The sequence below is a fragment of the Vitis vinifera genome, chromosome 18 (genome assembly GCF_030704535.1).
Source record: "Vitis vinifera cultivar Pinot Noir 40024 chromosome 18, ASM3070453v1".
Lineage (NCBI taxonomy): Eukaryota > Viridiplantae > Streptophyta > Magnoliopsida > Vitales > Vitaceae > Vitis > Vitis vinifera.
The window spans coordinates 6,701,864-6,772,831 of NC_081822.1; the positions used below are offsets into that span (position 1 = coordinate 6,701,864).

A 70,968-nucleotide genomic window follows, 5' to 3' on the forward strand; every position below is an offset into this window, starting at 1 on the left:
GAGTTTCTAAGCTCAAATATAAACCTAATGGTAGTATTAAAGATACAAAATTCATTTGGTAGCCAAGAGCTTTCATAAAACTCAATGAATGACTACTTTGGACCTTCAACACGTTTGTTAAACCTCCCAACATTCAATTTATTTTAACATTGGCATTATCTAAGGGTTGTTTAATTCTTTAATTGGATGTGCAAAATGCATAACTTAATGTGGATCTTGATGAAGTTGTTTTCATGTCACAATCATAGGGGTTTGAATGCTCCATCAAACCTCATTATATTTGTTGATTAGACAAATCTCTTCAGGGCCTCAAATAGCCCATGAGGGCATAGTTTACTAAGTTAAGCAGATCTTGATTGGAGCAGGGTTTTTAGACCTCTAAGTCAGATTCTTTTATGTTTTTTTTATAATAATAGTATGTTATGATTGTATTACTTATATATGTCAATGAAATTCTTAAAATTGGTACTGATTCATTCTTATGTAATAACTTATTACTAATCTAAATTCAATTTTTTTAAAAAAAAGATTTTGGTCTCCTCAATTATTTTTTGGGCATTGAGGTGAGTTTAAGTGGTTCCTCCTTACATTTGAATTAAGTTAAATACATTCATGATCTTTTGGACAAAAACACAAATGACCAATGCTAAGTCTTTGTCTACTCCTATGTCTTCTGATCATGTTCATCTCTTCATAACAGAGAATTGTTGATAATTATTTTAGGATGCTTCCATTTATGAAAGATTGTTAGTGCCTTGCAATACTGCACTATCAAATGTCTTAAATTGGTCTATGTTATCAACAAAATTTGTCAATTCATGCATGTTCCAACTATTGGTAAGTTGTAAAAGGGTTTTATAGCATCTTAGAGGAACTTCTCTACATGCTATATCCCTTACAACTTTTAACCTTTTCAATCTTGTGATATTCACAAATATTGCTCGGGGAAGTTACCTATGTGATCATCACAACACTAGTTGTTATTGAGTTCTCTTTGGTGGTAATCTTGTCTCTTATTCCTCAAGTAAAGAGAAAGTAGTTTCCAAATCAAGCATTGAAATTGAATATTGTGCATGAGCTAATGCTATTGTGGAGCTCTCATAGATCTGGTTAGTTCTCATTAAGCTCAAAGTTCCTTTGTGTACTATTTTTACATTATTTTGTTATGACCTTAACACCACCTATTTGACTACTAATTTTACGCTTCACTTTAAGGTGAAACATGTTGAAATTGATTATTACTTTGAACACCAAACGTATCCTCACCAAATCTTTAGAAAATCCTTTTGTTCTATCAAAAGATCAACTTAGTGACACCATGACTAAGTCTTTATCCATACAAAGGTTTCTCACTTTCTTCAAGCCAACCCTATGATACATCCTTGTCAACTAACTCAATGGTTAAATAGTTAAAATATGATTATGTAATTTATGACATGTAAATTTTTTAGGTTCAATTAAGCTATAAGAATCAGTTGCAACAATCTTTCAGAATTTTCTTATTTATTTTTTATCTAGTTAAATAAACCCCAATGGTAGCTCTGTTCATGCTGGAGAACAAAGTACCCATTTTTTTTCCCTTAAGTTTGTTGATGACCAACAACAGCTAAGCGATTTAGCCATTAGCTTTAAATTTGGCACCATTCCTACAATAGAAGCTGATCGGCCAACCGAAGTGGTTCAACACAGCCTTCAATAATAAATATAAGTTACTACTCTTGCTGGGCAGAAGCGTTTATGGTCCTGGAAAGACGGTGTACTATTTGAGTAGATTAGGAAAGCGCTTAGCTGGACGGGAGCTTCAAGGGTTGAGCTTCTTTCAATGTTACCGACCAGTGACGTTTAAGGCACAACACCAAGGCAGCTTTTACTTGTCTGTCACACTGGGCGGCTCTCTCATTACAACCATTTATTAATATTTTTAACACCTTAATTAATTACCCTTCATCTGCCCACCCCACCCCACCCCACCCATCTCCATTTTTTTTCCTTCATTATTAGTATTATTTTTATAAAAGAAAGAGGCAAAAAAAAAAAAAAAACTGACATTCAATCAATATCGTCAAATACAAATGAATGAATATGCACGTTTGGGACAACAATTCTGTGGGGCAGCTAGTCCGTCCTCTTGTTGGTCCCACACATTTACCCATCTCGGGCGATGATGGGGTTGGTTGGAGCCTTTAGGAATTGTCTGATTCCATTTGGGTGGTTGGATCCTTCATATTTCTTTTCCTTCACTAATTTCACTAGCGTTAATCTCAAATCTATATCATGTGTCAACTTAATTAATTAAAATTTAATAGAAATACGAAAGCAAAAGGTGAATGGAAAAGGGTGGAATAAATTGAGTGAAACAAGAAAAGGAAGACGCGGATGAGTAGCTTCCTTGTCAAAGAGGTTGGAGTTTGAATCAAATGTTGACATGAAAGTACACAACTAATCAATGTTGATTACCAAATAACAAATTAGGCTTGCCGACACAAGAAAGGATGAGTAATGGAAGGCACTTCGTACAATCCCCGTTTAACCCTTCTTGTTTTGGGTGAGGAGAGTGGTCTTTTTCTATTGGAAAGGTCGGGAGGTGTTGGAGGGGTAGAGGCTGGTTGGGGACTACGGCCCTAAGGGAATTTACTTTGGCCTTTAGGGTCCACATCCATCATTCCATCACGGAAAAGGTGAAATTGCCCAATTACTTTCAATGAAATAATGAATTGATGATTGAGGGCTTTACACATCCTCACGGACCTCACCAGTCACCACTACTATTTCCTAAACCCAAAAGGGCGTGAAAGCCACCAAACAAGGTTCTACACTCCTATTATAAGACCATCCTAATGCCTCCATTACTTAATTCACAATTTTACGTCTATATACATGAAATTATCATACTTGATTGATTTTTGGACATCAATTTTGCAAAGTGTTTTTTTCCCATGTAAAGTTGAACTGATATTATTGCTACCCAAATAACAACACTAATTATTACTAGAAATTTTGGATCAATTTAGATTAGTCAAGAAAAAAATTATAAAGTTTGTGCGTGTTAGGCACCACCTAAAATAATACGATACTTGGACCACCATGTGTTGTAAGATTACTTTTATACGCTTAACATCATAAAATTATTTATTTGTTTTTTTTATGATGCATTGATTTATGATAAGTAATAATTAAATATGAGTGGCTAAAACATTAGATTTAATTTGGTTTGCAAACATTTTTCTTATTTTTATTTTCTAAAAACGTTTTTATCTTGTATTTTATTTGGTTTCGGGTTTTCATTAACTTAAAAAGTTGTTATATTTTTTACAATGTTTTTTATTTAATTTTAAAACATTTAGAAATATATTCTAATATATTTATAATTAATCAAATAAAATATTATAATATAAAAAATAAATCTATTTATTAAGCTAATGCTGAGAATATTTTATATCAAGTAGGAAGCATCCTATCCTATCCTTATCGGGGCTTGACCAAATGAGAAGGGGGGTTAAGAAATTCCATTTCCTAATATGTACAGGGAGGCAAGTCTGCTACTCCCATCGTGCCTCCATTTGAAAATTGAAAATAGGAACAAAATAAAATATTTTTTCCAAGGGGGAAGTCCAACACAAAGATGAAAGATGTGTCCAAGATCTTTCTCTATTGCCATTCTTAATTACTGCTGTCTCAAAAGAATAATCTGTATGAATAATGTGAGTGATGATTATGATATTATTTGGGTAATGAGATCAATGGAACTTCCATGACTGAATGGAAAAATCACGAATTTTGTATATGATAAGGGTATGGGATGGGATTTGGGAGGCTTAGAACTTAATGAAAGAGTGGAGGTGCATGTGACATTGTGACACACCGAGAAGAGAGCGAGTCGGGCGGTGGGGGGTGGTTTCCACTTTCCACTTGATGATGATGACAATAAAATTTAAAAGAAAAAAGAAAAGAAAATAAGAAGAAGGGTCAAAAGGGTCAGATAGGAGGGGCAACACACAGGTGGGACAAATCGGCGAGTGCTACCAGAAAAAGCAAGCCAAGAGAAAGTTGAAAATGGCTTTTCACCGGCCTTCCCAAATCCAAAATCCCAATGCCTCTCAAAACGTTCTCTCTATACCAATCAAAAAGCCCTGAACTTTCCCAGACACACACACACTTTCTCTCTCTTTCTCTCTCTCTCTCTTTCTCCTTCATTTCTAAACGTAAAACCCCGCCCAACAAACCTCGCAACCAAAGGTTTCTCTCTACATTCTGCAATGGCTGTCAAGGGAATCTTCTTCTCTTCCATTTTCATTGCCTCCAGTGAACAAAATGCCCTTGGTCCGAATGAGGTACCATTTCGCCATACCTTTGTAAATCGAAGGTCGTTTTCGTGCATTTTCAGATGAGAGGCGTAAAATGTAGTCTCTCTCTGTAAATCCTCCCCCTCGTTGTGTGGTAAAAGGCAGACAGGATGGAGCCAGGCAATATATATATATTTATATATTTATATATAAAGTTTTTTCTTTTTCACTCACAAAACTCTCACACCCCTTTTGTTATTTCTGCTTCCTTTTTTTTTTTTTCCTTTCTATTTTTGGGTTTTGGTTTTTCGTGTTTTCGTTTTTTGCGAGACTGTAAAAGAGGTGGAGGAGGAGCACACCACTCGTCATCGATAATGGTTATCGATCGTCATCCATGGAAATGCAAGGAGGAACACAGTGTATGAATGAAGCATTTTGGTGGCTTCATATATGTATGTATTTAGGGATGTTGTGCCCTTATATAGTTAATGAGATGATGAGATGATGATGATGATGATGTATGCTTTTCTAAATTTTCCATTGATTCAAATGGGCATATGGATATATAAAAAATACATAGTTCTTCTATATGTGGTTTTGCCCTTTCTGTTGGATTTTGTTTTCTGTTTATTTTTGGTTCATGTGTTGCTGGTCAGGTGAGCATTGTTAAATCTGTGGGTTCTTTTTGCCATTTTATCTTACTCCTTTCCTTACTTGTTGAAGCAAATGAAAGGGGCTTTTTGGGGGGAAAAGAAGCCACCTCAAAGTAAAGACTATTCCATTTTTGCCTTTACAAGCATATGAAATTAGCGCATTTGGTTGCTTCCAGCATTTCAGATGATCCCTTCTTTTATTTCCTTTTTTCCCCTTTGCTGGTCTCTTGTGAAAAATGGGACAAAAATGGAAATGACAGAATCTTCACATTTTCCATGTGTTTCTCTGAGAAATGGGCTTCGATTGTTGGGAGAATGGTGCTTATTTTGATTTGTTATTTTATCTGCGTGTTTGTTGTTTGTTTCCATCTAAAATTTAATTTTAGATTAGATCTTCTGATTTGTAAATAAAAATTTTTGGAAGGCATAATTTTGTTGTTTTAGGCTTTTTTTTTTCCCTTACTCGTCTATTTTATTTTATGGCATTGTTTATCCAGGAAGATCTACTGTGACATCTCCAAATGATGCCAAAAGAAAAAGTGATATGCTTTGAATTTCCAACACAATGCATATCCTGGTTCTGGTGAATCAAGGCATATTCATTGAAGGGGCACAAGTGACCCTGACCAATATCCTTATTTCATCTTTGCATAGAAATCTCCTTTTTTATGGGTGTTCCATGGGATTGGGGGCAGGAGGAATGTCTCTAGCTGTACATGGTGAATTGGGGTGGAGGCACCCGTTGGGTCATCATGAAGCAGCTTAGTGATCCCTACAGGGGGTTGCCCTTAGACAAATTGCTTTAACTGATATGGTTGTATCTTTATGACTTCAAGCTTTGAATGGTGATGGTGGAAATGTTGTCTTTAACTTCAGCTACTGCAAATTAGATCTGTTCATGCTTATACCCATTTGTTTACAATTAGTACACTTCCCCAAATTTCCACAGATCAAATTCTGCTTGTGAAGTGATCAAAGTTCAATCCAAAGTGGTATTCTCAAGCCATATGAATCTAATTGGTTTTATGGTTTTACACTTCTGTTGGCTTTATTGAACTCCCCAGGATGAAGTTCACCTGATTGGTATCATGGTTTTATACTTCTGCAGGCTTCATTGAACTTCCATGAATGGAGTTCACTTTCAGCCTCACAGGATGTCACCTTGAAAACTGTAAAACCTTGAAATGTTGAGAGCTTTCAAGTTGATCCCTGTTATTACTATCAACATGAAAAGAGAAATGGTCATGCTCCAGTTCAAGGGATGACATCCTCTGAAAAGCAAAAAGCCACTTCTGGATTTTATTTTTGTCTTTTATCATCTATCCGGAGGTTTGACTAGATTTTCCCAAGCATAAAGCCTTCATGACTGGCAAACAACTATCAAATGAGGCTAATACCATTCAGGATTTCTTGAATGAATCATAGATGATCAAATTTTGTTTTTCATGATTCAATATATAGGAACCTTCATAGCCATGTGTTTTATTATGGCAAAGATCAAAATTAACTGACTCAACCGGAACCATTCCTGAATATATGCTTTTGCCAAAATGAATGTTCTAGAGAGGTGCCTACTGTGATGAATTAAATATTATGCTAGCATTTTCTGTATGCTTGTGATCTCATAGCAAGACCCATGTGATGGAGCTACATGTTAATTTTTCCAATTTTGATGTGCATTTACCTGGGTTGTGCACGTAGCTTCATTTCTACTTGATTATATAGTAGAGAAGTGTGTTGAGACAGGAAGGATAATGAAGTGCTTCAACCATGCTATATCCGCTTGTCCAGAACGAAAAAAAACATATAATTGCATCTGAAGACATCAAGTATACTGACCCCTTCTTGCTCCTTCGCCACTATCAAACGTTGTCATCACTGTGCTATGTCTCAACCACCTTTTGGCTGGTTTGTTTATATTGTTCAGACTTCCTTAGGGTTGGGAGTTTGTGATCTTGTTAGCACCATTCCTTTTTTCTTCTTGTTTGTGTGCAACTATATATATATACACACACACACACATACATGTGTGTATGTATAAGTTCTTAGCCATTTCCTTTTTATTCTTTCCTTACATCAATAATATTTTCTTTTATTGAATTCATTTTAGGGCTGCACAGGCTTTGTGTTAAGCAATCTTATGCATATTAGTGTCTGCTTCTTAAAAATATATATATATTTCATAAGTTTTGTTCTGTTATGTAACGAAAATTGGTTTTTTTGTTTTGTTTTGTTTTGTTTTGTTTTATTTGAGATGCAAGTGTTTCCATCATCTAAGGTGTACTTGTTAGACAAAAATGATGTACTTCAGAATCCTGTGCAGTGATTTCCCCCTGTTGCTATCTTTTACTACCCATTAACAATCCTAGTCTGCCAAGAAATGACACACATTATAACTATTGATACCTCTGGTTCCAACACGCTACTCTGAATGGTTTAAATGCATGTTTCATCTACACATGACTCTCTGAGTCTCTCTGTACTGGTGGCATCTTTAACTATTTTGTTTTGTTTTTTTTAGCGTATATTTATTTCTTTTCATATGTTTGGGATTTTGCAATTGCTTGAATGTGTGGACTAGAACTAGAACATCTCTGTGCTGTGTCATTGGGCTGAGCTCAATGTAATTCTTTAACATTTCCCCCAATTCACAGGACATGGTACCTGGTGTTGCCTTGGGTATGATTGCATAGATATTCTTATGAAGCCACAGTAATGTGATATCTCATGTATAGTTAGTTTGAGTGGTTGATGATATTTGTGCATGATGACAGAAGTTAACTCCATTTGATTTATTATGATCTTATGATGAGATTAACAAGTTCCACTTCACCAACCAACCCGTCATGAGATTTCATGTTTCAGCTCATCACCTCTACAAACAGGATGATCGAGAATCTTTCTGGCAAGGCAGTCTATGCTCAAGCTTGGTGATCAACAATTTTAACCCCTTGCATATATTATGGCCATTGACAAGGATTAAAGTTTCGCAAAATGTGGCCATTATCACCAAAAGTACGGTGTATTAGCCAAGCCCCATACGAAAAAGGGGTGAAGATCTCGGTTGATTGAAAATATTTTGCTTCCGCACGCCAAATCCTATTGAATGAATTAGTTTTAATTATCTTATTTTCAAATTTTTGGATATTTTCATAAAATACAATTACCAATATTTTTAAAATTTTAACCCTTGGAGGCCACACTGCTCCCTAATGCAGGCGATGGAACTCTAATTATTAGAACACTATTCTTTTGATATCATTTGGTCTGGGGTGAGTCGAAAGTTGGAATTCAGTTTGTGGGTTATAACTTATATGAAAGGATAAGAAGGCCCAATTCTAGGCTCTCTATTTTTATAAATTTCAAGATAATCCATCCTGGGCCGAGCCCGTACCCGCCTCTGCGTCCTACCTGAGGCTAGTGATACAAGCGTCGGACCTACTTGATTGACAGCCCACCTATCCAACAACAATGCATGTGCCCTGGTCATCCATCTACAATAATGCGCCCTCCTACCTCCTCGTTCTCGATCTTACCCTTCCACTTATAGCCAACGCTCAGTTGGAGGTTTAATGGCAATGATGCAATTTCGTAATAACTCCCGCCTGTTTTAATAACAAAATTAAAAGCAGGCGGGATAATTAGCCATTTAAAAAATTTGCGAGTGGTTGCGTTAGCCAGCTGGAAACCGCGGTCAACTTAACCGGGGTTAACGGCAGATCTTTTCCACATCTTTTCCATCTCTCTTTGCGCCGCTGCTCTATATAAAGCAAAGCATCACCAGATTCACCACAGATACGCAGCCAAGGGCGTCTTGATAAACGCCGATCATCCTTCGCATTTGCTTTGAATTTTCTCCCCTCCATCTGCAGCAAAAATGAGAGAGTGCATTTCCATTCACATTGGTCAGGCCGGTATTCAGGTTGGCAATGCGTGCTGGGAACTTTACTGCCTCGAGCATGGCATTCAGGTAATTAATTGAAAATTTTGTTTGTCGATTCTCTGGTTTCTGTTTTTAAATGCTCCTGCTTTTTTTGAATTTTTTCATTTCCATATTTCACCAGATCCAGATTTTGTGTATTGTGCGCATTTGTGAACAGATACTGCCATAATTTTTCTATGGACTAATGGATGACGTTTTGTTGTAATTAGATCTTTCTATATTCTTCCAAGTTTATGCTTCGATTATATGGTCTGACGCTTCCACCTGATTCGTTTTTGAATTTGTATCTTTATTATATCCAGATCTGCAAAGAAATCTTAATTTTTGTCTTATAGTTTCATATTTACCAGATCCAGGGTTTTCCGCTTTCTGTAATTTGCGTTAACAGGAAGTAAACACCATTGCTGAATAACGTTTACATGCTAGGGTCGAGCAGACTATGTCATTTTATCATTTTGATTTCAGAATTTGTTACATGTTCCACATGTGTTACTAGATCTAAATTTTATTTTATACTGGCACTGGTATAACTGATCTAATGACTAGGGTTTAATTGTGATTATCTCATATTTTTTAGGGCTCTTCCATGTTTAAGACAGAATCGTTGTTTTCTGACATGTTTCAGATATTTCCACTATATCTGGTGTTGAACATCGTGGATCTACAAAGAAATGTTAATTTGAGTCCTTGAATTCTTATTGCTGCATTGTGACCTAGTTTTACCAATCTAGAATAAAAGTGGGTGTTTCATGGTGTTAGGGTCACATCATTCAATCATTCAGATCTTAGAATTCCTCCTAGATAGAAAGTGGAATTGCTTTTATTTTTGTATAGTGATTGCAATAGTAGATTACTGATTTAAATTTTGTGTGCTGCTCTCTCCTCTGTATATGTTAGAAAATTGTATATAACATTTTCTGTAATTCACTTTTCTGAAAATCTTTTCCCTTTGCTCAGCCTGATGGCCAGATGCCAAGTGATAAGACTGTTGGCGGAGGAGATGACGCATTCAACACCTTTTTCAGTGAAACTGGTGCTGGGAAGCATGTCCCTCGTGCCGTTTTTGTAGATCTCGAGCCCACCGTGATTGATGAAGTGAGGACTGGAGCATACCGACAGCTCTTCCACCCAGAACAACTCATCAGTGGCAAGGAGGATGCAGCTAACAACTTTGCCCGTGGCCATTACACCAGTAATTAGCACATGTTCCTCCTCTTTTTATGCTTAAAGTTTCAGGTTTACCTTAATTTTAATGATTGTGTGTTGGGTTTGTACCAGTTGGGAAAGAGATTGTTGACCTCTGTTTGGACCGTATCAGAAAGCTTGCCGACAACTGCACTGGTCTTCAGGGTTTCCTGGTCTTCAATGCTGTTGGAGGTGGAACTGGTTCTGGCCTTGGGTCTCTTTTGTTGGAGCGACTATCTGTTGACTACGGCAAAAAGTCAAAGCTTGGATTCACTGTTTACCCCTCCCCTCAGGTTTCAACATCTGTTGTTGAGCCCTATAACAGTGTCCTTTCAACCCACTCCCTGCTTGAGCACACTGATGTAGCTGTGCTTCTGGACAATGAAGCAATCTATGACATTTGCAGGCGATCCCTTGACATTGAGCGCCCAACCTACACCAATCTCAATCGCCTGGTGTCTCAAGTAAGAAACCTTTCCTTTTAACTAATTGATATCTTATTGTGAATTACCTTGATTGATGTGTTTGCTAATCTCGGGCCTAATACAGGTGATTTCATCACTCACTGCCTCATTGAGATTTGATGGTGCCTTGAATGTGGATGTGACTGAATTCCAGACCAACCTGGTTCCTTACCCAAGGATTCACTTTATGCTTTCTTCATATGCCCCCGTCATTTCCGCTGAGAAGGCATATCATGAGCAGCTCTCTGTGGCGGAGATCACCAACAGTGCCTTTGAGCCCTCGTCTATGATGGCCAAATGTGACCCACGCCATGGCAAGTACATGGCATGCTGCCTGATGTACCGAGGTGATGTGGTGCCCAAGGACGTGAATGCAGCTGTAGCCACCATCAAGACCAAGCGCACTATCCAGTTTGTTGACTGGTGCCCTACTGGATTCAAGTGTGGTATCAACTACCAGCCACCAACTGTTGTTCCAGGAGGTGACCTTGCCAAGGTGCAGAGGGCTGTTTGCATGATCTCTAACTCAACCAGTGTTGCCGAAGTGTTCTCGCGCATTGACAACAAATTTGATCTTATGTATTCTAAGCGTGCTTTTGTCCACTGGTATGTTGGTGAGGGCATGGAGGAAGGAGAGTTCTCTGAAGCTCGTGAGGATCTTGCTGCCCTGGAGAAGGATTATGAGGAAGTTGGTGCAGAGTCTGCTGAGGGGGATGAAGGTGACGAAGGAGATGAATATTGATTGAGGGTTGTGTTGGCTTTCATTTGTGCATGCTGTTATGATGTTTCGTTTCTATGGTTGGTTTTTCTTAAAGTTGCTGCTATCATTGTATGTTCATTTCCTGTTTTCTTTGTTGAGACAACTTATTAGTGTTGGGCGCTCTGGTTGTTTCACGTAATTAATGCCTGAGCAGTGGGGTAATATTCTCCTACGTGTAAGCAACTTGCAAGGTGCCATTTTCGTTAAATATTAGGGATAACGTTGCAGATGAAACTTCCTCGAGAACGAACCAAAAACAGACCCGGTTTGAGATGTGAGAATTGACTGCACCGATGAGTCCGTCAATGCTTCATGGTCAAACCGGATCAGTCGCATTTTCGTTGTTAGGATTGAACCGCCTCGGACCGGGTGACCTGGCCAGGCTGGTTTTGCCTGGGTCCGCAAGGGGTATTTTTTTAATTCGCCCGATCAGTTTTTATACTTCATTTAATATTTTAATTATAGTGTGTATATATGTATATTATGCTATTTTAAAATTTGTAAAACAAATACAAATGTTTATTTGCATTCAAAATAGAACTTTAAATCATAATATTAAACTTACTCAAAATATACATACATATAAAAGTAAATGAACATGTATACAAATGAAAATACAAAATAAAAAGTTGACATCATCTTTGATCATGATTGAATCACTGATCCAACCAATAATAAACCCTGATCCAAATTCAATCTGGTTTTTAAAAACAGTAGTTGTGATTTTTGTATGAGAACTTTTTATTCATTCTATAAACTCTCCTTTTTATCCCCCAAGAATGGAGTGTAGGCGTTAGGTTTACTCCAAGGTCAATACGTAGATTTTGTGTGCACTACCCTTATTTCGGTCTTGGCTTGTGTGAGAACCGGTGTGTATTTTGCTTTCCCTTCAACAAATCGACAACGGTTCGAGAGACGTAGCCAGCAGAGGCACCCATGATGCTGGTTCCAGAGCTCAAGTTTACCGGCTGAAGCCCTTAATTCCCATTTTTTGATGTGATTTACAATCAACCATCTGCGCGTGAATCAGCAAAGAAAGGCAAAGGGTGGTTGAAGACAACCGATTGGAATTTGAAACCTCGTTTAAACATACCCACTGATCCAAACACGTTATACCTAAAATACACCTTTACTCTTCTATCTCTTCTCCACCCTTCTTTTTCCCATAAAAAACTCTAACCTTGTAGATGAAATAGGAATAGACAAAGTTTTGAATGCAAATAGTGAAAAAGAGAGGTTTGAATATAAAAAACTTAACAAATAAAAACAATTATACATGTTCAAGGTTCAATGCAATCCCAAATTATAATGTTAAATGTTTGAAAGTATAGTTTCGAATATTATGCCATGAATAGTGTTTGGATCAGTCCTCCTTCAATATAAATTTCGAAAATTTAAAGATAAAATACAAAAAAAAAAAAGTTTCAAAAACTACATTTATGATACTAATATCCTTTATCAAATAGGAGAAAAAAAATTTTGACACTCTATGCATGTATGGGGTTTATTTGGCTTTGTAGAAGTTACTTGTTTGAGACACAACAAAATCGTTATGCCTTATAATATCCCACATTGAATACACAAAAAAAAAAATTCTAATTTTATACATATAGACTTCTCATCTTATGATAGCCCACATTGAACATAGAAAAAGAATTTCTAACATTATATATGTGCCGTAATTTAAAATCATGAAGGTAACTTTGATTCAAAAGAAACAATATTTATATGGTCCTTACAATACTTCTTTCCTTTCAAAATGAAGAGAATGATTTGCTTATTCATTTTTTCATTAACACAGTTTTTCACCAAGTTTGTCGTAGAATTGGGTTGTACCAAAGAGGAAAAAGGGAATGGGGTGTATATAAATGTGTAAAACAATCTTTTCAGTATAAGGTAATTGTGTCACAAAAGTTTATAACTTAGACCGACAGATTTAAATCTTTCCTTCAAATTTTTCCCCTTCCCCTTCAAACTTTCATAAAGAATCAATGTAGCCATAGTAGCACCCAAATAATTAAGTCGAATCCCCAGTTTGGAAAGATAATGATTGATTCACAATCTAGTGCTTCGTCCAACAATTTATCTTGTTTGCACCTGGTAGCAACCTTCATGGAAAACAACAAACAAAAAGCAATATGAACAAGCAAATGATTCCCATCTCTCCCAATTATTGTATGCAAATATAGCTTCATTGTCGTTCTATAAGCAATAGCAGAATCAACACCAAAATGGATGGTATATTTAAATTTATTGGCTAACTAATAAAGGGGTCCATGGACATGGACTACAGCTACCATCTCCTTTCCTAAGTCTTGAACCTTTAGACACGGCACTTGCTATGATGTTTAGGCCCGACCCAACTTTTGGACAAGGTGCTTCTCAATTTCCATTCTCTTCTTCATCAACAAGCCATACTTGGAGACCAGTGGTTTGTCTCCAGCAGTGACCGCAAGCTTGCAGCTGAGAGATGTCTTTTCCAACTTGTCCTTGTACAAGCACGAGGTAGGCACGAACTTGCCCCTTGTGTTGCACAGCCAACCATGAGCAGCCCGCAAAGCAGCACCAAGGGAAGCGGAATCTATCAAGAAAAACATATATTATTTGTGTAATATTATAAACAAGGGATAACACATAAGGAAATGGGAAAGGAAACGCCATTATGTAATCCTTTACTCACCGGGTCTTTGGACTGTATACACATCGCAGCCAAAAATGGAAGCTATTGACTTGAGAATGCTATGATTTGCTGATGCTCCACCAGTTGCTATTATCCGTTTTGGAGGAGAAGGCATTCCAAATCTTTCTGCATGACCTCGCATGGAGAGAAATTGGCCCTCAATCACTGCCCGGACCTGCACTTGATTAGAAATGAGTACTCGTCCGGTGTCATATCAGCCTCAGGGAAATGGATTACAGACACAAGAGAACTAACCTCAGAAGATGGATCAAATTCCTCCACTTCACATTCATTTATCCCATCCAAATTCTCACCTGTGAAGCCTTGAAGAACATAACGATGGAAACCAACTGCAATGCACAAACAACTTTCAAGTTCAATCATTCAATTGTTCTTCTGATGATAAATGAAAAGTGATATGCAGTCATTGATATCTGCATAATTAAGCCTCATCTCAACCATGTTAGTATACAAGATAAGAAAATGGATGGCCCTGACATCCATGGCTGCCACCACTTGGACACATCAAGTATTTGGAACCTAAGCATTTGAATTCTCCATTGGTCCATTTGGCAATTTCTGGGGATTGAATGGACCTTCAAACCTTAGACATGTTGCATACCTTGGTATGGGTAGTTTACAGGAAAATCTTGAATGTAGATGCCTAATCCAAGAACTACTCACAAGAGATGACAGCGCACACAATTTGTTCTTAAATGATCCATGAGAAGTTTTTGACAGACCAAAAGAATGGTGATTTTAGGAATTATAGTGGTGAGTTCATTTGAGGACACCAAAGGGGGGCCTGATTTATGTAATAGTATAGATATAGGCAAGAAAAATTTGGCAAATATGTTGCCAGACCACCATTTCAAAATAATTTAAAACAAAACCAAAAAACCAACCTGGGAGAGGAGGAAGGATTTCATGATCCTTGTAGTAGAAACCGATCTTTCCACCTGTCACATAACTGAATAAGAAACTAGAAAACAGCTATAGCTATGTATCTAAGTTTGTTTTTTCTTTCCATAAAGGAACATCACAAACCATTTAGGGGTGGTGTTTTCTCCAGAAATTCATTAAAAACTTCCCAAGATTCCTTTGCACACCGGTTACGCACATCTGATATAAAGGTTGAAATTATACTGTCAAAATAGGAATTACTAAATATTTACTTTATCAAAGTACACAGAATCATTTATCAGACATGAGCAGTACCTTCACGAGTCAGAGACCCATTCTTATAGCACAACATTACCATATAGCCTTCTGTATCAACAGGGTTAGGAAAAACATGTCCTTCTAAGCTAGGCTGAGGGTTGCTAGTTATCCCAAATACCTAAGCAATCAGCAAAAGAATGATACAAGTAAAATAATCTGTAAACATCTGGATAGAGATATAAATCACTTCTTTAAGAGGGAACAATGATTGAATTTCTGATTATGGTGCTTGTAAGATGCAATATCAAATTTAAAAAATAGCAAATAAGAGATACTTTAGTTGGATGCCCCAAATAGGTCTATTCAACGAACACTAATGACTGCTCAAGCTCCATTTGTTAGGTAGCGCATTTGACCTTGTTCACCAGCTTCAACAAGCCAAAATCATGTTCAGGCTGCTTAACAAATCAAGCTTGAGCTACAGTATTCGAAAATGCATTACAATAAAGTGATGCTTACAAGACTTTCAAATGCCTAGGCAACTGTACACACAATATAATCCTCCTCTATGTCTATAAGTGGTCTTGAGATTCACTCCAAGAGCACTAAACACTTAGGCAGGCATTCCATTAACCAGTGGGCCTAGAACATACAGAGATATTGGACTTGAACCCAATGTCCCAAAATGGACTAATTGGTTAGCAAACTCTAGAGCCAAACTGAAGATGCTCGACTTATCTTTCACCCTCTCAGATTAAAACCTGTCCTAATCTCATTTAGCATCATGAATGACTTGAGGTAGGCATCTTGAAGCTTTAGTAACATAGTTCATTTGAGAAATTTTCCCAAGAAAACACAAGAAGCAACTTATGTACTATAAAGCCGGCAATGCACGGGGAAGAATTAAGTGAGTTTTAGGACTATTTGCCCTTGCTAATACAGGATCATGTGTAGGATTTGAAAATGATGATGCGCGCTTTGTGGTGTAATCAAAAAGCCATTATAATTGGAACCCATATACTTGACAGATAACAGGATGTCAAACTAATAATCTTGGACCATCCATAACCTAAGCTACAGCTTTCTACAATGGGCTGTATATGCTAAACATTTCCAGACATGTCAATTAAGAGGGAACTCATCTTTTTAAATGATAATGACTAACAATCTCCAAAATCTCAGATGACCCTGTGGTACCATACATGATATTGAACAACAAAACAACATAAAATAGACTGGCATCAGGAACTATAAATCTTGAACTTAAAAAAGTAACTTAGCTGTTTGCATCCCTGATTTGGTTGATGAGAAATGGCTGAGCCTATTTTTAAAATGTGCAGAAGATGGGTTGTGGATATTTGGTGTTCCTTACTTTATTTTGTCCACTGTCAGAAAGGAAAGAAATAAGGAGTTGAACCACTGAACCTGGCTGACTCAGTCCTAAATTGGACTCTTAAATGCCAATCTTGACCCAAGCAAGTTGTAGGCCACTGAATTGATCATTTCATGTTAAAAGGATGATAGTTTTAGTGGATTTAAAAAGCATATAGAAGATAATTTTATAATCAGATCTCCCAGAAGGTCCATATATAGACACAGAGATCAACCAATGCTAAGGAAAAGTCACCAAGGCTGGTCAATAAACATGTACAACTAGTACATTCCAAAAGAACTGTTGACATATTTATTGTTGGCCATAAACCTCCTTTGTATTTTTATTTTTTTTTTATAATTCATTCGAGTCTGCTATTTTTGATCTGAAGAAAGTAACCAAAAAGAAAAAAAAAATAGAAGTTGCTAACTTGATATCGAATTATGATAAGAAAGAATTCATTGCAATCGATAGACTAATAGTAAATAATAAATAATAGAACGATTCTAACTATAACCATATTTCTAATCCCAGTACACTATTTAATTTAAATGTCTTGTATGATACTGTTGCACTAAACTAACATTTACATTTAGGTTTTCCCTCAATTATTAGTTTAATTTGAGTATGAAATTGGAGTTTCATTGAGGTGAAATCCACTTCTATTCTTTCTCTTACTCATCCATTACAAAATTCTAAAAAAGAGAGAAGAAAAGGAGGGGCCAAGGAATTAGTCACAAATATTTGATTGTATCTCCCAAACTCTCCATCCCTTCTCATGTCAATCAAAAAAGGGAATGTCAACACATCCGGGTATATATGATTAATCTTTATCAATAGACTTGCTAAGACCAAAATCATATGGTACTAAAACCAATGCTGAGGAAGATTTACAAAGGCTGAACAATAAAAAAAATTTACTTTAACTTACAGTGTCACTGGTGCCAAGACTAATTGCCAGATCCCCTGGAGTATTGAGGGTCAAACCTGAGAATTCAAAAGTCAAAACGAATTAATTATCTGAGATAATACAAGGCTAGAAATATGATTATTATGGTGGTTCGTTCTTCATGCTGAGAGTAAAACTTCAAGAGGGAAAAAAAAGAAATAAATTAGAGGCTCCATCATATTTACAAAGGATTAAATGGACTGTTGGGCTGAAACTGGAGAGAAAATCCAGTAACATGAGAAAATACTTTATTACTAAGCTATGAAATGAAGGTGATTTATGAATGATATAAGATAGAGGACTGATATACATTATAATGTGAGAACACGACAAGCTGGAACTATGGAAAACTACATAAATTGCATTGAACAATCATAAAAACACAGGCAAAGAAGTGAAACACAGATACTAATGAATTTGCTAAGGAGAGAATATATTTTGGTTAGAGATGAAGACAATCATGCACCTGCTAGGCTATTAGGGTTGTCTCCAGACCACTGAACAATCAAACAATTCTTGTTAAAGTGGAACCTGAAAGAAGTTTAATGCAGTCTTTACCTGTCAGTCTCAGTATACCAGGATAGCAAGACATACGATGTGTACATGCAGATAATAATTGATTGTTAGAAAAACATCATTATCAACACTCATTTCAAAATAAAAGTAGTGTATATATAACAAAGTTCTGAATAATAGCTGTTGCCTTTGAATTTCATATGATATCATTAACTTTTCTTCGTATCGACTTTCAATATCATCGACCGTATTCTTTATCAAGGGCTGCATGTTTACACTTTACACACACTACCATCTTCCAATACCATAAGTGGTGGTGTAATGGTTTCCAATGTTCAGTAAGTGACTGAAATTGCCTTTGTTTTTTTTTTTGATAGATAAACAACAAAATATATTAAAAAATGCTAAAAAGTTGCACGTATACAGGGGGTATACACATAAGCCCAAAACAAGGAATTGAAAGAAGAGAGGGGAGAAACCTCGCCCACCCTCAAGTGGCCGCAAGCCACTCCAAAAAGCCTAAGAGAGAATAGGTTTCCTCTCCAATGTACACCCTAGCCCAACTCCACAAGTTACATACAAAATTTTTTTTGAATCTCTGAATATCTAACGACCCCCCCTGAAAGCTAACCTATTCCTTTCCTTCCAAACCGTCCAAAATATGCACAACGAGATGGAATTCCATATCTTTTTTTTTTCCCCACAAAAGAACCCCTCCAACTAAGTAACACCTCTTTAACTGACTCTGGGAACACCAACTGAACTCCAAAAATGGCGAGGGCAAACTCCCAAAGAGTCTTAACCACTGTACAATGTAAAAGAATGTGATTCGCATTTTCCTCTTCACAGCCACACAAAAAACACCGGTTAGGAAGCTGCCACCCCCTTCTTTGAAGCTTATCTAAGGTGAGGATCTTCCCCCACGAAGCTTCCCAAGCAAAAAAAGACACTTTTGTTGGGACCTTATCCATCCAAATGCGTCTATTAGGGAAGGCACAGGCTGAGGAGCCAATCAGCATTTTGTAAGCACCCTTAACCCCAAAAACATCATTGCCTTCCCCTTTCCATCTCACTGAATCCTCATCAGGAGAAGTCCTGAAGTCCCTCAGCAGATTCAGCATATCTCCTATCTGATCCAACTCCCAATCATTGAAATCTCTAGCCAAACTGAGATTCCAACCTCCTTGACCCATGCTAGAGTCCCACACTTCACTTACTTTGGCATTCCTATGACCCGCCAAGGTAAACAGCTGTGGAAAAGTTTGTGATAACGCCTCATTACCACACCACTTATCCGTCCAGAACAAAACTCTAGTCCCCTTCCCTACCTTAAATTCAATGCTCTCCCAGCACCAATTAGCCTCCTTCATGATCTCCTTCCACAATCCCACTCCAAAAGACCCACAAACTTCCTTAGTCCTCCACCCACACCCCTCTTGACCATATTTCACCCCTATCACCGTTTTCCAAAGGTTATCCTTCTCATAGGCATATCTCCATACCCATTTGCCCAGCAAGGCTTTGTTCAACAAGTCTCTCTTTCGGATGCCTAATCCACCCTCCTCCTTTGGGCTGCAGACCACCTTCCAATTAATTAAGTGAGCTTTCCCCTCCAAGCTTCCCCCCCCTAAAGGAAGTCTCTTTGGGATCTTTGTTAAGATCTTACTTCATTTCTTATTAAGAAAAACAATCATTTTTCTAGTTGAAAGGATTGGGCACTAGTTCTTTTCCCTCCGTTCACTGGCTTGCATATACTTTAAAGTACATGAAAGAATTAACATATGATGTTGGATCTAAGAATAAATTCACAGGATAATAAAATTCCTAACCCATATTTCAATCATGGAAGCTCAAATATATATATATATAGGTTGATTAAGACAAACATAACTCACTTTAAAAATTGATAAGAAAGCTTATCCAATTGAATGAGATATAGTTGCAAACTTTTACTTAGTAGGAGTAATAATGATAATAATTAATAATCAAAGGAATTGTTGTTTTACAATCAGTATGCTACTCACCTCTCCACAAAATAGGGGGCAATAAAACCTGCAACAGCATGGGCAGGAGCTAACTTTCCAAGTTTTTCCTCCAGACTTGGTGCAGTGGCCTATAATAAACATAAAAGCTCTCAATTAAAAAAAAAAACTATAAAGCAATTGAACAAAAAACTATAAAGCAATTGAACAAAAAACTGTAAAGCACTTTAACAAAAAACTGTAAAGCAAAGTTTCAGATAAGTCTACCGGTGCTTTTGGAAGCCACTGTCACAGATGATAAAATTCAAAACAGTCACATTTAGTTGATTTGGATCAATCTCATGGACCCACAGATCAAGCCTATGTACTTTGGAAGGTATGTTAAACAGAACAATAATTCACTTTGATGAGATTGATCATAAAAAAATAAACCATTATGCACATAAGACTTCGGAATGTATGTAAGACACTCTAATTGAACATGGATAACGACTATATGTAAAACAATCTAACTGGACATGAATAATGAGCATGGTCCATAAATAATACACCATGATATTTCAAAGTATGAGAAACAGACCTCTAAAGCTATTTTAGACCAGGCCCTTTGCTTGATATCCATCAAGTTCATCCCCGCGCCATCTGTCTCATCAATACAAGCGTAAGACCCAATTAGAAGGGATGCCATGAAGGAGCTAACGAGAGAGATCCTCTCTGTTTGATTATAAATTTCCGGCAGTTTCAAGAATATCTTCCGAATTTGCGGTCCTGTGTATCTTTCATGGGCACGTGAACCAGTGAGTCGAGACAATTCCAACGCTCCTCCAACAGCTTCCTCTATCTCTCTGCATTGTTCTGTGGTGCTGCTGTCCATCCATATTGGTGACTCCTTCGTTGAAAAGGCATCACCAAGCTGACCCACAAGTGGTTTACTGGGATCCAGTGATGAAAGTATTGCAGAACTTCCACTCTTCCAGTAAACACTGCCATGCTGCTGTCCACTACCAGAAATCGCAGCAATTTTTCCAAAATCCAGTTTTGATTTTGAGAGTTTCTGAAGTACAAGCTCAAGAGCTTCCACCCACATCAAAGTGGGTGAAACAATTCTACCATTCTCAGAAGCGTCTCTATAGACCCCATCTCTGGTTCTGTAATGGGGCAATTGGGAATCAAAATGAACTATTTCTGAAGTAACAAGGTTGAGATTGGAATCTAACACCGTAGCCTTCAGGGACCTAAACAATCAAAATCTTACAAAATTCAGTTTCCCTTTCTAATTTAGGTGATTGATTATCAACGAAAAAAAAAACAGAAAAAATTAACAAATAGATTTGAAAAAACGAAAACCAATTCATGGAAATTATTGAATCCGAGCAATGAAAAATCTAATAATCAGAACGTGAATTTTCTTTATTTTCTTTTCTCAGCAACCAAACAGAGCACGATGAAATTTCACAAAATGACTAGATCCCAGAATAAAAAATCAAACCAAACCCTGAAAATAATGATGTGGGTACTCCGATTGAGACACTTACTGAGTAGAACTATCGAATCCAAGGAAAAGGGAGTCATGGGGTAGGGAGCAATCCTCCATCGAAGCTGAATTGGAGCACAGTAGAGACAATCCAAGAACTCTGGAACTAATCACTCTGTGATGCTCTGTTTATCAGATTATTCGAAATTGACTTGTGAAAAAGGAAAAATCTAAAGAATGCAGATGGCCCGCTACGGATAAGGAGAAAGATTAGGATCATCGTAAACATTTTGAACGTCTTATCCAAATAACAAAAATGGATTATTTTTTCTTTCCACGTCGAAATCCAAAAGATTATAAAGGAAATAAAATAAACTTCCTTTCAAATTTCATAACAATTCCCAGCCCTTTCTAAATTTTATTTTTTATATTCCATTACATTTTCATTTTTAAAATTTTTTACCATATTTTCATTTAAAAATAATATAATCAAATATCATACCATACTCATGACTAATCCAAAATATTGATAGTATAATTATGTAAATTATATTTGATTTTCCTTTTATATTTATGATGGTGATATTGATATGGCCATGGTCCCATAATTGCAACATCTTCCATCACTCTCTCGGGTTTGAATTTTTGTAGAAAACATTTTTGACCCATTTTGTGGGAGGGGTGGATTTCTTGATGCCACAGAAGAGAAAATCCCTGTACTTGGTCGTTGATCGCAATTTGCCTTTGCCTTTAATACTTTAACAGAAGTGATAGTAAGCAAATTTGTCAGCATATGATGGTCTTATTTTGTTTTGGCAACATGTCCAAGGTTAAGATTGAGGGGCCGCTCACTTCAAAAATGGGTGATATTATTATTTTACGTGGGAACTTCAAATTAGGTGTCAGCCTTCCGCACAATACTATTAAGGACTTGAGGGGTGCTGGATGAAGGTGCGGTTAATTTATGAATCCTATGACCACGGTTTGACTGTCTTAGAAATAAATAAAAGATGCAGCTAAACAACAAGCGCCCGTGGCCTAATGGACAAGGCGTCTGACTTCTAATCAGGCGATTGTGGGTTCGAGTCCCACCGGGCGTGTGTGCTTGATTGATGCCAGGCTGTCCTGGCAAGCTAAAAATTGTGAACCCCTTTTTCATTTCAAAACACAAAGCAACAGATAAATACATGATCAAGGTATCTGTTTGGTACCTGGCCGAAACCTATCTAAGAGGGCTAAAAGATATTTCGGTTAAACTACTCGTGCCACTCTAATATAAATTTAATTGTTAAAAATTGATTTTGATTGATTCAAATCCAATATGGGGAGCCCAATAAAAAACAAGGATTTAAAATTGACCGATTCAGATACAAGGGGGCCGTGGGCCCAACTTTCTCATGGGGTGACATTAGGTGGTTGGACTTGGACCGGGCCTCCTCTGCCCAATTGTTTGGGCTATATTTTGGAAGGGTTCTATTCCGGCAAACGATTAGAATAACGGACGGGGGTTTGATTCTGTCTTCTGGGCCAATGCACGCTTAATTTTTTTCTTTTTCCCTTTCTTTTTTGTAATTATCGTTTCAAAATCTTGGAAAGAAATAGACGTCTTGTCTTTTTTTTTTTTCTCTCTCTTTAATTATTCTTTCAAAATCTTGAAAAGCAACATATATCTTGGTATAGTGTAGCTTTCTATGTAAACTAGATTATATGGTGTTTTCTCGTCCTTGTTTTTTTCAATTCTTTTTTTTCTTAAAAAAAAATTTATTATTATTATTATTATGAAGAATAAGAAAAAGAAAGTAAACATGGGAAAAACATAAAAATGAAATTATTATTTTTTAATTTTTATTAAATTTTTCTAATTTCTTTCCCTTGTACTTATCCATCAAAAAATTTCCGAAAAGATTGAATCTTGCCTTTATTTATTTTTCTTTTACTCCTTTTGAGTGTATGAGAAGTGCGACCCCTTTATGTGGTCCGTGATTGATCAAAACGTAAATGCTTTTCCTTTTTCTTTATCATGATTTATTATATGTCTCTTTTTGTTAAGCTTTTCCAAAAAAAATTTGGCTCTCTCTACTTTTCTAAAACTTTGGCCACTTGACAAATCGATTGTTCCTGAAAACTTTATACCCAAGTTTCCTAATGATATCTAAGAGAAGGTCCAGGACTCAAAAACCATGGTGACAAAATTGTCCGAACTTCTATGGTGACAAAAAGTTAGGAATCATAACAACTTTTGTCTAGATCGTTATGGAGCACTAAAAAATTGAGACGCAGAATCTAGTTCTAAACATTTTTAAAATATTTCCACCATGATAAATTAATGCATAGAACTTTTTGTTTTAAACTTCATGTACTAAATTTAATCCCCAGTTTGGAATGTTTTTCCCCCATGTGGATGTGACATGATGATTTTATAAGATTGTATGTGATGTGCTTTTTATAAAGTGGATGTGGCTACACGAATTAAATTCAAACAACAAGCGAACGCACGTCAACACCACATAAAATGGATCCGGAATGATAGTTTTAGATTAATTAACGGTGACCTTTGAATTATTAGGGCTGGTGGAAAAGTTGTAAACGGATCGGATCTTCTCCCAAAAAGAGTAAATGAACCCAGATGCGGAATTGCACCATTCATTTCTCTTGTACTTGGAAGGAGGAGCCAATTTGGCTGAATGGCTTGAATGAGAGACTCCCATGTCACCAGAGATTAGGTAGGAATATTTGTGCTTCTGCCATGTCCACCACACACTGGAAGGACATGGTATATATTATATTGTTGGATCTACCATTCCATGAACAAAATACATGTGACTATAAGGTACGTATATGATATTATATGTTATAAGAAGAATGAAGTTAAAAACAAGATTTTCAAATGTCATGCATGATGTTGATAGTACTGTTTCAGAAAAGAAAAGAAAGAAAAGAAAAGAAAAAAAGAAAGATGAATTCTACTTTTTCCTCCATAGGTTGACATTGATTGATAGCTTCTCATACATGAAAGATGAAGAATATTACAGTACTGTTTCATGATTGTTGGTGTAATCAACTCATACTTACCACTTTCCATATTTTTTCGAAATTACCATCACATTCGTCAATCAGTCCGGATATTTGATTTCTCTGATAAATTCAATTGTCAATAATTTGTCAATTTCTGCCTAGATGATTTTTTGTTTGTCTAGATGAAAAAATCGGATCTTTTGCCAGACAGATCGCGAGGTGAGTGAGACGTTAAATTTGTGGGAAGCCACAAACAGATGAATTCTCGATATGTCCGAGTGAGTCTAGGCGAAAATGTCCTTGTTGCACTTAAGCATACTCTCTAGCAATTCCAGTTCTTCATGTGTAAGCAAGGAGCTAGTATAGGTAATTTGATCTATGTCATGTGAGAGGCACAATGGTTGAAGCGAGTCAACTATAGATGGATCTTTCTCCACCGAGTTCAATGATTGTTATTGCTCCCTTGCGTTTGATTATTCCAAACGTGTTTCCTCATCAAATGGATGTCCGGACTCTAGCGTCACCTGATAGCATTGACACATGCCTAACTGGCTACCAAGGAGATCAACTTATCCATTTTCTATGAGGTAGCTTACCATCTTATGTTACGTAAAAGGAATGACTTTCATTTTGTGAAGTCATGCACATCCCATAATGGCATTGTATGTGGACAAATCGTCGCCCACCGAGAACCATACATTCAGGGTGACTAGGCCAGCTTGGACGGGCAACACAACATTGCCTAGTGAAGTCATTGTAGCTCCATTGAAATCGAACAGCAAACGTCTTAGGTTTTATAAGGCGATGGTAAATAGCTCATTTGCTTGTAAACTAACATTTGTAAGAGGTCAACTGAGCTACTCAGGTTAACTACAATTCTCCTTACGTCAAATCTGTCTACCCCTAGTGTTAGGACTAGGGTGTCTTCATACGATTGCAACACTCAATTAACATCTACTGGAGGGAAGGTAATTGTGTCGTTGATGGGGCGCACACTTCCTTTTGAAAAGGTGCGTTGAACGGAGTTAATTCGTTCTTTTACAAAGGTCGTGTGAAGCAACCTTCACCTTTGTTTCTTAGAGTTGTGTCTATCATCTATGGGGCCTCCATGTATGTAATTGATGATAGCTCTGGGAGCTGCCAGAGATGCAAGGGTTTGGATGACTGCCTCTTACGCCGTCTCTCTTTGTCTGCTAGTTGTGCGGACATACTGCTTTAAGTGTTCGACCTTGATAAGTTTCTCCACCAAGTAATGTAAACTCTTGCATTGCTCAATGGTATGGTAGTGATCCTTATGATAGGAGCACCTTTTGTTCCAATTTCGCCTAGTCGGATCTATCTTGATGGGTTCTGTCCATCTGAAGTCTAACAGATTGCGGATGAGTGGGAGGAGTCTCTCGTAGGAGATACTAAGGAGGGTGAGTCTCACTTGCTACTGCTATTAGCTAGCTTGCCTCTTGCTAGCTTGCTTCGATTGGTTCGAGGGCTTAGAATTTCCCATCTCATTGTTCTTGGTTGGACAATTAGTGACCAAGACCTGTTAAGAAGTTGCTCAGACATCATCTTTGAGCATAAAATATTTGTCCGCTCGTCTGAATAGGTCATCCATCGTTGCAGGTGGCTTCTTTGGGAAAGACTCAAAGAATGGTGTGTCTGGGTTGAAGCTTCGCTTGAAAATTTGTAGGATGGCATCAGTACTACAAGCTTGCACTTTGAGCACTGTTTGCTTAAACCGCTTCATGAAGTCTCTAAGCAACTCAATCTCTTGCAGTTTGATGTTCTGCAAGGTGCTTATGTTCTGTTTTTGGCAAACAGAACATAGGTAGTGGCTCACAAAGACTTCCAAGATATCCTGGAGAGTGTTCACAAAATTCTGCAGGAAACAGTGGAACCAAGAGAGAGCTTGACCGTGTAGGCTGCCCAGAAAGACCTTGCACATCAATGCATCATTCCCTATGTCAAGGGTCATGACCTACCTAAAGTGTATAATGTGATCGAACAGGTCGCTTGTTCTGTCGTACATCATGAATTTTAGCACTACGAACCCCATGAGCGGCTCATAGCTAATAATATGAGGGTTGAACGGCGTGGAGAGCGTGTCATCCAGTCGTCGGCTGATAGAGTCGGGCTGAACTTGCGTCAACAATACTTTAGTTTGCTGCCTTTGCAGTCGCGGTTAGGGGACCTAAATAGGCCCTCAAAGTCTCTAACATTCGTGATTGCCCTTCCACGCCTGGTGTTGGAGGTCCCAATCGAGCTCGCATTGCATTAAATAAATGCGACCTTTTGTCGCACCTCCTTTTCCTTGATACCCAGATAAAATCGGTGCCTTCATCCGACTGCATTTGGCGATCCGATAAAGATTCCTCCCTGGATTGTCTTGAATAACTGCCATATGAGAACTTTGTGCCCCTGAGGTAAGATGCTTCAGTAGTTCATCTCAAGGTTGTTTGTTGACTCTAAGTGTGACAACGTTGAGAGGGACCCGTTGCCGACATTTGAGCCCGCAATTTTTCATTCTATTCTCTGAGTCATTTCGTTTGGTGGAGCAAAGTTTGCATCTGCCAATCATTTTCTCGTTAACGTCTCTCCATTCTTTCACACCATACAAAATAGTCTTCGCCACCCATAGTTGATGATTGGCTTTTGAAGGGTGTTGACATCTTTAAATCTTTCTCATAGATGGTACCAATGTTGGTGTAGTGTCAATTGAATTTGGGTTCGTTTAGCTTTATTGGAGTCAGACGAATATCTTCCCTGCACAGGAGGATGTCCAGACAGGTGGTCTAGGCATGCCCCTCCGAAGCTTAAGTGATAAATCAATGAAGATGAGTCCAACTATTTTGGAATGGTTCTGTACGTGTCCACCTTTCCGGATATCCTAGACATCCTTTTATATAAGGAAGAAGTTCGTCTGACTCCGGTGAAGTTAAACGAACTCAAATCTAGTTGGCACATACCAACAATGATGGATTTCAGAAACACCATAGGGCTTGGCTTCTTTATGTGTGGATTATGTAGGGACCCCTCCTCCTGAGAACACGTGCCACACACCTCATGGTGACACGTGGCACGCATTATCATCTGGATTTCCCTAAGAGTGCACGTAGCGCGCTTCTCATATCCGGACTACCTCAAGGAAAGGCACACAACACTCATAAGCATAACATCCGGACGACTTCCACAAATGCATCCGGGCCACCAACATAGGCCATCCAGATACGTTTGTCCAGATCATTGATTGAAGTAAGCAAATCTTGCACGTTATCACAACAGTCTGTCATGGCCCACGTTCCACCACCTGTAGAGTGAAAGGACAAGATGAAGTGACAACAAGTCACTTCCCACGATCACCTACCACAATCTCTGACAGTTGCATCACCTACCACGATCTCTGTCAGCCGCCCGTAGGGTGATGATGCCCCTGCCACCACCTATTGTCATCATGACAACACAAAATATCTCTCTACCATTAAAGAGGGGAACAAAGCTTCTGATACTATATATACGAACCTTCACACAAAGAGGAAGGTAAGCTTGCTATACCTAGAAAAAGACCAACTATTTTATCTCTCTCTAAATCATGGCTAACAAAACCATCGGAGGGTGCGTCTGAATACCCTGTCCGGACACCTTTTGCAGGTAGAACGACTGAATCAAGAATCTATATTGATTGAGATCGTGCGTCCATCCATTTGACAACTACGTAGATTACCAAGGACGCGAGACCTCAACAGATTAGATTGGAACCCAATGAAACATGCGCATCAAGTAGATGTGAAATAATGCAAACAATAATCCAGGAATCAGACAAGTAGGTACAAGCATGGACCCGGTTAAAAAGAAAAAGCTTGAAGAAAAATAAACACTTGTCTCATATATGGACCTTGGTTTGGACGGTGGTGGGGTGGGGACTCCAGGGAAGCTCGTGACCTCAAAATGTTGCGTTCACAACCAAACGGTCCAAACTGTGCGGGGACCTGGACCCCGTGCTTTGTTTCTTTCTTGCTCTACAGAGCCATAAAAACGTATATTATAAAACTATTATTGATAAGGTACTATCAACTTTCTCCATTTCATTTTCAGTGAAATTGACCCGTGCCTGATTCGACCGACGGAAACATGGCTTCAGCCCCTCATTTATGGCGCTCTGTCATCTGTCTGCCCACCACCACCCATTATCTTGTCCTCTCATAGATCCATTCATTGCACTGTTTTACAGCCCATGAGGCGCTTCTCTCGTCTCTCCTTCCAATTAATCTTAGGTGTGAACCCAACAACAGGCTACAGCTAACAATTGTTCTTGACTTAGAGCTACGCTTAAATGTCTACCATCTCTATTCAGTGATCAGGAGGAATGTCTGTACTCTTTGTCAAGGTTGAAGATTTGATGTAACAGCCCTTACTGAAATTAATGAGTTGATGGAATTAAGTTGGAACACACAGTAAGTTGACGACCATGAACGGGTGATGAAAGAGAGGAGGTGGTGGTGAATGGGTTGACGAACTTGATGTGCTTGCTGCTGTTGTGCAAAGAGGGATAAGGCTAGGTAATGGGGTTTGTGCTGCTTGCAGTGCGGTATGGTGCTAGGCTATAGGCCTCCTATGGATGGTATTAATTAAATTATTTCAGCAACGTTTGAGTCATGTCCTTTTTCCGGTCTTTTTAATGTTTCACTTGGTTAAATGGGTAAATTACAAAAAATAATTCTCCCAATCTTTATATTAATAAATAAAAAACATGTCATTAAGAACCAATAATAGTTGTCAGTAATTGACGGCTACGATGGCATTTTTAGAGCTTCAAATTAAGAGTAATTTGTCACACTCAGTGAAGAAGACGGTTAACGAACCTAAATAGAAATAGAATTAGGATTAAGAGTGGGTTTTTGATGTAAATTATTCTTAGAAAAAAAAATTTCATTTTTTATTTAAAAAAATTAGAATTTATTTTATAAATAGAATGATTTTTTAAAACACATCTAAATTCTTTTTTGTTTATTTTTGTGGAGAATACTAAAAACTAATTGAAAATATAAAAAAAATTACATTGAAAACTTTTGCATATTATATAGGTATAGTAGTGTATTTTTCAACATAATCTGTATAGTAGTATGTTGATATTTCAACGTTATCGTTCCATTGTTTGGTACGCATTTATATCTAGTCAAACTATTGGCGTCTTCTTCTTGGCGTCTTGCTCTTGGCCATATGCTCCGTATAATTGAAGGAAGACTTCCATTTGGTCAAGTAACTAGCGTGTAGGGACGTTGTTTGCTAGCTAGGGCGTCAAAAAAGTCGGGGCACCTCTTGCTGGCGGTTGACACACCCCTTTCAAGAAACACTTTTACATCAAAGTCATGGTTGAAGATGGGTTGCGGTTTTTGACACGGTGAGTTTCCAATGGTTGAAGATATGAATGGTCCCAAAATTGTTCCAACCAATAATCTTAAAATCTGATAAAAACCCAGGGACTTGTAAGGTACACGAATTAAGAGGGCACATATCCTTAAATATTCTTAAAATTTAATACAAATTGCCCAGTTGCACACCTGAGTTATCAATTTTTGTACAATACCTTTTCTATTTTAAGACGTTAATGCACTGTCAATTGTCGTCAATAGAGGCGTGTCTTTTCTTGACTCAAGTTTTGTTGGTCGATAATAACTAGTGGAGAGGGGAGAACATCAAATTCAGGAGTAGTGGCATTATGCTTAAGAATCATGGAAGAGTATGTATAACGACAGTCGAGCGGTGGCCGCAGTGCAAGCTAGCAGTGGGATTAGTACACTGGAGAGCCTTACTTGTGGTGATCATTTTGCGGGTATGGACAAAAGGAACCAACCCTACAAACATCATTTTCTTTAGACCTTAATTGAAAGCTACCATGATTTGGGATTTATTCCCTAGCTTTCTATTTCTTAAGAATAACTTAAATAATCTGTTTTAAGGTCATTTGACAATGTAAAAAATAATAATTTATTTTTTGTTATTAAAAAAAAATTCCAAATAACAACAAAAGGATATGAAATATTTTGAAAACTTTTATTTTATCCATGATATCTATCTGGTTATAAATTCAGCGGTTGTTCGTAATGCTTCTAGTAGAAATGTGAGAGTTTTCTAGTCTCACATGATTAAATTCTTTCTTCCTTCTGTACATTCACATGCAGTTCTTCAATTCTTCACGGCCCTTGAATTCTCATCTTTCCAGCCTAGCGAAATGGATACAATTCTGAAGAAAGGTATCGGAATATGGAAATGAGACAAAAAGTGTATCCCATTCCTGATATGTATGATATTATATGTTCTAGATAACAGGCTACGTGTATTTCCAGCAGTGGGAATCTCATATGGCTAGGGGTTAAACAAGGGACGCAGTTGGAGGATTGTCCTTCTGTTAACAAGATGGGAAGTTGTTGACAACTTTGAAGGATGGGTGAGGGCCCTTGAAGTCTTGAAGCCATCACCGTACCTGCATTTTTGGCATTTAACCCACCATAAGCGCCGGGAAAGCTGAGTGTCATCTGATATCCACCGAAATTTTCAAGGAGGCAATGAGTGAGAAATTTGTGCATCCAAATGGTGGTCCAAGACTCCCCAATAATTTCTGATTTTTGATAAGAGTACGATAGTTTTAAAAAATAATTCATAAATTACCGTAATAAGAAAAATAATTTTAAATCTATCTTTTAAATGGAAAAGATGAAATAAATTGGAAGTAAAAAATCGTCTTTTCAAAAAACGATTTCTACAAAAATAAAATAAAATTATTATTATTTTTTAAAATCATCTTTTAAAGAGACGATTTTCACCACAAAAATAATAATAATAAATAACAGATTATCATCTATAGATGCCTTGACGCGAGACTTGTTCAAATTCTCTTTCTTGTTTGGTTATTAGGTCAAAAAAACTTGGATAAACACCAAAATTGTTGACCCATCTCTTGATTTCCACCACCAAAATTTTTTTAATTTCAAAGGAAAGAAAAAAAAATATTATTTATCTTATATTAAATTTAGTATGCTATTTATAAATTAAATTTAATAAATAAAATTAATTAATTTTATAATATATATTTTTAATAATTGTATTATCGTATAAGTATGATAGGGAATAGAAAAATGAATTTTTAAAGTTTTTTTAGTTTTTTTAATAAACCAATAACAATTTTTTTAAACTCAATTTTCACATAAAATTGATAGTAGTTTTTAAAAAAAAATCCAAAGTAAAAGAAAAAAAATAATATATAAATATTATTTATCTTATATTAAATTTAGTATATTATTTATATATTAAATTTAGTAAATAAAATTAATTAATTTTATAATATATATTTTTAATAATTGTATTGTTGTATAAATAGAATAAAAAATGAAAAAAAATGGAATTTTTAAAGGTTTTTTTTTGGTTTTTTGTTTTTTTTTTAAAGTGAGAATTTCCCATTTAAGCGTTTTTTTTTTTTGGTTTTTTTGTGTAAATCATCTTTTTAAGAAACAATTTCTCATTTCTTATTTTTTTTTTTTTTTTTTTTAAAAATCATCTCTTTAATAAACGATTTTTTATATTTATATTTTTTTAAATCGTATAAATGATTTTTCACTTTCAATTTATTTTCTCTTTTATGCTTGGATAAAATTATAATAAATTTGAAATTATTTTTTCTATTACGATAATTTAAGAATTATTTTTTAAAACTGTTGTACGTAGTCAAAAATCCCAAGAATTTCAAAGTCTAAGATGTTCTTCTATATCAGAAAGACTACAATAATATCCACTTCAATTATTTTGGGGCCATTTCTTATTCTCTGTAACACAGTTAGCCCATGTGTTACTCTGACAGATGCATTAAGTGATGTTCATACAAATCAGAATTTTATTAGAAGAATCTTATTCTTTAATCGAATATGACAAAGAACTTTATGGAAGGAAGACAGTCGGCTAAGCTATGATATTATCAACGTTTTATTCCGAAAGACAACTCGAGGAAATTAAAAAAAAAAAAAACCACCTCACTCAAGAATGTCAAAAATATTTTGGTATAAATTAAATTTCGTTTTTAGAACTTAAACATAAGAAATATACTAAGCCTAGAAAATGAAGGCTTTGCTCTCGATACATCGCTCTCCTATGTCGGATTGTAGAAAAAAATGAAAAAAAATAAAATCTTATGGAATAAACAGCGACTCCCTTTCTTTTATAAGAACAAACAGCTAGTAAACAAGTGTGAGGGGGCCAAACAGCTACTAAACAGCAGTCAGAATATTGTCTCAAAAATCTTTTGGTTTAAATGGATGGACCAAAAAGAAAAGGCAAACTGGGACCATAAATTTCGACCACAATACACAGTAAATCTCCCATGGCCATTAGTAGTGCAGAACCTGTCAATCATTAACCCTGGATGTTCCAAATTCTAACCCTATTTTACTTTTTTTAGTACATTCTCCCCCCTATATTATTGCAGCTAGCTAGGTCTCCTCTGCTTAACTTTTCTCATAGTTTCAGAAACAACTAGCTAGCTGAGAGTATCTTGACTTCGATACTCACTAGTGATCACTACCTTCTTGTCTTGTACCCCTCTGGCCCATCACTTCTGCTAACCCCCTTGCTTAAAACCCTCTCTTCAATAGCCATTTCTAAAGCAAAACCAGAGAGAGTTAGAGGAGAGCGAGAGAGTGATTGAGCGAGCGATGGCTGGGAACTTGAGCACGAATACCTTGTTCGTAGAACAAGCCCCAGAAACAATTGAGAAGGGAGATATAGGCAAGAACTTGGACGACGATGGACGCTTCAAAAGAACAGGTATGCATTTCTCTATATCTTGAGATATCTATGTTCCTTAGTCGTAGTAATATATCTTTCTTTAATTGATTTTGCCTTGTTTTGCCGTGAAGGAACACTCCTAACTGCAAGTGCCCATATCATAACTGCTGTGATTGGGTCTGGAGTGCTGTCTCTCGCATGGTCCATATCTCAGTTGGGTTGGATAGCTGGGCCAGTTGTTCTCGTGGTGTTCTCTTTCATTACCTATTTCACTTCCACTCTACTTGCCGATTGTTATAGGTCGCCTGATCCAATCACTGGGAAGAGAAACTACACCTACATGGATGTTGTGAGAGCCAACTTAGGTAATAATTTGATTACTCTAGATCAAAATATGGTTCAGTTTGTCTTCTTTGAATTCCACTTACATGCTATGGGTTTCAAGACCACAAACATTTGGACGGAAAGCCACTTACTAACGGATGAAAATGCGAAACGGGTTATTTCTGTATTTTTTTTCCCCAACTGTTTTCCTTTTCTCAGGAGGTATGAAGGTTCAGCTGTGTGGGATCGCTCAATATGGAAATCTCATAGGGGTCACGATCGGATACACAATCACGGCTTCTATCAGTATGGTGTAAGTACACAATATGACCAGATGTTTTACATTTGACTTGCCTGGCCCATTCATCAATTGCTGTATAATGTTGAAATAATGAATTATTTGGTCCCAACTTTGCCCCATGTCTCATAATTAATCAGTGCCGTACGACGGTCAAACTGTTACCACAAGCACGGCCATCAGGCGAAGTGCAACCCGTCAGACTACCCTTACATGATCATCTTCGCCTGCATCCAGATCGTTCTGAGCCAAATACCAAACTTTCACAAGCTGTCATGGCTCTCTATTCTCGCAGCTGTCATGTCTTTCAGTTATGCCTCTATAGGCATCGGACTCTCCATTGCCAGGGTTGCAGGTACTGAAGGAGTACTTTATATATGATCAATTCTAATCCTGAACAATAAAACTAATACACAGAAACTTGTTTTGGTTTCATAGAGCAGTTTCAATTTTCATTTTCAATATATAAAAACTATAATATAAGTACATGGTGATGGATAAACATGAAGGAGGGGCGCATGCAAGGACAACGTTAACAGGAAGGACAGTTGGAGTGGACTTGTCAAGCTCAGAGAAGGTTTGGAGAACCTTCGAGTCCATCGGAAATATTGCTTTTGCTTACGCATACTCCACCGTCCTCGTCGAGATACAGGCAAGCATGCAAACCCTCATACTCTTTAATACCTAATATCAGTGTGTATGTTATGGACATACAGCATAATAAAGGAGCATGCATGCTGGGTTGTGTCACTTGTGTGTCTTAATTTCTGGAGATTATGATGTGATGCCTGCTTGAGATGCGTGCCTGATTAAATTTTCATATGACACACGACCTACCTCACTGACTCTACTGCTGCACTCCGCATATGCTGATGTTTTTTTATTGATATGTATTCAATCGCGTGCTACATTACATACTTCTTCGGCACCCAAACCTTCATTTGGTTTTAAATTCTTTTGGTATTCATGTATTCTTAGAAAGGCTAGCCAGTAAAATAGCAGCATGAATGGTTCCTAAAGTGTGTTTTGATGCTTAAAAACATGAATGATCCGTTGGATTGGCCATAGAGTTTGCTGGCCCAAGGATTTTTTTAAATTTCTCTGGTAGTTTTGTGTTGATTGGAGGGCAGGATTGAAAGTTGACACACCAGAAGAAAAGGTAGCTTGAGCCCCCCCCACCCGCGCCCCCACGCCCCCCACCCTATAATATTCCCGGTGAATAGATTAGGTCCAGATTACATCCACGTGCCCACGCTGTCATGACACAGACGCAAGACCACCAATAAAAGCTTAAGGAAATTGTCTTTATTACCGGTTCACTGGTCTCAACTGCACATAAGGAGTAATATTCCTCTTCCAACACCCGTCTAAAACTGGACCACATCCGTCTAGATTTTTGGCCATTGAACGTGTTGGCATTTTACTTTTTATCTTCCTCTATGCAGTATCAGTATGTGTATCATATAAAATATACATTTGTCAGAAACCTATTGTCACATCTTAAAGGTTGTGGATTGATTCTCGTGGACACTTTCCAGTATGTCACATTAAGAAGCCTTTCTACATTCAGACGCGTATCCAATTTCCCGGGCCCCCCCGTGGTTGCCTTCAATAAATGCTAGAGGTATTCCAGAGTTCGGCCGCAATTTTATTACATGTAAGCCTGGGTCAGGTTAGAATCCATGGAGTATTATAGAACCTATTAGGCGCCGGGACGTTTTCTTCCATCAGGCTCAGAAATAAGACTTGACATCCATGCCATTAAGCTTATCATGTTAGCCTAACATATAAAAGTTCAGCTATATAATCGATTGTAAATTGAAACTGTGAGTGTCTATAGACTAAACCATGTGAACTGCAGGACACGCTAAAATCAAGCCCCCCGGAGAACAAAGTGATGAAGAAAGCTACTTTTGCGGGCATCTCAACCACCAGCCTATTCTATGTCCTATGCGGTTGTGTTGGTTATGCAGCGTTCGGGAATGATGCACCAGGAAATTTCCTCACCGGATTTGGTTTCTTCGAACCCTTTTGGTTAATTGACCTTGCTAATGTGTTCATCGCAATCCATCTAATTGGGGCTTACCAGGTAAAAGCTCATTAAAAAAATGTGATGGTGGGCGTTGTTGCAATTCAAATGGGGTTTGGGATTCCATCTCACATTTTTAACACGATTACCACGCAGGTTTTCTGTCAGCCTGTATTCGGATTTGTGGAGAAGTGGTGCAACAAGCGTTGGCCTGAAAGCAAATTCATCACAACAGAACACTGCATTGATGTTCCGCTATACGGCATCTACTATCTGAACCTCTTCAGGCTGGTGTGGAGAACAGTATATGTTATAGTTACAGCAGTACTAGCCATGTTATTCCCATTTTTCAATGAAGTCATGGGCTTCCTGGGGGCCGCTTCATTTTGGCCATTGACAGTATACTTCCCTATTGAGATGCACATTGCAAGAACCAAAATTCCCAAATTTTCTTTCACATGGACATGGCTGAAAATATTGAGTTGGACTTGCTTGATGGTGTCAGTTGTTGCTGCTGCTGGATCTATTCAAGGCCTGATCAAGGAAATAGAGAAATACAAGCCTTTCCAAACTCAGGAATGAGTAGTCAGTATATTCACTATATTTTTGTCCAGAAATTGAGATATTTTTAGAATATAATTATCTAGGCAGTTTGGATGTATTTTGTTTCTCAAATAGAATGGTCAGATGACCAATTTGGACTGCCGCCTTCAGGATCCTGGCATTTGGTTGTGCAGCCAGTAGTAGAGAAGCCCTTCCAGCTAAACAGGAACAACCAACCATATGTTTTAAGGATATGAGTCGCCTATCCAGTTGGACCTAAGCAGTTCAGCATTGCATCTAAGTGAAGTCCATTTATCATACAGTAGCTATCCTGTAAGTTAAGCTGGCAATGACAAAACATGAACCAAGGCTCAAGTATATACATCAATTTTATAAGATCAACAAACAGGAAAAAAGGAGTTCGTGATAGCAGATCACAATTCAAGCAGTTTCAGGAACAGTCAATTGATATACATCAATCTAAAGCAAGTCATGTTCAATAGTCTTAGCAGGCAAAGTAAATAGACCATATATTCTCTCTGAATACTACTTCAATATCAAACAATTTATTTATTTCCAAGTCCCGCAATTCATAAAGAGATTATTTCCCAAAGCATTGAAGCACTCAGATTTTGTCATTCCTCCCATCTTTGAAGCAGCTTTAACTTGAAATGCCCTCTCATGAGTGAATTAATTCTAGTTATTTCCTTTCTTGACTTGGTTACTCTATCTACCTCAATGTCCTAATTTCAGCTGTGTTCACTTCATAAACATTTGCTTATAAGAAATATGGTTGATGGCAGAAGAAAAGCATAACCTGAGCACATGTTTTTTCCTGGCCAATCAAAAACTGATAAAAAGGAGGGTGGTTGTGTTAGGTATAGGTTGCAGGTATAAAACTGTCAATCCTTCAGGAACTTGTTCATTGTAGATGAGCTTCATTGTCTAAAATCACTCCACATGATAAAAAGAATGAAGATAAACTTTATTTTAGGAGATAGTAATAACAATTCTCTTCACAACAAAGGAGAAGCAAATCACTAATCATAGAATATGGAATGGTGAAAATTAGAAAAAAAACAAGAAAAGCAATACCGAATCAATATCTAGCCAGAGTCCAACCAGAAAAGCAATGCATAGGCCATTGACAATGCAAAACCTGAAAACAATCTTAATCGACTGCACTATTAAACATTGTCGAGAACTGCATCCATTGCAACAGTGATCATAAATACACCACCAATATTATGAAAACAAGGTCATTTAACAGAGTTGCTTAAAAGTTCATTTTGCCTTTTTTCTTTCTCCATTTTTACCAATAATCATTAAACATAGACCACTATAAATTCAAAGAAAGAGTAGCTTATGTTTCCTGTCATTACTCCAACAGCATCACAAACATCAAGCAATAGAGAAAAAAAACGCAAATCAAACATGACATATATGGCCCTTGAGGCCTGGCTAAGTGGTAAAAGGGGTTAGGGAGGAGCTTGCTAGAGGTTCCAAGTTCAACTCCCAAGAGGGACAAAAATATAGCTATATAAAAAATGACATATATAATCCCTATATGGTCTCCTATCAATTTCAATTTTAGCAACCATGCTACCCACTGTAGTTATGTTATAAACTTAGTTCTCATCAGTGGTGTTCTATAGGCTTGGTAGCAGCCAATTACTAAAGTGGATACTAAAGGTAGCCATATAAGATGATATCCACATGATATAGCTAGCACATGGAAAAATACATATAAAGCACTCAAAATGAGCCCTTGAGGCCTGGCTCAAGTGGTAAGTAAAGGGTTGGGGAGGGTTTGTGAAATGGTCCAAGTTCAATTCTTAATGGAGACTAATTTCAACTCGGTTTAAGCCAACAACTAAGTAGCCTTGCCTATGAGTAATTCATAATGAAAAGAATAGGATTTTTTTTCTCATGCATGTTCTTCTGTGCTGTAAGTATTTCTAGTAGCTTGAGCATTTACACAAAAGAGTACCATCTAATCAATCAATCAAATTCACACACACTAAAGACTCAACTGCTTATTGATGCAGATACATCCTCCTGGACTGATACTTCAAATCCCAGACTCTAGTATCTAGGATAGCTCATTAGATTTAAGCACAACCATTTGAAAACACACTTTCAAAGCAAAAGTTCAATACAAACATGGAAAATGCATCACTTCTTTTTTGGAGGTGAAACTGCACTCAGCTAGTTAGCCTTTCCATATGGATTAAACAACTGCAAGGCTGTTCATAACAGAATATTTTGTCAAGTTCCTACATGTAGAAACCTCCAACATGATTCAAATTACCTCTAGTTACTCCTTAGATGGGTAGAATGGCCTTAAAAGCCACAATAAGGCCTCTTTAAGCAAGGGAAAGTACAGACTATAATGATACAGTATGGATTGCAATCCTTAAGGAGAAGGGCAAACTTAATATTATGGCAAACTAGAAAATCAAGCTTTTTGATAGGAAAGCAAAATGGCACACCAAATGGAAGAGAACAAGAAGAAAGAAACAAAAACCAACTCCCTCCCCTTACTTAGAACCCTGTTCAATCAACAAAATCTATTATAGACATTGACGTCTTATCTATGCATATTCTAACCAATCTACATAAGTACACATAATATAGCTTCTGAATGAGATCAACTCCAAATCAAGTCATTAACTTTGAAGCATACCAGGCAATTCTACAATAAAAAGCACAGAAAAGAGAATCAAAGAAACTCCAGTTAAAATCATTATATTCAAAGATACCAGATTATAAAGCAATAACTTCACCTAGATCACCCATTTTACCATTCTTACATTGAGTTTCAACCCATTCGTTTAACCCTGGATATTTAATTCTACTTTGTAAAATCATGTCCAAGAAGGATGATTTTGTGCATGTCCAGGCTTGCAAAGTGAAAAGAATCTCCAAATATTTAACACCAAAGCCAAATATAGTAATCAGGGAGCTTTCTGAAAGAAATTTTAGAATCAGAAGAGAGTGGATTAAACTTCAATTGGAAATCTAAGAATGCATTGCCAGAAACTAACTTTTTGAGGTCAACTTATCCAATAAAGAAAAATTTTCACAAACACATGCATGCACACATGCATGTGCATGGGCACAAGTACAGGTTGGCATTGATATAACATCTTCACAGCCCTTCATAAGTCCTCATTCAATCCAAACATTGAGGGAAAAAGGTAAAATTCGGCTTTCAATTCATGAGCACTAAAGGCACAATATTGAACACTTAAATAAGACATCCAGTAAAATTGAAGCGGAATGTCCATGAGTGGTCAGAGGAATCTGCAAAGTTTGAGACTGTCCCTGGTATTAAGTTCAGCGGTACTCACAAAACTGCAAACTAGTATTCTCTCATTCTGCAATCGTCATAATCTGCAGTTGAGATATCAAGATTTAAAGAGCACCAATTAAGCAACAAATATTAGATTAACTCCTAGAAACTATGAGAGGGAAGAAGTAATTTCTAACAAATGCTACCGATGATAATACAAGCAAACAAAACATACACTAGTTTCTGTGCCAATTGAGTATACGAATGCATTCAGCAATGATGTACAAATACAAGAAGATGGAAAATGTTACCTCAATAAGAAATATCAAGGCGATTCCGTCTCACTTAACACAAATGCTTGAATAAGACTCTGTGCAGCATGGGTCTGCTCAGGCGTCCCAGATATTATAATCACAGTTTCTGATGCTCCAGGTTTAGGCTCAGTAATGGTAATTTTTGCATCAGAAATCTGAAATGGTATTGGTTACTTTATCATACAGGGTTTTGATCAAGCTATTGATCAATGACTATGATCATAATTATTAACCAGAATAAGGAAAAGCATGAAAGTTAAAAGTAAAACATGTTATCTCTAGGGGAATAATAATGCTATTTGTGGAGACCGGGAAAAATATACATTGGAACTTGAATGAAGTTGGTCCTTCTGCTAATTTTTTTCACTAATTCCAAAGAGCATTAAAATAAAGTAAGGAAATTTCTAGAAAAGAAAAGAAGGTAAATAGAAACCATTGAAGTCATTTATGTACACCTCCAAAAGATCATAGGGAAATTACTAGGAGCAGGTTTCAAATGGAAAATTTTCAACAAAAACCAGTGCATGCCAAAACTGAATAAGCAATGCTAAAATCTTATTATGGATTAATAGATTTGGTCAAGTCATAAGGTTATAGTGTTGTTTTAATTAAAAATTAATTACCAACACAATATCTTTTGAAAGTGAGATCTAGGGTTATCAGTTCTGCAAAAGTGCAATCAAAATTGAAGACCACCTCTTCAGCCTGTTCAATAGATGTTAATAATGAACTACTTGGTCAACCCATTTGATATAGATAACCATGTCTTAAGGATTGAGGATCTGATTGAAGAAAATTGTTTCCTTGTTTCTCAGCTCACAATTAATCATAGGCAGAACATGGTGAAAGCACACCACAAAAAAGGGCTTCAAAAAAGAAAAACAAGAGGTTAGAAAATGAACTGGCAAGCCTAGAATACAATATCAAGATAAGTTGAGCATCTTGTTTTTTCATCCCAAAATTGACATTTTTTTTGATAAATAAAGACTTGGATTGAAGAAAAGAGCCACCAGAAAAACAGTCCAAGGTACACAAGAAAACAAACCTCCCTTCACCAATGAAGCTCAACCAATGGAGTGCAAAATGAACCTCAACAATCTCAACAAGTACCCAACCATTCAAAAAACTTACTAAAGTCGATGGGCGCTCATCTACAAATAACTCAAACTCAAATCACAGAAAACAAACAAACTCCTTTTTTAGCTTTTGAAGAGAAAAAACATCATTGTAGAAAGCAATGGTGCTCCTGACCTTCCACACCATCCAAAACAAACACAAAGGCTTGCCAAACCTTCATTCACTTTTTGCCTACAAAAGAATCATGTCAACCCAACAAAGTATCTTTAACCGATGAAGAAAGCATCCAAGACACCGCAAAAAGTACAAAAATCAACTCCCATAAAACACCAATTTGCTAAAGACCAACCTCGTCTCTGAAGTTGATACAAGGTTAGAACTTTACCCCACACAATCTCCTAAGCAAAAAAACAAACTTTTGGTTGGACCCACAAAATCCAAATTCCACTCGTTGGAAAAGACCCACCCAAGTTTGGTTCCAAAACATTGTAAAGGGACTTCACTGTAAACTTGCCACTCTGTCACTGACCAAATCAAAGAATCTTCCACATCCCTACAAACTCGTTGCCCCTACAAAGGAGCTAGAAAACTTTCCATGCAAACCACCATCCAATCATTACAAGATCTAGAGAAATAAGGATTTCAACCCTTGCTCCCCCTTTCAACAAAAGAATTCCAAACATCTGCCACCCACACATCCTTAGAAACAAACAAAGCAAATAATGAAGGAAACAACACACACAATAGGTTATCCCCGCACCACCTATCCTTCCAAGAAAGTACCTTCCGCCCATTACCCACGGTAAAGGAACACCTAGAACTCATGATACTCCAATCCTTCCTTATTGTTTTCCACAACCTAACCCCATACCCCTCCTTTACCCCGAGTTTCCCACCCATACCACAAATAACTTGGGCAAGGAATGCAACAAAAGTAGGTTTGTCAAGTAAGAAAAAATGAAGGATAGCACATTGACAGGAAACCCCTAGCAGATGACATGAAGGTAAGTCGTGAATCGTGTTTTTTCAACTCAAAATTAATATAAATAGACTAGAAAACACCAAAATAGGCTTGGAAAGAAAGGAAGACAGTGGAAACCAGGGTTGAAAATCATACTGATCTCAGCCGAGTTGTATCCACCTCAGCCATGACCAATACAAAACCGATAACTAAGTCAAAATCAATGGAGAAAATAAAAAACTATCAAAATGAAGAACTTTGGAAGGAAAGTTCAAAGCCTCAATCTCGATTTGCATCTTCATCCAAAGCTTTTACATCCTCATATGGCTAATTTATCTCTAATTTAATGCCTTTGAGAGGTGTAATGGGAATTTTCAGAGAAATGGGTATCATGGAGAGATGTGAGAAATGGTTATGTTGTAGAGAAATGGATACCATGGAGAGATAAGAGAAATGGATATATTGCAGAGAAATGGGAACCATGGAGTGATGCCTCTAAGAGATGAACGAGTATTGTGCAAAGAAGATGAAAAGGGTATTTTGTAGAAATGGATTTGTTGCAGAGAGATGGAAGAGGGTTTTTTATGGAAAGGGGTATTTACAAAGGAAATGGTTGTAGTGGAGGGAAATAGGAGAGGTTTTTGATTGAAATGGGAAAGAGAGGATTTTGTTTGGATTTTAAATATTTAGGTTTGTATGAAATAAATAGAATATAAATATTAATATAAAAATTTAAAATTAATGGATAGAAATATTAAAATATACATTCATTTTTTAAAATTTATTTATTTAAATGAAAATAAAATTAAAAAAAAAAAATCTTGTTTTTTTATAATGGTTTTATTTAGAATATATTTGATAGGAAATGATATTTATCTTTTTAAAGGTGATGCATGGTTATTTTTAATGGTTGAAAATATTTTTTTAAATTTTCAAAATATTAATTTTTTTAAAAAAAATATTTCTAAAAATAAATTCTTTTTTTACTAGTTTTATCTAATATTTAGTATGAGGTGATAAATAGAAAAGTTTTAAATCCATTCCAACATCCTTCTATCACTATATGGATTATGTTCTCTCTCTATATATTTATTAATTTTTTTAGTCTATGTGATTATATTATTTTTGTGATAATTTTAACAATTCTCTTAAAAATTTTGGAGTTCTTAATAACATATTCTGTGTATGGTCCGATACCAAGACTGATATCACGACTTTGAACCATGGTGGAAACCCCTAATGATCATTATGGCCCATTATATGTCACTATGGTCAGTTATGGAACCATAATAACTGTTACACAAACTTGAGCACCAAAATTACAGCTACTATAAAAATGTGAAGACAGCTACTACATTACATAGCAGCTCTAATTTAAATTGCAGATCGGTACTCTTTTGTGGAACATTTAGAACTATCATAAAGAAAAAAAATTCCCAAAAAGAAAGTGAAAGCTGTCAGAAACAATAAAAGAACTTTTAGAAATTCTCAAGGTTCACCACTTCTAGTGAATAACTGTGGTCAGTAGAAAATATCAAGAGTGTATTGTATATACACACTCAACTCCTGTTGAAGTAGCAACCACATGACCTCTGGGCTTCAAGTGAAGACTAAATTTAATAGTTTGGTTGAAGAAAAACTCAAAAGGCACTAATTTTGAACAGCAAGTGATACTAAATAATTCTACCTGAACAAAAGGCACAGTAGCAAATGGTGACATGAAATTGTAAATTGACAAAGTATCCAAATCTTTATGCTTATAAGAGCAAAAATTAATCCACTGTGAATATAAACCTGAGTCCACAAACACACCCACGTCTCCCACCTCCTAAAATCTCCACCATAATCCTAAATTAAAAAATAACCCAATGTTTCCCCGGCTCCACAAGGAATCAACCTTCTCTCCTTCACATCTCTACTAACCTCCTAGGAGGGCCTCTCCTAACTTTTCCCCTCATGAGCTAGGATACACAAAAAGATATTCTAACCAATTCCTAAATGGACAAGAAACCCTATTTCCATAAGTGAATGTCAAAACAGGAAATCTCTTTTACAAGAATCTCTACTCTTAAAGAATTCCAATGGAATGAGAAGTTGAACCATTATAGGAAATTGTGACATTTTCCAACAATTGAGCACATAAATATTCTCAAAGACACACAAAGATATAATAAAATATGCCTACAGAACAGCTAATGGATTGGTAAGGTGAGACACAACTCAGAAAATGTAGAAACCATATATAGTAATTTTCTAGAGAAACTTCATTCTATATGATTACTAAGAAGCAGTCAACATCTTTTCCCATAAAAAAAAAACGACAACCCCCTCCCCCCCTTTTTTATATGCAACAAGCATATGCATATCTATCCTAGGATAATTACCAGATCGAAGAATGTACCTGCCGGATTTGTCTCAAACATCCACCATCCTCCCCATAAATTGAAGGAACAAGAGAACGAGGAACAACAACTTCAACAGTGGTGCTTGTGATAATAGCTTGTTGGTTTCCTCTACAAAGATTAAACAAAAAAAAAAAAAATGAAATTATTATATATAATATAATATATAGTAAGACATCAACAAACAATTTGATATCACAGTACAACAATTAAGCTAAAACCAAGAGTAAACTATGATACACTAACCCTCCAAATCCCGGTATTCTTCGTTGGGGGCCTCCTGCAAAGTCTGCCAATCCTATTGGGACACCACCTTCAATCAGGCCCTACAATCCAGTTAACACAAGCAAATTCAGGACAACTAGCATAAAGATATTGCATAATTTTATTCTCTTACATTGATTGGAATTACTAATATATATATATATATTGATAGGTTGATTGGGATTACTAATATTGCTTCTTCTATGTAAATTAATATTGACAGTTCCCAGCATGTTACACTAAAATGCCAAAGATAGAAAACAGAAGCCCATGAGGACTAACTCCTGTGCAGGATATCAATGCAGAAATTTTCTTTCGTTCTTTCTTTCTTTCTTTTTTTCTTAGGCAATAAGAAATTTTATTAAGATAGAGCCTACCAAAGAGGAGCACAACCCAAGCACCCAGGGATATGCAAATGGAGCCAATAGGCAAAGGAGAAAGCAACACCCCTCTAAGAGGGCCCCATATGATAAACTCTAGAGAGGAACAGGAATCATTACTTGAAAACTTTCATGACCAAAGGATTTTCGTGAACACTCAGAGGAAGGTAATATAGAGAATCTGAAACAGCCTTTAAAGCATAAGTTAGCACAAGTTAGGATTCGGTACCTGGTGACCCCATGGTGCAGAAGATGGCTTTCTTTCAGGAATATGAGGGGGGATGCCCAGCCTGTGGATGCTGTGCATAAATGGAGCTCGATCATCATGGGGATGAAAACCACCATGTGGATGCAGGACACCAACAGCATCAAACTTATGAAAGGATGGACCTAAATTAGAATACATCCCAGGAGGTGAAAATTCCCTCCTTGCCAAATATGGAGGAAAAGGCGGTACTTGATCTGTAAAAGCAGGATTAGATGGATGGTTGACAGAAAATGCATCACGGAAGTGATGATGCCGCAACCTAGTGGTTATCTGCAAAAGCGCCTCTTGAACTGCTTCAAATTCTCCATTTATCTGTCAGAAAATATTCATCTTAAGTTCAAAACACCAAGCAAAACAAGGTTAAAAAGGTTAGGGTTGATTATAAATGAGAAAGTAGGAGATATCCATATGCATGCATGAATACCGTCTTAATTCACATGGTCAAAGCAAGACAAAAACTGAAATTTATTATAACAAATGGAAAAGATTTTGACAAGCCAGATGATAACATAAAAAAAAGGACATAAACTTGGTAGAAGTGATAACTGATTGTTCAACACTGTCATACTGAAAAATCAGTAGTTAGAACATAAATAAACATAGAAGCACACCTGAACTACTTCTTCATTTTCTGAAGCACACTTTGGAATCTGATCCTTCCCCAATATACGTATATGAGCCCCAGATAATTTCCTCATTTCAGCTATGATGGCACCACCCTTCCCTAGGAGGCAACCAATTTGAGTGGAAGACACAAGTAGCCTTGCTATCACAGTCTTCTCCTTGCTATCAGGTATAGCCCTGACTATCCTGCTCTGCACACGGAGAACTGCATCTTGGGCTGGAGATATCCTATCATCTGGGTGCTGAAATTAGTTGAATTTTTCATCAGCGTGGATAAATTTTGGCCTCATACTGCAACTAAAATGTGACTGAAAGAAAATGCTAAAAATGAAACTTAGCACATCCAAAGTAAAATAAAACTGTACCGCTGAACCAGAAATGAATATGACCCGGTCCTCTGAATCAGGAACACCATCCAAAACTTTGATCTCACAGCCTGTCTCATTCTGAAGGTTCTTAATTATGGTTCCTCCCTTTCCAATTATACCTCCCACCCTCTCATCATGACACAATAACCTGAAGGTCAGAATATCCTGAGGTTTCATCCAACCAGGCATGCCACTTTCATGAAATTTATGAAGTTGGGGAGTATTTGAGTGATAATCGGTATCACGAACCCCAGCAGCATAAGGTGCACCTTGTGCAGGGAAAGAGTAGTTCGGCGGTGGCTGTGCTTCAGACCTAGGAAGAGGAGGACCAAATAAATGAGATGATGACCCAGTAGGATTGGTAGAAACTATATCATAGTCCCGAGGTGGATTCTCCAGAAGTTGTTGAGAAATAGATTGAAGAGCTTGTTTACATGCATCCAATTCCCCGGTGATCTGTGATTGATTTTGAAATAGAATGGTTAAATAAAAAATTACACAGAAAGAAAGGTATGAAAAACATGAAGAAAAAAATTTCAAAAAATTTAAGCAAAAAAAGGATACTTGTGAAGAACATGAAACAAATAAATAAATAAATAAAATAAACTCACAGGTGTAACTGGTATCAAATATAGAATTAATGATCAGTTTTGTTAGAGATATACCAACAACTAGGTGTCTTTTAAGAACTAGGCACTGAGCCAATGATGAGGCAAGGCATTCAACAAATTTCAAGTGTCAAACCAAGAGAGTGAATGCTAGGATAGGTGCAAATTTGCAGATTAAATAGCAGTGGGATCAAACTGCCAAAATAACATTCCATGTCATGAAAATCATGACTCCATATTATAATAGGTTTAGACAATATGTATTTTTTGAGCTCAGGGATCTTGAAAGAGAAAATAAAATTATCAACAGAAGTTACCTGAACCAGTTCATCAGAAGGTGATGCACATAGAGGAAGCTTGTCCCTAGGAAGAATGCGAATCTGTGCCCCACTTTCAGCTGACATTTGCTTGATGACACTGCCACCCTTTCCCAGAAGACAGCCCACTTGACTAGAAAGCACAAGTAACCTTACAACAAAAGTAGGAGACTTATTACTATCTTCATCCCCTCCATTTGTCTCTGATTCTCCTTCTGCCATTCTTTCAAAAACAAGTAAAAGAGCTTTCTGCACAGATGAAATTCCCTTTTCAACTTGTGAATCTTCCACAGGAACGGATTCTTTATCTTCATCATTCTCACCAGGTTCCTTTGTATCACTAACTTCTTCAGCTGCCTTAGTGTCCTCACCATCTTCTTTGCTCTGTTCATTGTCAGCTTCTGTGTCTTTATCAGAACCAGTGATAAGTACCACTCTCTCATCACATCCGGATACAGTTTCCTCAACCCTTACCTTTACACCAGTTTCTTGACGTATTTGTGAAATTATGGTGCCACCCTTCCCAATGACACTACCAGTTTTAGAAGCAGGGCAGAGTACACGAAAAACAACAGTACCAGGAGAGATTTTCAACGATTGATTTTGTGAATAAAAACCTCCTGACTTTTGCCATTTCCCTTTCCCATTAGAATCAGTAAGGCTCCGCTCATATGATCTCTTAGAAGGCGTCAATGAAAACGACATGTTTATTAAATATTGGAAAATCTGCACCAGTTAAATGTACACAGAATTAAGAAGTTAAATAATAATTTGAATTTTAAAGTGGAAACCATTCATGATCAAGCTATGATATAACAAACATTTCTCATAAGAACATTTTGGCGACATAAGTCAAAGATCTAAATTTTCTCTCTGTTCTAAAAAGTAGTAACAGCCATAAAATTGAAGGAATCCCCAGGATCAGAATGTTAAAACTATTGGACCATAGAAAAACTTAAATGGTTGAATGTCATTGGTAATAACCAGCATGGTTTAAATGGATTCCAAGATTTATCAAATGTATCAAATCTGATCTACCTATGGGGAAATTAACCTTACTAAATAAGATGCCAACATCTTTGCTTTCTTTTTTTATTTCTTTTCCTGTTTTTGGAATGGGGTCGAGACCATATATATCAGATTATGGGCTACTAATTTCATCCATTTCATACATTTCATTATGATGTCCATCCTCCAACAAACCAAACGCAACAACAACACCCACCCACCCCCTCTCTCTCTCCCCCCTTCTTTCCTTCTCTTTGATGATCCATCAATTTGCAACCAAAAGAATAACTGCCACATACCAGTGATTCAATTTGATTCTCGCATCAAAATGACTCTTCATCAAAGTTGCAACCAATCAAAACTTCTTAGGCTTTTCCAGCCCAATCTAATTACTGTACAAATCCGTTGCATCCGAACAAATTGATAAACAAGGCCTCAAACAAAGTGTCACATCCCCTCAGGATGAATTCAGGTGAAAGAAGCTGCTCTATAAAACATTGAAATATGGCCAACCAACAAGGATAACCTAAGTCTGCATGCGCTTCATGAGGGAGGTAACAACCTCTCTACATTGCCTTATATGCATGTGATGCTGTGATATCGCTTGAACCACCCAAAAGAAAGGGGGTCGAGGACCACACACCAACTCTCAACAGGCACTCCAATAATGGGTGCAGGATTCAACCATCCATGCTATCATCATATTATGAAAATACCAAAGGATTCAAAACGTAAGGTGCACGCAAAGGCACACACCGGCATGCTTGTAATAGTATATAAATCATATAAGACTGATATAACAAATTTTGATTTTACCATAAAATTGCAATCATAACTGAACCCATCAAAGACTGAAAGATGACTGCAATGACATCCGGACGATAAAATAAAGACAATTAACGATAATACACAAGCAACCTAATCTCACAATCACGTGACTTCATCAGGGTAGCAATCGTTTCCTAAATGTAATTTCGGCTATCATAACAAAAATGAGCTTTGAGAATGAAAAACAAAGGAAAAAGAAAATGTCGCGGCGATCAAACAAAGTCGATTGGGTGCCCAAGAAAATGGAGGGAATAAACGAAATTAAATTTAGGAATCTTGCATTTTTCACTACTTGGCGAGGCGGAAAACGAAAATATCCGATCACTCGTCTCTAACGAAATCATCTGACAAATTCAGGCGGGGTCATATTCTCTTTACGAAAGAAAAATATAACATATTCTCCGATTTTCCCAACGACCAAACAGAGGGTAAAGTCGCACTCCGAATAACTAGAAAGATTTGAGATACTCACAGTGTTCGAGAGTTTGAGAGAATGAAGAGATTGAGTCGATTTATTGGATTTAAATGCTACTTGTGACCTCCTCCAAAGGAAATAACTGTATTCAAAACCATGGAAGCTTCCTTACTTTCGACCCACATCCACAATCCACAACCCACAACAAAATCAAACTGCTGAAAAATGCCCCTGCGATTAGGTTTTTATAGTGATTCTATTTTCGAATGTGCAGCGGACCGGGACGGTTTACGACTCACATGGACCGGTTCCGCGGTTCACGCGAGACGGAGGGACCACGCCACGCCTCGTTTATAGAAAATGTTCCACGCAGAGTAAAATGGGAGTAAAATGGGGAAATATTTCACCTTTTCTCTTCTTACCGTATTGAAATTGTTAGTTTCCATTTTTTTTAATGAATAAATTTTACAAGGAAACTCTATTCTGCCTAGGATGGTCATGGAGTCCGTTTTTTTGGGTACCATCATGTCCCAACCAGAAAGGATTTAAAATTTAAATAAATAGGTTAGAGATGAGTTTTGAATTTTTTTTAAATCTAGGACTAGTGGTTCAAGTTTTTTTTTTTTTGTCTCATTCTACCATATCGATTATATATAAAACTTATTTTAAAAATTAATTTAATGTTATTAAAATAAATTTTTTAAAAAAATAAAAATTCAAAGAAAGTTAAATGGAGCATGGCAGGGTAGAAAATTCGTATAGTCGTCTAGTCCTGCCTCACCTCATTTAAATTTTTTTAATAAAATAAAAATAAAATTTATTTTAAATAAACGGGGTTAAGTTGGAATGGAACGATTCTTCTCAAACTCACCCCATCATCCTAATTTTATATTGTACTCAATTTTAATTACCAAAAAATAGAAAAGAAAAATAAGATCTAAGTATAAAATACCATAGATCTACCAAAATAAAATAAAACTTATTATAAGATCTTACACCCTTTTTTAATATATGATACTAAAAAACAATTTTTAATACTATAAAAAAATCCATTTTATAAATATAAAAGATTCTAAGTGATTAGATAATATCAATATTTCAAAGCTTTTAAAGGTTTTTCTTTTTTTTTTTTTACAATAAAAATCATAAAATTTGGAAAGTACTTACCAACTTTCTCGAGGGTGGATCACTAGTGAATTTTTTTTTTAATATTTAATGGTAAATTTTAAATTAATATAATTAAAAATTCAATGAAAATTTAGATCTTATAATTATCATTATTGATAATAATTTTATATCATGTTAATAATTAAAACATATGTCTCATATGTTCTTTTAGTTTTCCTTTTATATCTAATAGTTAATTTTTCGTTCATATGATTGAGGATTCAATAACCCATTAACCCTAACTTCCCGGTCATTCTTTCTCTCCCCTTCTTATTTCTTCTTTCCCTTCCTTTCTCATTTTCATCTTCTATTTTTTATTTTTTTTTAGTGGTGGAGCTAGGAATGTGCTTCAAGAGGGGCACAAATAGAATAATTATTTTAAGGGAATGAACAATGACATATACTATAGTAGAAAACAATTTTTCCCTTTAAACATAAGGTTAAGAGTTCAAAACCCCTATTGCAATTTTTTTAAATGAGGGGGATGTGCCCTTTCTGGTCCTTAGCTAGATCCATCAGTGATAGTCATTGCGTGTTTTTTTTTAGGGGTGACATGTGCTCCTCCTGGTTCTTAGTTGGCTCTGCCAATGATAGTTATGGCGTGTTTTTGTCCTTTTAAGGGAGGGCATGTGCCTCTCTTGATTCTTAGTTGGCTTCGTCATTGATAGTCATTGTGTGCAAGTGGTGGGCACCATGACTAGCAGCATGATGACGCTCCTTTCTTCATTTTTTTTCATTGGTAACAATATAACACCATAAGTGTTTTTTTCTCTATTTAATCAAATTAAAAACAAAGTAAAAAAAACTACATAAAAATATAAAATATTTTGTACAAAAACTATAAATTTTTATTGTATCTTTCAAATTTACTTTAAAATTTTTAAATTACAGATAGTAAACATTTTTTTTTTGTATCTAACTTTTTTTAAAACAACTTTTAAAATTATGATTTCTTAATTGTAGATCTCTAATAATTATTTATATTTTATATAAAAAGTTTCTAAAATTTTCTTATTTTCAAAATATAACACATGAATAATTATTTAATTTTCAAGTAAAGAGATTCGAAGTCTTTTACCTACCTGAAATAAAACTCACGATTTCATACAATTAATGCAATCATATCCTTTTTACACAACCACAATTTCCTAGTGATAATGCATTGATATATTTTTTACTCATGGTGGTCATTTACTATCATCTTCAAATTTCATCTATCATCTACAATATCATGCTAAATAAAAAATCTATTAAGTTAATTTCACTCTCCTTCCTTTGTATTTTGATTAAATACACTTAATCTTATTAGTTTGAAATTTTGTCAAATATTTGCTTTATTTTGAGTTATAGAGGAGGCCAGTAAAAATAAAAAATAAAAATATATAAGGAAGATATTTAATGAAATTTCAAATTAATAGAGTTATGTGTATTTAACTAAAATATTAGAAGAGGTGAATAAAAGTAATCCAAATTTCATTTAACAACATCTATCTTTATTCAGTTGTTCATATAATGTCCTTAAAAATATGACATGATGTAATAATAAATAAAACTTATTAATATTTATATTATGATTTCGATTCTCCTTTATCTACCTCATTTATGCATTATATATGTTGACCATTCAAGTTTAACATTTATTGCATTGTACATAATTTAAGTGCATAAAGAGTAATACAAAATATTTAAATCAAGAGTTCCTTACAAGTAAATAATTAATTCATAACTGGTTTATGGATTTAAGTAATTCATTTGAATTTACAATGCTTTGTCTTCTAATTATAAGAATGATTAGTCTCAGCTTTCGAGATAAGTTTCCTATGATGAGTACAATAATGTATATGGTTGCACATTTTATAAGATCTACAATAAATCATAATATTGATTTTAGGATAGTCGTGATTTACCAAACTATTATATTGCATAAACTCTCAACCGTGATAGGATATCAAACTTTTGTTGAATTCATTAAAAAACTTTGACTCATAGATGAGATCCTAAGGTAGTCATGTATCCCCTATGAATTAAGTCTATTGATGAGGTTGTGACAATGAGTAATTTCAATGGAGGCACTATGATATTATCTCATGGGATTAAAACTGTTTTTTCCTCAAGTGATCCTAGGAACACATGTTCATGGAATATGTAGCTATAGTAATTTTTTTAATAGAATTCAACTTATGTTTTTGTGAATTATAATATGTTAGTTGATCACATTAGAGAATAATATATAATTCAATGATTGGAGATGTTATATTGAGAGGTTGAGAACATATATCCCATTAGATTATAAACATTAGTTCATGAGAAGGTTGTATGTAGTGGATATTAGGTTACAAATTCAAGTTGTGTTTTGTTGTAATCTCATAGGATATCGTAGTGCAATTTATTTTATATTGTGAGAAGTTAAGTCAACTTTAAAATTAGATTTTAAGAGAGTCAGTATTTTCCTATGGGTCACAATGGTCCCTGTTTAAACTTCCAATTCATGGTGACACAAGTTTAAGGGTATTTTTGATGTTTTAATTCATATGTGTCCATAAGGGCATGTTGATAAAAATAAAAAAGTTGCACTAGGCTTATATGAAAGGTCTCTCTAAATTGGGTTAATTCATTAGTTGAAGTGTAATGAGACTAATTAATTAATTCAAACCCAAGTGGGTTAGTTTAAGTGACTCAAATCTAATTTAGGCTTAAGTCACTTAAGTTCATAAGAAAGTTTATATAAACCCTCTTTAAGGGTTTAAAGTTTTAATTTTATGTTATTTACTTTGAAATTCCAAAAAGAAACTTTAACCTTCCTTTCTAAAGAAACAACTACCTTTTTTAGTGCCTATATCTAGGAGAAATAGTGATCAGGCAAAAAGTTACTTAATTGGTGAGACCTACTATTTATTCTACACAACTTCAACAAATTGTAATTGATCTAAAAACATCCATATCACAAGTATGATATTCATTATCTCTAAACTTATGGTTTTTATTTTCATATATTCTCACTACAATTAAATCTAGAGAGTCATAGGACTAGAAATATGTATCCTAAGCAATTTAGGATTGGAAATTGAGATATCAAAGGATTCCATCAACATCATCTATGACATTGTCTCATATAAAATTTCATTTACCATTATCACTCATCAACATCGGGTTTATTTCCTATTTTATTTTTAAAATTTTTGCATTTTCTTAAAAGAAATTTCATTTACTGAATGAATTAAATTGACGTTAAGTTATTAAATTATAACTTATCACCTTACTTTACTTTTAAGTATTAAGATAGTTTTCTAAATTTAAATTTAAATCTATTAAATGTATAATCAAATAACTAATATCTACTTTAATTAATTTAAGTAATAAATTTATACTTTGATTCACGATTTTAACCCACCTTTATAAGCTTCTTAATATTCACACACACCTAACTACAACTCACTATCTCAAAGGCCAACAATGACTTTTCTCAAGATTGCCACTAGTTTAGGATGAAAACGATGTGAATGCTTTTCAACTTCATGAGCTTCAATAGGAGTTTCGAGTTGATGTGGTAGGTGACTATTACAAAGGCAAGTTGGTTGAATGAACGATTGCGTGATCAGCTCCTGGGTTCAATCCGCGTGAGTCTGTAACCTAGATTATCACTTGGTCAACTACTTGGGCAACAAGCCTCCAAGAGTCAACCCTTTAGGTTCCATGCAACATTACTTGAATGAATTAGCCATTCCAATATTTTGAAAACCTTATTAATGAAATATGAGTTTCCCGAGTTTTTATTTTGACCAAAAAATTATTTTCATGACTTTTATCTCATTTGATTTATAATTTTTTTAATATTTAATAATATTTAATTTTTTTTATATATGTATTTTTAGACTATATTTCGTTGGTATAAAATGTTAAATTAATTTTTAAATGTTTTATATTATATTTTGGTTATAAAATATAAGCCTGGTTTGATTTTAACAATTTTTATAAATAAATTAAATTTAAAATTTAAATTCACTCAAATCCAACCAATCATTTAAATCAAAGGAAACTTCTTTAAGATTAGTTTGATATTACTAAAAATCAATTCAATCTTAATTCAAACATAAATTAATGATATGGGTTTAACTAATTTTTCTTTAAAAAAAAAATCCAAAATAATTTTGCATCAAAATTATGAAGTCAACTGTCAAAGAGTGTGAATTCCATTATACATTTCAGTAAGTAAGGTATTACTTTCTAAGGGAGAGGAAAAGAGGACTTTAGAAAAATTTCTTCGTTTCTTCCTTACTTTATTTTAATTTTTTATTAAAATAATATAAAGAATTATTAGCCGTTCTTTTGGTAGGTATCACCACGCATAAGGAATTGAAAATTGCAAGGTTCCAAAATCAGACGTCAACTCGTGGAAAGAAAGCAAGGGAGATGAAGACTTTAATGCAAAATTTCTTTGGGCCAAAGCAACAGCCAAGCCCAATACCAATCTCTATCACCGTCATTAATTGGCGGTAGCTTAAACCGCAAGTTACTTTAGGGTCTGGTATCCTCAATGACCAAAATAGACACGCAAGTAGAATGGATTTTTCATTTTTTCCAGTTTCTATTTTCTATATTAATAGGTTGCAATGGGTCTTTTTCAAGCGAATGGCACTTGCGTAATTTCGTTTGTAAATAATTTGGCAGGCGGTATTGCTGTGAATGGATCTTAAACACTGACAGCTATAAGAGGAACGTTGGGTTTCTTGATTTTTGTACCATCGGCTCTCGTCCGTTCTTGTTGTCGGGTCTATCCTTAGACAATTTTCACGTCAATGCAGTGATTGCTTCGATGGGGGTTTTCTGATATTGTGCACGAGATCGGAGGAGCCATGGCTTCGATTTTGCCATCTGAAATCAGTAGACCGAAGATCAATGTTCCCAGAATCGGTGCTGTGGTCCCTCCAAATCCTAGAATCCGATGCAAGGATTATGTTCAGGATTGTTGTTCCTCTCATCTGGAGGTTCAGAACCAGGCCAACTTCGAACGCAGCGGTGTTCCATCAAGATTCATGTTCTATAGAGATGGTTCCTGGGTTGATTTCCCAAGCCAGGTGTTGGAGAATGTGAGACCGGGTTTCTTGGAGCGCAAGACTACGATGGATGTTTCGATCGATGGCTCAGAGTATCGTTTCGATTTTCTGAGAATGTTGCAGATCGATATCTTGACGGGTAAGGGAAGATCGATTGCTTGGATTGATGCGAATGGGAAGTGTTTCTTTCCGAAATTATTCGTTAGCGAAGAGGCTGCCGATGGATCGGAAAATCTGAATACGAAGAGTAAAATAAGATTCGGTGAATACTTTGGAAAGAGGAAGAGGGAGAGATTGGAATCTCAGGAAGAAAGCGAGGGAAATTCGTCAACTAATCGAGAAGCTGTGTCGAGACGGTGGAATTCAAATGATCAAGAAGCTGTATCAAAACGACAGCGTATTCAAACAACATGTGATTCAGAGACATGTAAGTGGCCGAACGTGAAATTGATGAAAAAAGGAGGCAGACCGTATGCAATGGCCGAGAAGTTCTTTTTGTCTCGGTTAAAAGACACTGATCCAGCTGTGAGAGTAACCGCAATTCATCAGTGTACGTGGAAGGGTCCTCTGGAAAAAGCACGGTGGGATGTTTTTCATAAGCAGATGGAGAGGACAAAGGCTGCCCAAGGGATCTGCAATACCACATTTGCTTGGCATGGGACGTCGGCCAAAACCGTAGCCAGCATTTTAACATATGGCTTTGGGGTGCGGAGCCAGATTGATGGATCTGAACCACATGGGTTTGGTATATACCTGTCTTCTGTGCGTTTACCGCATATAAGGTGGCTATATATTTCATTTGGATTTGATTTTTAATTTGGTGACAATGGTTTTGGGTTTTATGAATTTGATTTGATGGTTGATTTGTATTTTAGTGCTATGATGTCCGAGGCAGATGATAATGAAGAAAAGCATGTATTACTGTGCCGAGTAATATTAGGTAATGTTGAAATGGTTGAGGATGGACCGCTTCCTTCTAGTGTGAATTTTGACACTGGTGTGGATAATATTGAGAATCCTACTTGGTATGTGGTAAAGTGGGCCAATATGAACACTCACATTCTTCCCCAGTGTGTTGTGAGCTACAAGTCTTCCCATAATGCATCAGGTGGATATGGTTCTATTTGATTGTTTCTACTTTGAAAATATCTGTATTACTTTTTGGAAACTAATATTTCCAGTTGTTATCTGTTAGGACAAATGAGACCGTTAGCATTTCTGAAGTGGGTTCCATATTCGTCAAATGCATTTGTTGTGAAATTGTTTTCCAAGTTGGAGATTTTGCTTCCTTCTGAAAAAGTTCAGGAATTGGAGTCTTGGTGCAAAACATACAAGGTAAATATCATTACAATGTAGAAGAATTTTTTCAAATTAATAGTGGCTCACAAGGATTGCATTTCATGCGGTTTATTACAGGATGGCAAGCTGCCCAAAGGTACTTTCTTGAAACAGTTACGAACCATTGTGGGGGATGAAGTGCTGCTTTCTACAATTAATGAGATTCGTGGTTCTGAATGATTTTTTTTTTTTTCAAGTTTTTGTTTCACTTGGAGGCATTTAGAACAATTATTGTCATGTCAATCCATTTGATACAACCGAGTGTAAATTTAACATACAACTAGAATTAGAGTAAATGGAATGACCATATGAAACAAAATGACTTGTCTCCAGTTTTCTTTCTCCACCATTTATGTGGCAGCTATGCTTCAGTTCAATTGTGAAGTGTTCAGTATTTTTTTAGCAACTCTGCCTTGTATATTGGCTTTATGTTTTTGGTGTTCCTGTATCTCTTGAAATCCAGTGAAGAAAAACATAAGCTATAGAATTGAAGTTGGGTTATTAAGGTCGCCTCTTTTCACAATAATGAAGTTAGATTAGTAGAGCTTCTTATCCATTTGTACATATGTGGGACATTACCCATTTCTGGACATTACACATGAGGTTAGATTTTAGTGGCATTCTCTTCATAATCCAGAAAAAAATTTGCTGGCCAAAGGACCATGGAGATGTATCGGCTTTATGTTTTTTGTTTTTTAGCAGCTATTTCTTTGAACACTCCTAAACAGAAAAAAATTTGGAAACCCATTTCTGTTGAACCTGCAGCAAAAGCTTCTCTTTCAATTTATGACAACCATCCTCTTTTCTCTGTCATTTTTGGCAAGCACCAGTGCAAGCAACATCTCCATCCTGGTTATCATTAAGTTATTGGTGACTGTGAAACTGGCCCTCAGTAAATATAACAGGGACATCAAACCACCAGCGGCTGCTGCTGCTGCTGCACCATACACTGTCCATTGGTTAACATGAGCCGTTTTCCAATCCTGTTTCATCTCAATTATACAACACTTTGCAGCCCAGTGGTGCCATTAGCTGTCCCCAGTTGTCACTGCTTGATTATATCATCCAAGATATTATATCTAACAGCATCGCCCTCCATCTTTATCTATTGTCATACTACAATCTTATTTATTGTTGCACTACAATCTGCTCACATTTCTGCTTATTTGCCAAGGTATGTTATTGCACTTCTAATTTGCTTTTCTATGCTATCCTTCAGTTAGTCTTTATTTGGGGAGGAATATTGTGCTGTTTTTTTAGGGTAATTTGGTTCTTGATGATTTCCCATTTCTTGTTGGAGTCCCAACCATAATACTAGTCACATACCATTTTCTTTGGAGGTTGTTTAGGAAACAAAAAAATGGAGATATATTTTGAAAATTTGGTGGAAAAGTTTCTGCTAAATATTGAGATATGCTTTGAGATATCTAACTTTTTGACACTTTGTTTTCTGTTTAGGCTGTGTTCTAGTTCATACTCTGGCTGATTAGCAGGAGTAACTTTTTGTTTTGGATCCAGGTGCTTTGGTTGTTCTCTTTGGAGGATCAACTGTTTTGTAGATCATCATAATTACCATGAAGATTGGGCCAAACCTTTGACATTGGTAATTCTAGAGCAACTTAAATGCTGTTTGATTTCATTTGATCATATTCATGCTTTCTTGAATCTGATCGTGTTTCCAAATTTGATAAGAGTAGTATTTTTTGAAACCATGTCTTGTGTTTTGGATAGATTTTGGACATTTTGGTGCCATATTTTTATCGAGTTGGAATAAAAAGTGGTGTCTTTTCTATTGTTGTTTTGTTGTGTGTGTGTGTTTTTAATCTAATGGGTATGATGAAACAGAAGGTTCATGAAGGACTCATTTTGAAAAGGAAAAAATGATGGTATGTGCTAAAGCTTTATCTCCTAGACCACCATCATCTTTCCTTATGCTAGGGCCACCCCAATCTTGAAGTACAGAAATGGAAATAGAATCAACTAGATCAAGAAAATAGTCGTGCTTTCTATTAATTACTTCAACAAAACCAAATTTGAACATACATCAAGTAACACCTGAAGGAAGTCCCTTTAGGCATTCCAACAACCACAATGGTGACCTGAATTGCTCTACAATTAGTCGAAATAGCTATAAACATGTAAATGAGGAACACACAAAGACTGTTAATGGCCATTGTAATGATTTCCATGACTCCATTTGCTGCATCTTCAAAACTGGTCATATCATGTTTAAATTGGACTGTTTCATCTGAATTACTTACTTATATATTTATTTATTTTTATATACAGTGAAGTATCAAGGAAATTTGAGTTAGATCCAAGGATGAAAATATCGGTAATCATGGATATATCGGTACTTCGATTTTACGGATATATCGGAAATATATCGGCTGATATTTTGGAAAAAAATATCGGTAGACTTAAAATTGTTAAAAACTCATAGAAACGTAAGGAAAACCTCATAATAATATAATTAAAATTATAACGGACATTTTAAAGTTGTTTTATTGAAAAATTTGATATACATATGATATAATTTGCGATATTAGATGTAATTATATCATGTCAATCTATAAGAAATGTTAATTTTGTAATTGTTCTCATTATAAAGTCACATAAAATACTTCATTTAATTAAATATCAATAATTTGTACACATTAAATTCATTAAATAAACATATTTCATATTCAAAATATACTAGTTCATGTTAATTAAATTAATTAAATAATTTAGCTAAGTTAACTAGTTTAATTTAATTCTAAATGTGAAAATAAATCACAAATAATCATCTAAAATAAACATATCAATTTATAATTAAATAATCAAATTAACCTAAGTTAATTTAATAACAATATAAAAATTAATTACAATTGAATGTAAAAATAGCATTAAATCATCCATATTGCAAACATACTAATTAATTAAAAATACATGAATTAATTACAATTGCAAACAAAATTAATTACAATTTAAAACAAATATACCTTAAAATGATTAAATAATTGAGCAACCTTAATAAAAATTGGAGAGAGCAAATGAAGAATGAAAGCAAAAATGGATGAAATAGAAGAAATTTGGGCTATTTATAGAAGAAATTTGGCCCAAAATAGCCGTTGGAACATTAATTTACCATTGAAAATCAATTTTGGACATTGGATAAAAAACTGGGAGCAATTTGGTCATTGGATCGCCATATTACCATTGGAATCACATCTAGGCCATCGGATCAACACGGACGTAATCTGGGCTGTCAGATCACATTGCATGAAGGAAGGGAAATATCGCCAAAAAATCAGCGATTTGTCTCCGATATATCACCGATATTTTGCCACCATAGGCGATTTTTTCAAAAAATTGTCGATATATCTCCTCGAGTCGATATATCGCCGATATTTTGGCGATTTTTGCGGAAATATCTCCCCTTCAATTTTTTTCCACGAAATATTGTGTCGACCCCTCCCAATACACGATATATCCCGACATTTTCCTCCTCCTTGGTTAGATCATATAATAGGATACAATTTATTCCATGATATTCAGTTTTCCTAATAAACTGATAACCGGTATCCAAGCAGCTACTGCAACACCTACTGTGCTAAGAGAAGTTTCAAGTTTCAACTTGGTGATGTTTGAATCTGTATTTTTGCTTGTGATTTGCAATATATCGAGAAGCGTTCTGACATGGATATTGATTTTCTTTTATTTAATGATTATTATGTAGTGATCTGGCATTTGGAAAGTGCTTCTGATGCTCTAGATTTGATGGAGATGATGTGTGTACTTCAAATGTTTTTTTATTAACTTATAAACTCAACAGCACAACAAAGCCTCAATCTGGGTAAGTGGAACCTTCTTCATACATCCGTGTAGGAATTTTTTCCAGTTGAATAAAACTTTAGTTCAAAATTTTATGGATTTCAGAGCGATGATGTGCGTGTCTCAGATGAATTTTAAACCGAGAAGGAGACCTATAAATGATATATCTTTCAACAACTATGTTGAATTTTTTTCCCTACCAATAACTCGATTTTCATTTTAGATCATCAATTTTTGCATTTCATATGGATCATGTGGGTACAATGGCCTCACCCAGGCATTCATCTGGACAGGAAACCATGTGGAGCGAGAGTCGCTCAGGTCTTCCGGTTGACCTTGCCCAGACACAGTGCGAGTGCCTGGAGGGGGGCTGACAAAAGCAAGCTCACATTTGTGAGCATTACCGTTCCTGAAAAGCGTTTTTGGGAAAGTTAATGTGCATACGTTATTCCATTAATACCTAACGGTTGTGCGTGTAATTGAGGAACTGAAGGGCAGTTGCAAGAGCCTATAAAAGAGCCGAAGGCAGGACGAAGGGGATATTCTGAACTCTGTATGCATTAAGTCTTTTTGCAGGAAAGCACTGACTTAACCTTTGGGGAATCGCCTAGCCTTTTCTGCAAGATCCAATAGATCATATGCAATCTTAAATTCCCTAGTTAATTTTTCATCTTAAAGCTTCCAAATGATAAAATATCTGGAATTTGGAAAAGAGCCATTTGATTTTGTGACTCCTATTAGTCAAATATTAGAAAATTTTCTGAAACAATTGAATGAATTATTTGATGATTCCACAATATTGCATCAAACATATTAAATTTTCAGTCAAGTGGATGAGTTTAATCATCTAATTCCTTTTGTAATTTTGTTTATCATCTACAATGGTGTTGCTTAGCATACTTTCAAATATTTCTGGGATCGATAATTTCATATTGTAATAATGCATAAAACGTAAGATCTCCTTTTCAAGCACCATTGCATGACTTAGGGGTTTCTCATACTATATTTGACATGTATTTGTAATTCTGTGGCTTTCTTTCTGACCTGTTTTCAAGTCGGCTTTTGTCTTAGTAGCTAGTTGGCGACTTGATGGCAAAGGATGCTGAATTGTCAGTCTGGACGGTTGAGTAATGTAAATAAATAAGCATTTTAAAGCTCGACTGGCGATGATTTTGTCTTTCTGGAATCTGAATGAGACTGCTAGGAATGCTGTTGCTCGTCTGCTTGAGGTGGAAGGTATTGATGAAACTCCTCTATTTTTAGACCATCAAAATATGTCTATTTCAAATACCCGTACTTCAAGCCTAGACCTTCTTTTGAAATGCAATATTATATATGGTTTTATTTAAATTTATTTTCCTTTTTTTTTTTATCTGAAATGCAAACTTATTGATTAGTATTTGTAGTAAGTTAAAATATCTTTTCCTTAGATGATATAGCCAATACGTTTATTTCTTCTTTTTGAAAAATTTATTTCCGTAGAAGTAACCGCTATGGCTAATAATATTCTATAAGCAAATAATATTTTATACGTCATCATTTGGAAAATACTATTAAGACTACTTTTGTAGAGGATTATTATATAAAGCTTTTAATTTTTTTTTAAATTAAAATCTTCCTATATTTGAAACAATTTGCTTCATGAATTAAAATAAATTATAAAAAATAGAAATATTAAATAAGTTAAAATTTAAAGTAAAACAATATAGTTGGCTATAGGATTTGGACTTTTGATATGATAAAAAATTTATAAAAATAAATTTTTAAAATTTTAATTTTGAAACAAATGGTATAAGCATGTAAAAGAGGAAAAATTAGAAGAAAGTGACAAAGAATTAGAAAGGAAGTAATAGAAAGGAATTTAGAAAGTTGTATGTGATAAAATAAGTAAATTGAAGAGAAAAATACTTTTTTTTTAACATTAACCATTAGAATAATAAATGCTAAAAGGTGTAGGAAGATTCTATAGAAGTGTTTATATTTTAGAGTATTAAAAGTTTGTTTTTTCAATTCTCTCTCTATATATATATTTATAAAAAAAAAAAGAAAAAGGGGGAAGTACTTATAGTGAGTATAAGTAAGTCATTTTCCTTAAGAGCTTATGGAGAACCAAGGGGGAGCCTCACCTGCCCATTCTAGTGAGAATTCAGGTGGCTAGGGAGATAAATTAGCCGACTGTCGCACTCGAGGTGGATCCATTGCAATTGCCTCATCTACTGAGCCCTTTCTAATCTACTACTCTCTTGCACCATTGCATTGGCACACTCCAGGTTGTCACTATACAATAATGGGTTGCCTTGCATTCCAGACCTTACTCATCCAGTGTTGCAGCCACTTTTGCTGCACTGATACTACACCCGAGGCACAATTTGCAAGCCAATTGCAGCACCCCCATCATTCTGCAATCCTCTCTTTTTTTTTTCCTTAGCCGGAGGAATTATATTCAAAGAATTTTGAGCTATAATTTCCTGGTGTGCACGTAAGACAAGATTTTTAAGCTGTTGAATCCTAGAGGTAGGATGTCACTTCTTTATTACATCGATAAGTATTAGTTAATTAATTCGATAAGTACCCTCTTCGATTTATTTCATTTTTTATTTTTAGGTTAGGTTGAATTTGGTTATTTATTAGATCCTTTAACCAACAGAAGTACTTCAAATCATGGATTAAAAAATGGGATTTTATAAGGGAAATATCATAGTTTGATTGTTGGTCCGTTAAAATTTTAAACTGTAGTTTGAACCCAAATCCCTACCTGCAAAACAAAGAAGTCCAGCTTCACTAGGGCAAGTGTTGCCCTCATTTAATATACTTCAATCTATCCACTCATTTTATCTTCCGAAGCTTTTCCTTTTTTAATAAATGAATTAATTTTAATTATCAAATTTTCAAATAAATTTAATTACTTCATACTTTTTATTGAATATGTTTATAATTAAACCATGACATATAAATATAAACTTATAAATAAATCATAAATGTTTTTAATAAAAAATTTAATTATATACGCCTTTTTTGTAATATTCAAATCGCTTAAAAGAAAAAAGTTTATTTGTTAAACTCTTTACGTATTAAGCGTCACCTACTGGGAGATTAAAAGCTGAAAGTGTTTTTAAAAGACACTGGCAAAGGGAGTAAATGCCATGAACTTAAACTAATTGTCACTGTGCATATTGAACCAAAGATGAATGAAATAGAGATGAACAAGCATAAAATTTAATACCCATCATTTCTTAAATTTGGATGCGCAGATGAAACAAATCCGTCAGTCTACGAAATCCTTTCATCTTCCAGGAGGGTAGACGGATCGATGTATGAATATGGTTCCGTATGTGTCTTGCTGAAATCATGGATGAAACTCGGGCCAAAGTGCTGCCAATAGCAAGCCAAAATTTAAAAGTTTTGACAGTTTAATTCCGCCAGCATGCATCATCCAGTTAAAATTTCAAATTGCATTCCTAGTAATCCGTTGAGAGATTCAAGAAAAAAAGAATAAAAACTTAACAGAAGCGCAAAACCAAGCTAATTGGAAGATGTATGAGGCAAGAAGGAGCTTACAAGGTAGAGAGCAGAAAAGAATGCCACGGTTACAACAACAATCGGCCAAAATCCAATGAAGAAAGTCGCTCCGGTTGCTAGCAGCAGTTTAGCCCTGGGAACGAGACCCTGGATTGAAAAAACCTAGGTGTCAAATCTCTAATATATGAGCAAGAAAAGCAAGAAATCACCATCTTTAATAAATTATTTTTAGCTTCAAAAACGAAATGAGTTCACCTCAATTCCTTCGCTGTTCAATGCCATGGAACGCTCCCTTTGATTGGACAAGCTGTTTTCAATCTCGGTTGACACTAGATTTGTCTTTGAAATTCCACTGTCCTCCTCTTCACTGCCGGAAGGCAGTGAGGAGGTCTTCATGCCTCTTCTCTTCATTTCCTTAACGAACAACGACTCCGGAGCTTCCTCACCTGCAATTGGAATATCATAACAGGTTAGGGTTTCCATATTTTCTTTCCTCGTCTCCGCAACCGAGCAGACCGTGGACCAGAAGAAACCATGAGCAGAGTTCATTACCGTTTCTTTCACTCTTGCCTTCTTCAACTCCGCAACGAACTCGAAACCCACCGGTCAAACACTGACGATCCCGTAACCTCAAAACCCTTCCTCCGACAGCCAAAGCACTATAATCCGGCCAGACAAAGTTCGAATTCCGACAGAAACCAGATCGGAACCCTACAGAAGAATGTAAAGAAACCGCCATAGCCTTTTTCTTTTTTTGTCAGGTTGCAGATGGAAGGCAGCAATGGAAGACAATCATTTTGATGATTGAGGGATTGAGGGATGATTAATCGTGAAGTTTACGTAAGTGAGAATGGACTGTTGATTCTTGTCTTGGATGATTGAGGCGTGTGTTATTAGTATTACAATTATCGCGGTTGGTTGCATTCGGAAGAACAAAGTGAGTAGTTGCTTGGCGATTGGGATTTGTTTGGAAAGTTTATATGCTCTTTTTGTCCACATTTTTCTTTTAAGCCACCTGTTAGTCACATCAAGAAGCAATTGACTATGAGATTTTTGGAAACTGATTGTTGGTGTTGCCGCATTGAACATGAAGGCAGGCATATGATATGTGAATTTGTAATTGGTAGCAACTAGCTTGAAGATCAACTCACTCTACATCATTGAATATAAGACTATAATCCAATTGATTAGATAAACCTTATATGTCTTAAAATAAGCATAATTGGAAGGAGGATTTCCACAATGGGTCTCAACAACAAAAAATTCTAATGTACTATTGAGGTTTAAACAAAAAGCACAAAATGTAAAGCAAATTTTTCTATTTGAAAACTTCTTATAAGAGGAGGAAAATATAAAAAAATTTATAAAGATTCATATCATTTTATTTTTCTTTTTAAAATTTAAGTTGAAATCTTAATTGTCAACTAAGGTTTTGTTTTTAAATTGAAACTGTTCGATTGAGACTTCATTTTTTAATTAAAACTTCAATTATCAATTTAGATTTTGGTTTATATATTTAAACTTAAGCATATAGTATTAATTTAATAAAAATAATAATAAATAAATATTTTATTTATCAATAAATCATTAATCTTAAAATAATAAAGCTATATAACATAAAAATAAGATATAAAATTATATAATTTATTAATTTAAGATATTTAATTTATTATAATTTTTAAATCATTAATCTTAAAATAATAAAGCTATATAACAAAAAATTTATCTTTATCAAAATAATAGTATACTTTTAAATTTTCATATATAGAATTTTTATTATTTTAAAGCATATGTTTATAATTTTATGTAAAAAACAATATATATATATATATATATATATCCCTTCAATATATCATTTTAAAGCATATGTTTCCTCTCATTGTTAATGGGTACGGGAGGTGTGAAAAAACCATGAATTTAAAAACCGGACCTGCCCATCACAATTCCCGTCTGGTCCGATCAATTGGCCAGAAAATAGGTTGAATGGGCGGTCAGACTGGCGAACTAGATGATTCAATTAATTTTTTATAGTATCAAAACGACGTCATTTTGATGCTTCTAACATCAAAATGATGTCGCTTTGATGCTTTTGACATCAAAATGACGTCGTTCTGGAGAATATAAAAACTCTTTAACCCCTCCTTCTCCATCTGAACTTCGGTGAAGAAGTTGTCGCCCCCCAACGCACCGCGACACCCACGCTAGCTCCCACTAGAGGTCTTCCGGTCGTTACACTGCCTGTCCACCCGGTTGCCTCGTTGCAAAACCCGCTGCAACATGATATGGGATATGATTTAATGTCTTTTATATGGATTTACATTGATGGTATGAGATATAATTTAATGGTAAAATTAAAAATATTATAATTTTAAATAATTTTTTTATTTAAAAATAAGTTTTTTTATTTAAAAATAAGTTTTTTTATTTAAAAATAAATATTAAAATTTTAAATTGTAAATTAAAATTATGATTTTAATTTAAATTTCTAATTTGAAACTAATTTTTAAATAATATATAAATTATTATTTTTATTTTTATAATTATTTTAGATTTTAATAATTCATAAATTGTATACTTATGACGTCACCGTTAATGAATTATCAACCAGTAACTTTTTCTAATCGGTCCATTACGAAAACATGGGAAAAAATAGGCAAACTCTCAAATGATGACACTCAAAAATCGAAAAAAACAAGAGTCAAACACGGAAAGGAGAATGACGACTGGTGGCTTTCCACTGTTGGCTGCTTCCATTTCTGGAATGATCTGTTTTTGTGCAAGCCTGGGTCTCCGCCCAAAGAAGACCTTCCAACTCGGACGATTGGGCCGTGAGGGTATTTGGGCCAGCGACATTTATAATTTGGATCCAACAGTGAATGGCCCATCGTTCCAACGGATTTCCGGTAGACAACAATAAAATATTTGAAAATTATAACTTATTTATAAAATTGTGAAGGAATAAAGGGAGATGAAACGAATAGTTTTCAAGATATTTCTACCATTCCTGAGAAATAAAAGGGAAAAGAGTGGGCTCAGCACTGAAGAGTCGAAGACTGTAGTTAAGAAATTATTGGTCCATATATGATGGCAAAGAATGTGCACCGAATGGACAGAAAGTTCCTCTTCATTTTAGGGATATTGAAGCTACGTCACACCGTAGAATAAGGTGCTGTGTTTTCAAACGTGGCGCATTGCCGATTGCAGCCATAGCTATCGCCTGCGCCATCCCTTTGGTGTCACAAGCACCAAATCCGCCAAAAATAGACAAATCGGGAGTGAAGCCTCAGCCGACATGTTCAAGTACCCATAAGTCAACAATGGGTGTTTTCCATGGCATGTGGCAGTGCGACAGCCACCGGGACGAAGGCAACGTCAGCGATTCACAGACTCCATTTTTTTTATGTCTTGGTCTACTCTCATTCTCATAACCAAAAAAGATAACACATGCAACACATTTTTGAATAAATATCCGGCCAAACCACATGGTAGGCCTGCCTCGTTTTGTTTACCCAAATTACGAGTTCAGGACAATACTGGAGACCGACCGCCCACTTGGCGAATGGTATCAATCACCAACAGGAGCCAAAATCATTCAGAAAGAAACATAACCAAAATGAAATGGAATACAGCTGGTTGGTAAAGAGGACTTGAAGAGTACAATTTATACGTCTTTTTTTCAGAACACATATTTCAGTGGAGTAGAATGGAGGAGGAAAACCGCACAACACTGTACCAAATTCTCAAAGGGTGATATATTATTCTATTTAACCATGCAAGACTTTGAATAAACTAACAGGCTCATGGTCATAGACGTCGCATCTCCTCCTCCCTATTCTACCTTGTACACAATAGTTTAGGTAGCATATGGCCGTTCACATCACCATTTATTATTATTATCTTTATTTTATTTCACAATGAAATCAAGGTAGTGGAATTCCATCACTCTCCACTCAGACTCGTCAGTGGAGTATGGTCCCCAGAAAAAGCAGAGGAAAACAAAACATACTGTAGTAAAAAGGGTAACAATCATCGCCTGAGTTGACTTCTCACAGTGAATTGTCCAAATGCTTGGTTTTTCTATCTTGTTCTGCTCGGTGTATAGTAACAACAGCATAAAGAATCCCAAGGCTCTTGGTTTAACGACAAACTGCAATCTGACACAGTATTGAAATATCGTACCATTGTTCATTGTTGTGGACCTTTTTGCCATACCGCTTTTTTCCAGGACAGCGAGAAGTTTGGATTCATGCCCTAGATTACTGGATTTCAGTAACTGTGGTGTACGTTAAGTCGTAAGTGTTCACTCTGAAGAGGAAAACTACGGAATTTTCTGCTTTAATAATCGGTTTGATTCAATGCTCAATTCAGATGATCAAGTGTACCATTTAAGTCAAGTGAGAGTAGATTTACCAAATATTTCGGAATTTTTATTTGATATTGCCCAAAATTAGTTTAAGGTACTATGTAAAATTTGTTGTAAAAGGATTATAGACAAAAAAAAATTTGCTTAATTTATATACCACAATTTTTTAAGTTAATAATACCATTCACATAACTCTTTGACGAGCCTAAATCCCCAGTTGCAAAGGGTTTCTTATCATTTTTTAACAAACCCAATGAAAAACTTAGAAATCTAAGTACTTGAAATCTTCTCTATCTTTTTGTGTCGGTGTAAATACAAGTTCTATAATATAATAAACTATTAGTTATATTAAAAAAATATCTCAAATTATATTTTAAATATGTTTACGAATAATTATTAATTTTAAGGAATTATTTTCAAGTTTGACTGAATGAAATCAAAGAATATCACTTACAATTGAATGAAAAATTGTTACTAGAAAGAGAATTGAAGTTGATCTTGCTTGATTTTATTTCTCAGAAATTCTTGTATAAATACCTATTTTTAAAGTGGTAATAGTTGTGACGGTGTGATTGAAACAGTAATAGTTTATATCCTTGTAAAATAGTTTATAACTTTTTTTATCCTTGTAAAATATTTTATAACTTTTTTATTCTCCCTTAACCTCCTCGTAATTATAGAGTTTTGATTGAATCACACCAATCCTTTTATATTATATGTATGTTGTTTTATGGTTTTTTATCTTTTTGTTATTATTTTTTGCTTTGTTTTTCTTTGCAAAAAAATTATATAAAATATAAAAATGAAAGTTTATAAATATGATAAAACAGATGACTAGAAAGAACTTCTAATGATGTACAATCATAAGCTAGCTATAAATCCTGAACATAAGTTGCACCTTTGGATCGCGTTATTACTCCTTTACGACCAATTTTATGGAAGATGTCAGGAGGAAGGCCATATTCTCTTCTCCAAAATCGAAGTGTGCCTTTCTATTCCCAAATATGCATCAAAGCGGGTTACAAAAGCCAAGGGTAATTCACACGCAGAGGAGAGTGCGTGTGGGCTTAGTATGGCTCCTCCATCCAACCTTTAAAAAATGTTACGGGGGTTTAGACCCAAGGACAGTGAGGACCACTAACGTCAAGCCATGGACCCATCATTACATTTGCATGAGCATATTGCCCTGGAAGTTGGAAAAACCTCCTCAATCTTTGGTCTCATCCTTACCCCTATGTCTCATCATTCTTTCCCCATCACCCTCCCTCCACTAGGCTAAATACTCCGCATGGGTTAAAGCAATCTTCTTTTATACATTCTGAGGTGGCCCCATATCATCTCATGAATTACGACATATGGAAAGCCAACACAGTCGTGATAAGAAAGAAGTAGATTAGATATGGTAGACTGGTAGTGGCCATTGGCATTATGTATGCCCAGGCCTCTTTACTACACGAACTCCACATCCATGTACGTATAAATATGAAATTCCCGTGTCCCATAACAGATAAGAGGGCTGCTGTTGAGGCGGCCCATCGCCCATCGCAGTGGAATTCTACAAGTCAATTTTGTGCATTGCCCACCCACCTACACAACATGCTACCTTCCCTCCACTTTCTGATGTATCCTGGCATATTGTAAAGTTCTTCGATAATTACATGAAACTTGTAAGTAATTTAAATATTGCGATCAAAATGGTCGTTCGGTTTGGGCACACTGAGATCCAATGCCACGTGAATCTGGCTGGCAACCGCAGAAGATTATATTTCCTAATAAAATAGAACCAATGTGGTGCGGCCTTCAATGAACGTAAAAAACGTGGAAGCATATCCGACGCGCCGGGCCAAAAAGGAAACATATCGCAGGCAATCTTTTTAGAACGATGTCGAATCATTTAAGAAAAAGAAATGACAACGATAGCAATCAAGCCATTGGTCCGATTCTGGGTGCCTCAAGGTCACGGCCATCAAAGATTGTCATCATTTTCTCAATTTAAAAGAAAAAAAAAACAATGTTTATTATGTGTAGGATTTTACCTTTTCAAGGAAATCACAGGGTTTATTCTGGGATATATCTTAAATATTTTATTTTTCGTGATAAAAAATTTCAAATATTAAAAAAATACTTAATGAATGTTCTGGCCCAATTCTTTTGGGCAAGTTCACAGATTTGTGCCAAATGGCAC

At 35.7% G+C, this 70,968-nt stretch overlaps 6 protein-coding genes and 1 non-coding gene across 14 annotated transcripts; 4 read left to right on the forward strand and 3 right to left on the reverse strand.

The window, feature by feature from the left end:
• Positions 1-8,611: 8,611 nt before the first annotated feature.
• LOC100247081 (tubulin alpha-2 chain-like) lies at positions 8,612-11,708 on the forward strand. The gene is made up of 4 exons (XM_010666156.3): positions 8,612-8,906; positions 9,837-10,071; positions 10,158-10,528; positions 10,614-11,708. Exons 1-4 carry the CDS (start codon positions 8,814-8,816, stop codon positions 11,268-11,270), a joined length of 1,356 nt encoding a protein of 451 aa, XP_010664458.1. The 5' UTR covers positions 8,612-8,813; the 3' UTR covers positions 11,271-11,708.
• A 1,719-nt stretch (positions 11,709-13,427) lies between these two features.
• On the reverse strand, positions 13,428-21,959 carry LOC100252425 (xylulose kinase 2). Its single transcript, XM_002285524.4, has 11 exons — positions 21,484-21,959; positions 20,529-21,183; positions 19,991-20,079; positions 17,917-17,981; positions 17,433-17,488; positions 15,187-15,307; positions 15,016-15,090; positions 14,874-14,927; positions 14,224-14,318; positions 13,969-14,143; positions 13,428-13,869 (listed from the first exon to the last, which is right to left on the reverse strand). Exons 1-11 carry the CDS (start codon positions 21,540-21,542, stop codon positions 13,637-13,639), a joined length of 1,677 nt encoding a protein of 558 aa, XP_002285560.1. The 5' UTR covers positions 21,543-21,959; the 3' UTR covers positions 13,428-13,636.
• A 490-nt stretch (positions 21,960-22,449) lies between these two features.
• On the forward strand, positions 22,450-22,522 carry TRNAR-UCU (transfer RNA arginine (anticodon UCU)). Its single transcript has one exon. It is a non-coding gene; the product is annotated as a tRNA-Arg (tRNA).
• Positions 22,523-32,517: 9,995 nt separating this feature from the next.
• On the forward strand, positions 32,518-36,559 carry LOC100257555 (amino acid permease 6). Its single transcript, XM_002285521.5, has 7 exons — positions 32,518-33,242; positions 33,335-33,568; positions 33,747-33,840; positions 33,966-34,180; positions 34,335-34,477; positions 35,687-35,914; positions 36,011-36,559. Exons 1-7 carry the CDS (start codon positions 33,131-33,133, stop codon positions 36,434-36,436), a joined length of 1,452 nt encoding a protein of 483 aa, XP_002285557.1. The 5' UTR covers positions 32,518-33,130; the 3' UTR covers positions 36,437-36,559.
• Positions 36,418-49,850, reverse strand: LOC100267715 (KH domain-containing protein HEN4). Of its 2 annotated transcripts, XM_010666157.3 has the most exons (9): positions 49,584-49,850; positions 47,276-48,001; positions 46,348-46,806; positions 45,970-46,224; positions 45,320-45,670; positions 44,693-44,772; positions 44,446-44,557; positions 40,004-40,161; positions 36,418-36,740 (listed from the first exon to the last, which is right to left on the reverse strand). In XM_010666157.3, the coding sequence occupies exons 2-8, from the start codon at positions 47,978-47,980 to the stop codon at positions 40,018-40,020; spliced, it is 2,106 nt and encodes a 701-aa protein (XP_010664459.1). In that variant the 5' UTR covers positions 47,981-48,001; positions 49,584-49,850; the 3' UTR covers positions 36,418-36,740; positions 40,004-40,017. The 2 variants fall into 2 exon arrangements, with proteins under 2 accessions (XP_010664459.1, XP_019072065.1); XM_019216520.2 differs by lacking the exons at positions 36,418-36,740; positions 40,004-40,161 and adding an exon at positions 39,400-39,793.
• Positions 49,851-55,321: 5,471 nt separating this feature from the next.
• Positions 55,322-62,272, forward strand: LOC100245401 (probable inactive poly [ADP-ribose] polymerase SRO1). 7 transcript variants are annotated; one of them, XR_002028926.2, is made up of 8 exons: positions 55,322-56,529; positions 56,623-56,855; positions 56,943-57,082; positions 57,164-57,182; positions 57,916-58,259; positions 58,604-58,688; positions 60,807-60,923; positions 61,195-62,272. XR_002028926.2 is itself a non-coding variant. In XM_010666159.3 (6 exons), the coding sequence occupies exons 1-5, from the start codon at positions 55,547-55,549 to the stop codon at positions 58,642-58,644; spliced, it is 1,416 nt and encodes a 471-aa protein (XP_010664461.1). In that variant the 5' UTR covers positions 55,322-55,546; the 3' UTR covers positions 58,645-58,688; positions 61,195-62,272. The 7 variants fall into 7 exon arrangements, 4 of the variants coding, with proteins under 4 accessions (XP_010664461.1, XP_059591005.1, XP_059591006.1 ...); XR_788240.3 differs by lacking the exon at positions 57,916-58,259; XR_009465120.1 differs by lacking the exons at positions 57,916-58,259; positions 61,195-62,272 and adding an exon at positions 61,007-61,104.
• A 1,760-nt stretch (positions 62,273-64,032) lies between these two features.
• On the reverse strand, positions 64,033-65,566 carry LOC100262687 (uncharacterized). The gene is made up of 4 exons (XM_002285516.4): positions 64,973-65,566; positions 64,676-64,866; positions 64,460-64,567; positions 64,033-64,273 (listed from the first exon to the last, which is right to left on the reverse strand). Exons 1-4 carry the CDS (start codon positions 65,157-65,159, stop codon positions 64,172-64,174), a joined length of 588 nt encoding a protein of 195 aa, XP_002285552.1. The 5' UTR covers positions 65,160-65,566; the 3' UTR covers positions 64,033-64,171.
• Positions 65,567-70,968: the final 5,402 nt, after the last annotated feature.

Bases quoted from the DNA above. Each gene is read 5' to 3' on its own strand.
- LOC100247081 (XM_010666156.3), top strand. From the start codon at position 8,814: ATGAGAGAGTGCATTTCCATTCACATTGGTCAGGCCGGTATTCAGGTT. The intron at 8,907-9,836 runs GTAATTAATTGA...CCCTTTGCTCAG, and splicing joins GCCTCGAGCATGGCATTCAG to CCTGATGGCCAGATGCCAAG. The intron at 10,072-10,157 runs GTAATTAGCACA...GGTTTGTACCAG, and splicing joins TGCCCGTGGCCATTACACCA to TTGGGAAAGAGATTGTTGAC.
- LOC100252425 (XM_002285524.4), bottom strand. From the start codon at position 21,542: ATGGAGGATTGCTCCCTACCCCATGACTCCCTTTTCCTTGGATTCGAT. The intron at 15,091-15,186 runs GTACTGCTCATG...CCTTTATATCAG, and splicing joins TGGGTCTCTGACTCGTGAAG to ATGTGCGTAACCGGTGTGCA. The intron at 13,870-13,968 runs GTGAGTAAAGGA...TTTTCTTGATAG, and splicing joins GTATACAGTCCAAAGACCCG to ATTCCGCTTCCCTTGGTGCT.
- LOC100257555 (XM_002285521.5), top strand. From the start codon at position 33,131: ATGGCTGGGAACTTGAGCACGAATACCTTGTTCGTAGAACAAGCCCCA. The intron at 33,243-33,334 runs GTATGCATTTCT...TTTGCCGTGAAG, and splicing joins TGGACGCTTCAAAAGAACAG to GAACACTCCTAACTGCAAGT. The intron at 34,181-34,334 runs GTACTGAAGGAG...ATAAACATGAAG, and splicing joins CTCCATTGCCAGGGTTGCAG to GAGGGGCGCATGCAAGGACA.
- LOC100267715 (XM_010666157.3), bottom strand. From the start codon at position 47,980: ATGTCGTTTTCATTGACGCCTTCTAAGAGATCATATGAGCGGAGCCTT. The intron at 44,558-44,692 runs GTTAGTGTATCA...TAATCTTTGTAG, and splicing joins AGAATACCGGGATTTGGAGG to AGGAAACCAACAAGCTATTA. The intron at 40,162-44,445 runs GTACATTCTTCG...ATACCATTTCAG, and splicing joins GTTTGAGACAAATCCGGCAG to ATTTCTGATGCAAAAATTAC.
- LOC100245401 (XM_002283549.5), top strand. From the start codon at position 55,547: ATGGCTTCGATTTTGCCATCTGAAATCAGTAGACCGAAGATCAATGTT. The intron at 56,530-56,622 runs GTGGCTATATAT...TTTGTATTTTAG, and splicing joins GTGCGTTTACCGCATATAAG to TGCTATGATGTCCGAGGCAG. The intron at 57,083-57,163 runs GTAAATATCATT...GGTTTATTACAG, and splicing joins CTTGGTGCAAAACATACAAG to GATGGCAAGCTGCCCAAAGG.
- LOC100262687 (XM_002285516.4), bottom strand. From the start codon at position 65,159: ATGGCGGTTTCTTTACATTCTTCTGTAGGGTTCCGATCTGGTTTCTGT. The intron at 64,568-64,675 runs GTGAACTCATTT...TTTTCAATCCAG, and splicing joins TGAACAGCGAAGGAATTGAG to GGTCTCGTTCCCAGGGCTAA. The intron at 64,274-64,459 runs GTAAGCTCCTTC...TGCTATTGGCAG, and splicing joins TCTTTTCTGCTCTCTACCTT to CACTTTGGCCCGAGTTTCAT.